General features: G+C 38.2%; 1 protein-coding gene and 1 long non-coding RNA gene across 8 annotated transcripts; both read left to right on the top strand.

Moving 5' to 3' along the window:
- The first annotated feature begins 33191 nt into the window (after window positions 1–33191).
- Window positions 33192–36428, top strand: LOC140881840 (uncharacterized). Of its 5 annotated transcripts, none has more exons than XR_012150068.1 (7): window positions 33192–33455; window positions 33551–34714; window positions 34980–35101; window positions 35310–35419; window positions 35765–35872; window positions 36102–36152; window positions 36223–36428. It is a non-coding gene; the product is annotated as an uncharacterized lncRNA (long non-coding RNA). The 5 variants fall into 5 exon arrangements; XR_012150066.1 differs by having other exon boundaries at window positions 34977–35101; XR_012150067.1 differs by having other exon boundaries at window positions 33551–35101; window positions 35788–35872.
- An 11301-nt stretch (window positions 36429–47729) lies between these two features.
- LOC140884359 (cyclin-D5-1-like) lies at window positions 47730–49655 on the top strand. 3 transcript variants are annotated; one of them, XM_073291095.1, is made up of 6 exons: window positions 47730–47864; window positions 48037–48265; window positions 48336–48422; window positions 48495–48783; window positions 48875–49008; window positions 49380–49655. In XM_073291095.1, the coding sequence occupies exons 2-6, from the start codon at window positions 48062–48064 to the stop codon at window positions 49554–49556; spliced, it is 891 nt and encodes a 296-aa protein (XP_073147196.1). In that variant the 5' UTR covers window positions 47730–47864; window positions 48037–48061; the 3' UTR covers window positions 49557–49655. The 3 variants fall into 3 exon arrangements, with proteins under 3 accessions (XP_073147196.1, XP_073147194.1, XP_073147195.1); XM_073291093.1 differs by having other exon boundaries at window positions 49347–49655; XM_073291094.1 differs by lacking the exon at window positions 47730–47864 and having other exon boundaries at window positions 47874–48265; window positions 49347–49655.
- The last annotated feature ends 22434 nt before the right edge of the window (window positions 49656–72089 follow it).

Genomic DNA, 72089 nt, shown 5'->3' with positions numbered 1-72089 from the left:
TTGTTTTCTACTTCAGCCTTGAATTCTTTGAACTTTTCAAATGATTCAGACTTATATTTCATTAAATATAAATACCCATACCTCGAATAATCATCAGTAAAGGTAATGAAGTAGGTGTGTCCAAATTTAGTACCGATACTAAATGGTCCACAAACATCTGTATGGATCAAATCCAACAGGTTTTGACTACGCTCAGGCTTCCCTTTGAAAGGAGATTTAGTCATTTTTCCTTTTAGGCAGGACTCACAAGTAGGTAGAGAGTTAATATCAGACATATCAAACATGCCCTCTCCCACTAGCTTGTTTATCCTCCTTGAGGAAATATGACCTAGCCTAGCATGCCAAAGGTTTGCCGGGTTTTGACTATCGTTTTTCCTTTTATTTGTTGTTACCGGTTTATCAACATAATTAATTGGAACGTCTTTTAATTTTAAGTTATATAGATCGTTTTCAAGTTGTCCATTTCCAATCAAACATTTATTCTTGTAAATATTGCAAATCCCATTCACAAAATTACAAAAAAAACCATCTCTATCAAGCATAGAAACAGAAATAATGTTTTTAACTAAATCTGGCACAAATAAAACATCTCTCAAAAATAACTTAAAATTGTTTTGCAAAACTAAATAAACGTCTCCCACTGCTTTGGCTTCAACTCTGGAACCATTTCCAAGCCTCAGCTGGGTCTCACCCATCCTAAGCTTACGACTTCTTGTCATCACCTGCAAATTATTGCAAATGTGATATCCACATCCGATATCCAATACCCAAGAAGTAGTATTAAGTGAAACATTTATTTCAATGTAAAACATACCCTTTGCAGTTCGCAACTGCTCGAGGTATTCCTTGCAGTTACGTTTCCAATGACAGGGTTTCTTGCAGTGATGACAAACATCTCCAGATATGTTCACGTTTGAAGCTTTTGTCTTGGCCTTCTTTTGTGGTACAATTTTCTTGGGTGGGGCAGAACGTTTCTTACCCTTTCCACTTGGCCCCTTCTTGGAGTAAGAAGAGGAGCCAACCAAGAGTACTGTTTTATCCTTCTTTAATGTGGCCTCATAAGACACAAGCATATTGACCATCTCTTCAAGGGTAGCCTCTATCTTATTCATATTAAAGTTCACCACAAATCCGTCAAACGACGAAGGAAGGGAAAGAAGTAACAAGTCCGCATTTAGTTCATGCTCCAAAGTCAAATCGAGTGTTACCAATTTTTCAATGAGCCCAATCATGTGTACCCCATGCTCACGGACCGAAGTCCCATCTTGCATGCGGCATGTCATGAGCTCTTTGATGGTGGCATACCTCTTCGACCTTGAGTGAGCTCCAAAAAGTTCCTTGAGGTGCATGTGTATGTCAGCAGCATTCACGGCATCCTCAAATCGCTTCTGGAGTTCATCAGACATTGAAGCTTGCATATAGCATTTAGCCTTGACATCATGGTCCCACCATTGATCAAGTTTTGCCAATTCTTCCAGACTTATATTAGCTGGTGCTTCCTTTGGAGGATTCTTTTCTAACACGTAGAAAATTTTCTCCGAGTTTAGAACAATCTTTAATTTACGGAATCATTCCGTATAGTTTGCGCCAGTCAATTTGTTTTGTTCGAGAATTGAGTATAGTGGATTGCGTGAATTCATTGTAATGAAATACTGAAAAGAAACAGACAATAATCAGTGATTGTTTAATTAATTTACTAAGACATAAAATATGGCGAGATTTAATTTTATGAATTTCACTCCCACTATTTTAACGATTTCACTACCCTCTAGTGAAAACGGGAAAATTGTTTCCTTAGTGGGAACATGGAGTCCAATTGACAAACTATAGTCCCGAATAATATCAGCCAACCATAAATTTCAAAAGGTAGAGCCAAATTGCTTCCAAAGCAACCCCCATGTTTTTACCTCATGTCCAATAAGGGTCCAATAATATGACGCCATTTAATGTGACATGTCAAGATGACCCATCAATATTAAGTTGTGATGGACGGTCTGTTGGTTAACTGGCGTTCAGATCAATCACGATGATACCCGGTGCAGCGGAAGTTTAAAATTTTTAGTATGGAACAATTCCATAGTGTGGGTATCAACCATACGATTAAATTATTTGTGTGTGTAAAATTAAATAACTATTATTAAATTTTACCTTCAATCTCGAAGCGAGATTATTGGACACCACACAGATTTATCTGCGCTTCTTGTATCTCCCTGGAACTGATGAACAAGCTTTCCTTCAATCAGGTCCACGAATGGAGGTTTAATCCCTCTGATAGATTGCACTAGAAAATCTATCAGAAGTTTTCTGCGAAGAGAATAACGAATTTGATTCGCTAATCCTGTCTGCAATTCAAAATCACAGACCGGAAAATCTCTGACAGAGAGAGGGAGGGGCGGCCGAATTTCTAGAGAGAGCTAGGGTTTTTTTTTCCGAAAACTGTCTCTCAAAATTATGACCAACTGTGTGTAATTTCTGTACTGCAATAACTTATTTATAATGCAGGCCACTAACACCTTAGGGCCCATTAGTCATAAGTTGAGGCCCGACAAGCAAAGCCCGCATGTTCAGAAATTAATATAAAATTCATCGTGACTCCGATTGATAAACCGATTTTACCAATGTGCACAAAAACCATTTCTGCACATTTTAAAGTCAAGATAAATTTTCCTGAATCCGAATTCAGTGGTTTCCAAAAATGTACATCCCTATGTCATTTTAGGAAATCCTACTCCCTTACTCTTATTTAAGAAGTCCAACTTCTTTATTCATTAAATTTAACTCTTTAAATTTAACTATCTCAACGGGGATTAAAACTCCATTACACTGTGTGACCCTCAATGGTTCAGGGATACGGCTAGCCGTGGGCTCACAACTCCTTGTGACTCGGAACAACGATTTCCGACTTGCCCAACGAATCATGGTAAAGCGCCTAGCAACATCGCCCCATGATTCCCTAGGTATCACTGATAGTGCCTACAAGAACCAGTAGATTTTGGTTAGCGTACAGTACGGTCCCTTCATCCATATATCCCGATCGAACCAACAACCATTGGTATATCGAGAGTCGCTCAAGATTCGATAACTATGCAATACATCTTGAAGATCAAATTAGTGACATTGCATGTGCTACTAAGAAACCATTTCTTAAATCACATCAAGTACTCTGGCCAGAGATTCGTCACACTAATATCTCCTCAGATCGCATAGGATATCCACACTCGCAAGTATGTGGTGAATCCTTGACAACAATGCATCGACTCCTATATGTGTTGTAACTGTACCCAATCCCGACACCTGATGACCCCCATAGAGTCGGTAAACGAGTCAAAGCACAGTACTAGCATATAGAGTCTCCATGATGTTTCAAGTAGTAAGGACTAATGGTGTACAACCAAAACCGCGGACTTTATCCACTCGATAAGTGATAACCACTTGGAAAGTCCGGATAGGGTAGTTCGATTATTCATCCTATGAATATCCATTTGCATGCTTCGAACATCTCCATGTTCCCTACCAATGAAACGTGGTACTCCGCATCGCAAAGCTAGTCTCAAACTCGAGCGATCCTTATCCTTATTATCGGACGGCTCAATGACTAGGAACAGTTTAGAATATACAGTGACTATAAGATGTATTTCATGATAGACATCCCCATGTTCTACCACATCTTATATACACTATAGTATATTCAAGGTCTTTATCAAAACAACAATAGTATATCATAATATAACAATATGAAGAAAGATAAAGTCATTGCCATTAATAAAAGTGTAAATTACAATAAACAAAAGATCGTTTGTACAAAGAGTCATCAAAGCCCATAGCCACAAGTTGGCTCACTGGGCACCCACTCTTTCACGGTCGCCATGTGGATCCCCAATAATATGAGCCAATCCCATGGGAGTTCCACCCAACTTACAACATGTGTCGATCCAATGTACAGCTTTCCGACGAACGGGCCCCCCCAATAATATGAGCCGGACTGTGCCTGCGGGTAGTATCTCATACATTGATCGTTGATGGAAGGTAGGAACATTTAAACAATATTTAAATTCCCTTTTGTTTATCTTGATATCAATTTTAAATCATATTTAAAATAAGAGATTTTTTAATTTTGAAAATTGTCTCATCATGCAATATTTGTATGCTTGCGGGATTCATACAATTTAGTCTAAACATGCATACAACAATAATATCATATATTATTTAAAGGATGATCGATCTCAATCACTAATCGACCCGTGGTTGCCAATCACGAGTTTAAGTCCAATCCTAGGTGATATGCAAGTATGCAATGCAATCCTATTACATTGAGCTTCCAATTTACATTTCTTCGGTCTTTATTGTCTGCTGGGCCCACCTTTGTCTTCAAATCTTTATCTCCCACTAAGTCTAATAAATTTACAATAAATTTCGATGACAAGTAGGGGATACATATTTAAAGGTGGGAACGGGCCATAAACCAGGCCCACTTTTATTACAAATGACAATTCAAATTGGGCTATAAACCAAACCCATTAATAAAACCCAACAACAATAAAACCAAATGTAAATAACCTAACATAAACCTACCAAATTGGTCATGGCAATCGATCATCCTTTTATCCAATAATTAATTCAATAATTAAATAATTGGATAACATGCAATGGCATCATAATTAAAAAGATAAAATCAAATTTTATCTTATCATTTCATAAGATCATATCTTATGATCAATTGTACCAAAATAATTAATTTTATAAAATCTAATTTAACGGATAAAATTTATAAATTTTTCAAAAATTCAAATTTATCAAAAAATCAATTTTAAAAATTTCGGACTCAAACAATTTGATCCGATGCCTCGTGGACCAATCAAAAACAATTTTCGATCGGACCAAAAACTAAAATTTCAAAAATTTCAAAAATTCAAAAATTCAAAATTTTTTTAAATTTCCGGACTGCCCGGGACATTCCCGGGCAACCCCGCCTCCACATGGGACAGGGCTGCCCACGTGGAGGTGGGTAGCGACGATCGCTGCCCTGGGCAGTGCCGTGCGCTGCCCCTGGGCAGCGACAATCGTTGTCCCGGGCAGCGACGCTCGCTGCCCGATTGCCCTTGTTTCAAATTTAATTTTTAAAAATTTTCGTTTTGTTTCAAAAAACCGAGGCTAAAAAATTTTGTACAATCGATTAATTTTAATCATTTGATCAAAGATTACGACCTGGCTCTGATACCACTGTTGGAACACGCATTCTCTGATCACACAGATGTGATATCCGGAGCAGCGAAAGTTTAAAATTTTTTCGATATGGAACGATTCCATATCGTGGGTATCAAATCCTAACGATTAAAATTGTTGCAAGTAAAATATATAAATAATTAAATATTTTACCTATTCAAGCAAAGGCTTGATTATGGACTCCAACAGAATTTAATCTGCTCTTCTTGTAAATCCCGGGAATCAATGACTATCACGATCAACCTACGGAATTAAGTCCACGAACAGAAAACTTAAACCCTCTGATTGATTGCACTAGAAATCAATCAGATGTTTATCGATGAGATTAAACAGATTTGATCTGTCAATTCAGAATGTAATTTTTCACAAAAATCACAGACTGAATTATCTCAAAAAGGAGTAGAGGATTTCGAAAATCCCCTTAGAATATTTAGTGTGTAAATCGAAAATTGCAAGATTAATTGTTACTGATTCTCGAACACTACATATGTATTTATAGATAATTTCTAGACTAGATTAAGTTATAATTGTATTAGGACTCTAACTCTTTAGGGCCCACAATCCATAACTTAAGCCCAACAAGCCAAGCCTGTTATTATAGAAATTAATATAAAATTGATCGTGACTCCGATTGATAAACTGATTTTACCAATGTGCACAGAAACCATTTCTGCATCTTTTAAAGTCAAGATAATTTTTCTGAATCCGAATTCAGGGATTTCCAAAAATGCTCATCCCTATGTCATTTTAGGAAATTCCACTCTCTTTTAGTTAAGAAGTCAAACTTTTCTTTCATTAAATTTAACTCTTTAAATTTAACTATCTCAATGGGGTTTAGTAATCCATTACTTGTGTGACCCTCAATGGTTCAGGGATACAGCTAGCCGTGGGCTCACAACTCCTTGTGACTCGGAACAACAATTTCCGACTTGCCCAACGAATCATGGTAAGAGCATCTAGCAACATCGCCCCATGATTCCCTAGGTATCACTGATAGTGCCTGCAAGAACCAGTAGATTTTGGTTAGCGTACAGTACGGTCCCTTCATCCATATATCCCGATCGAATCAACAACCATTGGTGCATCGAAAGTCGTTCGAGATTCGATAACTATGCATTATATCTTGGAGATCAAATAGTGACATCGCATGTGTTACTAGGAAAACCGAGTAACCTAAAACACATCATATACTCTGGCCAGAGATTCGTCACACTAATATCTCCTCAGATCGCATAGGATATCCACACTCGCAAGTATGTGGTGAATCCTTGAAAACAAAGCATCGACTCCTATATGTGTCGTAACTGTACCCAATCCCGACACCTGATGACCCCAATAGAGTTGGTAAATGAGTCAAAGTACAGTACTAGCATATAGAGTCTCAATGATGTTTCAAGTTGTAAGGACTAATGGTGTACAACCAAAACCGCGGACTTTATCCACTCGATAAGTGATAACCACTTGAAAAGTCCGAATAGGGTAGTTCGATCATTCATCATATGAATATCCATTTGCATGCTTTGAACATCTCCATGTCCATTACCAATGAAACGTGGTACTTGGCATCACAAATGCTAGTCTCAATCTCAAGCGATCCTTATCCTTATTAGCGGACGGCTCAATTGACTAGGAACTGTTTAGAATATACAGTGACTATAAGATGTGTTTCATAATAGTGATCTCTCTTTATTCACTATCTCATCTTACTTACACTATAGTATATTCAAGGTCTTTATCAAAACATCAATAGTATATCACAATATAACAATATGAAGAAAGACAAACAAAATGCCATTAATGAATGTAAATTTTATTAAACAAAGATTGTTTATACATAGAGTCATAAAAGCCCTTAGCCACAAGTTGGCTAACCGGGCACCCACTCTTTCAACTACTGTCATATACCTGGTCACATCAAACCATACTGTTTTAAGCTGCAGGAAGACTACAGACAGAGATCTGCCTCTAAGGTGTTGCCTAAGGTGTTGCACAACACCTCCCACAACATATCCAGGAACAGATCTACTGTAAGAAAGGTTTGGGTACCAAAAGCTGATATTAACTGTTATATGATTTATACTGCCTTGAAAACTAATCTTTCAGGTGATTGGTACTTTGATTGCAATAGCTCACATCATATGACAGTTCCAATAAGTTTCTCATTGATTATGTTGAACAGAAAAGTGGAAAAGTAACCTGGAGGAGGTTCAAAGGGAAACATTGTTGGAAAAGGCACACTGAATGTTGCTGGTTTGCCTAAGCTTCGCAACGTGCTTCATGTAGAATGTCTTACAGCAAATCTAATAAGAATAATCTAGCTTTTTGGTTATAACTTTCATGTTCAATTTGATAAGAAATTATGCAAAGTGTTTAATAGTTCTAACTTATGTATAATGACAAGTACTAGGTCATCTGATAATTTTTATCAACTTGGAGAAGAGATGGCTTGTAGACACACAAGAGTGACAGAATTTGACCTATGGCATCAAAAATTGGGTCATGAAAATTTCAATACTTTAAATAACCCAAGTAAGATTGATGTTGTTAGAGGTATGCCTAATTTGAAATCTGGTATTCCATTTGTGTATTAAGCATGTAAAAAGGGGAAGCAGACTAGGGTGTCGCACCAGATGTTTCCAACATCATAGACAACACGCAGCTTATACATATGGACTTAATGGGTCCAATGGATGTTGAAAGCTTCGGAGGTAAGAAATACTCTTTTGTTTGTGTTGATTATTTTTCAAGATATACTTGAATAAATTTTTTGAGAGAAAAATCAGACATATTTGATGCCTTCAAGAAATTGCTCACTAAGATTGTGAATCTACACAACCTGAAGGTAATAATAATTTGCACTGATCATGGTAAGGAGTTCAAAAACTCTTCTTTTGCAAGTTTGTGTGATAAGAAAGGTATTTCTCATGAATTTTCTGCTCCTAAAACTCTACAACAAAATAGATTTGTTGAAAGAAAGAATAGAACTTTGCAAGAAATGACAAGAGTGGTGTTAAGTTCAAAGAACATTTCAAAACGTTTTTGGGCAGAAGCCTTGAACACTGCATGTCATATTTCAAATGAATTATATTTGAGAAATGATACTACTATGACATCCTTTGAAATCCTCATGGGAAAGAGGCCAAAACTCAAGTATTTTCTTTTTTTTTTGATGTGTATGTCATGTTTTGAATGATAGAGATCATCTTGCTAAGTTTGATGCAAAGAGTGATAAATGTGTTTTCTTACGATATTCATCAAATAACCGAGCCTATAAGATGTTTAACTTGAGAACAAGGACTATTTTTGAATCAATTAATGTTGCGTTTGATGATTTTGCAAATCTAAAGAAGAAAACAGCTGAGGATGAGGTTGATTATCTGCTTAAAAATTCTGGAAAATCAGATGTAGTACAAGGTGTTACAACACTTGTGACAACACCTTCTGCAAAAATTCCAGAAACAAAAGATGAACAGCTCATTGATGAGAATGTTGATGAGGATAGTGAGGTAAAAAAACTGGTAAGAATATTCTAAGGAAAATTCAGAAAAACCATCCAACCTCACAGGTCATTGGAGATGTACATGGAGACGTGAAAACTCAAAGGAAAGAGAAGGTTGACTACAAAAAAATGGCTGGACTGATTTTCATGAGCTCTACATATTCTCGGGTAAGATTTTCATACTTTGTGTCAAACATTGAACCCAAAAGGGTTGAAGCTGATCATGGTAATGTTATAGGAACAAAATGGATTTTCAAAAATAAGACTGATGAATCAGAAAACATCATAAGAAATAAAGCTAGGTTGATAGCTCAAGGGTATACACAGGTTGAGGGGGTGGATTTTGATGAAACCTTTTCTCATGTAGCCCGCATTGAGTTTGTCCGATTTTTGCTTGCTATTTCATGTTATATGGGTATGAAAATTTTTCAAATGAATGTAAAAAGTGTCTTTTTGAATGAGATTTTGAATGAAGAAGTATATGTGAAACAACCTAAAGGGTTTGAGGATCCAAATCATCTTGAATATATGTAAAAGTTGAAAAATGCATTGTATGGATTGAAACAAGCACCACATGCATGGTATGGAAGATTAACCGAGTACTTGCTCAATCTTGGCTTCAAAGTGGTGAAGTTGATTAGACTTTATTCATGCAAAAGTCTCAAGGTAATATTTTAATTTGTCAAGTTTATGTAGATGATATAATCTTTTGTGCTTCGAGTGATAAACTTGTTGATGATTTTGTGTAAGTGCTTGTCTTCTACATTTGAGATAAACATGGTTGGTGAGTTAACTTATTTCTTAGGATTGCAAGTGAAAAAATTCATGATAATATATTTATGTGTCAAAGTAAGTATGCTAAAAATTTGGTGAAAAGTTTATTGAATGACAACACTAAACACATGCGTACACCTATGGGGTCTAGTGAAAAAACTGTCGAGGAAAGATGTTGTTGAAGGTGTTAACACCTTCTATAGAAGCATGATTGACAGTCTTTTATATTTGAGTGCTACTAGGCTTGATATCATGTTTAGTGTTTGTTTGTGGGCTAGATACCAGTCTAACCCAAAATTTACACATCTAAAGGCCATAAAACGTATACTAAAATATGTGGCGGGTACTTTAAATTTGGGTTTGTGGTACACTAAAGAAACTAATTCAAATTTGGTTGGGTTTAGTGATGCTGACTGGGCTGGGGATCTAGATGAGAGAAAGAGAACTTCGGGAGGATGTTTCTACTTGAGAAATAACTTGGTGTCATGGTATAGTAAGAAACAAAATTGCGTGTCTCTTTCAACGGCAGAATCTGAATATGTAGCTGTAGGTAGTTGCTGCTCACAACTCTTATGGATGAATCAAATGCTGAATGATTATGGAATTAAGAGTGACACTCCTATTGTGTACTGTGATAATTCTAGTGTCATTGATATATCCAAAAATCCAGTACAACACTCTCTCACCAAACACATTGACATTAGACATCACTTCATTCGAGATTTAGTCAAGAAAGGCATGATCTTTATTGAGATTGTTGACCAATTGGCTGATATATTCACAAAAACTTTGAATTTCGAGAGATTCTCCAATTTAAGAAAGTCTCTCAGAATGTATGCATTATAGAGAGAACTGATATGTTGTCTGAAGTATTGCCAATACCCTAAGACAAGACCTTTCATGCATGTGAATCTTTAGGATCTTAGGCATGATGCATTCATGCATTAACTTTGTTTTGCGACGTGTTTAATACTTTGTAATTATTGACCAGTTTTTCACTCAGGATTCCTTGCAAAAGTGTTAAACATTTTAATGAGGATTAATTGATAAAGAGTTCTGACTAAATCACGAAGTAGTGGAGGGATGTTCGTGTAGGCCATGATCCTTTCCTAAGTGAAAAGTGATTTTGCAAATTCAGAAACTCAAATTAACAAAATGGTGAACAATAACCAATTTAATCATCAAATTTGATTGAAAAATCAAAAAAAATGGAAAAAGCTACTTAAAGCGGTCTGTTGAAGATCTTTTCTTTAGTGTTCAGGCTACCACTTCTGTAATAATGAATTTGATAACAAAATTTTGAGAATCCTGAAGTGCTGCTGGAAGATGTTGCCAACATAATAGAAAACACCTCACTTGTTAACATATATTTTTCATGTGATCGCATTTTATTTTTATGTCACACTCTGTTTTAGACATATCTAGGACATGCATATTTATTTTTGTGTGAATATATCTGGCTGAGAAGTTTGAAGTTCTAAATTAAACGAAAATTTTGAATTGTTTACCCTATCATCTAAAATTTTGATATTGATTGTGATTAATTTTGTTCCGTGGAGTTGTATATCAATGAGGAGTTAAATTTGGAAATATTTGGGCCTAGATTATTGCCGAAAATGAGTGATTTAGTTTCCTAATTGAAATAGGATTTTGTTGCCTTACTTAAAGTTTGAGTTTTATTACCATTGGGAGATTTTTTTTATCGTTGGAGGGGTTGTAAATCTGAGTGAGATTAGGAGAGAAGGTATATATATATATATATATATATATATATATATATATATATATATATATATATATATATATTGAGTATTTATCTATTTTTGAAAATATATTTACTCCTTCCTATTGCCTTCGTTTTTCCTTTGATAACCCATCGTCTCTGATTTTTGTTTGCCATAATTATTCCTCTGCTCTCACGCTCGCAAATTCAATGACAGGAAATCAATTCGATTCTCACGATATTCGATCTGAGATGGGATTTTCAGGAGATGCTGCTCAAGGTGTGACAACACCTCAGTCATCACACCCTCTGATTGAGCAAGCCATTGTTCCTGTTGTTGAGGAACCTGTGCCTCTGGACTCTATTGCTCCAGGAGAGCCTGGAAATGAGCTGGATGTTGAAGATTTTCCGGATATATCCATGGTAAACAACGTGTTTCCTTTGAAACCCTTGACTCGTCGTTCTAAACGTCAGGCCGAATATAATCCCGATTACACTGCCTCAAAGAGATTCCGCGGGAAGGGTCAACCATCAAGACCTTATCTTGTGGACACTGAATTTTCATCTGGTGATGCGATCTCCGATGAAGACTATAAGCTTGTGCCACGTAAGAGAGAAAAAGCAAGTGTACAGAAGCCAATTTGTGAAGTCATCCTGGTTTCTTTTGCTGCTGAAGGAAGTGCAAAAGATGATTCCTCCACTGATGATGCATCTACTGAGTCATAAACTCAACCCACTGTTGCTGCTACAAAAGATGCATATGCATCTGTTCCTGTTGTTGAGGAACCATCCACCACTGCTCCTCTTGTATTTTTTGATGACAAAGAAGCGTCTATAGCCAATTTCATGGCTGGTTTGAAGCAAGAAAAAGTACAGAAATTTTTTGTATCCCCTCACGAATCCGATGATGAACCTGACGAGGAGATGTTACAAGAGTATACTGACAATCATCCCAATAAATCTTATAGCTCCAGCCCTGATTCAAGTGAGGACTCAGATGATGAGAAAGATTTGGAAGAAGAGTCAGAAACTGATGACTCTGAGGAAGATGCTGAGGATGTTGAGAAAGGTGTTCTGACACTTTGGACAACCCCTTAGATGAAGACTACCGGGTAAATGAGTCTTACTCCTCTTTTTTTTTTTTACTCCAAGGCTATTGCTGATAACTGGGAATAGTACGTCAATCGTGAGTTTCTGTAAGAACATAACATTGATCTAGAGAGCTATGGAGCTCAGAACATGGTTAAATTTTTTGAGGTGAGGAATATGCTGGCTACCATCACCACGACTGCTCCATACTGCAGGGAACTTGTGCTGGAATTTTACTTCAATCTTATTGAAGCAATAAAAGATCCAAGATTTGTGAAGTATGGGAAAGTGTACGTGAGAGGACAGATGTAAGGACCTTGATTTTAATCATCTAATCAAAATAAATCTTTCAATAATCGACAGAGAGTCCAGAACCAAAAGGTAAATAATTTTTTTTCAAAAGCATGCACGGACCCCGTGCACCCTCCGTGCCCGGGTCCGTGCATTAACCTGTAGCCATGGGTTCGGAGACTACAAAAATACATAGATCCCGCGCACACCTCCGTGCCTGGGTCTGTGCAAACAAAATTCACTAAAATTCCAACTCTCTGTTTTATGCACAGATCCTGTGCACCCTTCGTGTTCGGGTCCATGCCCAACTTTTTAAAAACAACAAGTTACTGCCTCGACCAATGTTCACACGGACCCATGCACGGATGCATGTCTGGGGTCCATGCATGAACAAAATCAGCATACTAAAAAATGTGAAGGTACATGGACCCCTACACGGACGTAGGCACGGGGTTTGTGCCCTGCAAATTTTTTGAAAAAAATAAAACACAGGCAGCAGAACATGCAATCAAATCCAATTCTAAAATCCTCATTTCAACATGAATAATCCAAGAACTCGCCTAAAACAGTACATGAAGTTCTACAGTTGATCAACTATTCAGAAAGTAGAACATGCAACAATTCTAGGTTCTACAATTCAAAATACATTACATGATACAACGAGTTCAAAAATACAAACGACTCTAAAACCAAGTCCTCACTTCTATCTTCACGATCCCAGTCTAATCATGTTGCCTCGATCTCGAACTTGTCCTGCCTGTTGCCAAGAACACATACAAAGACAAGACAACAGCCGGATAACTCCGTTGAGAATACAATTCCCAGTAAAAGAGACATAACATATAATTCCACATAATATGTCAAATAATGATATATATATATATATATATATATATATATATATATAAAACAACGCTGCAATTCAAAATGCAGTAAAAGGCAATTCATGTCTTTGGGGTATAAGATTATCTTAATCGGATAATCAATGGGAATTTATTTCTTTGATTGGGATCCAGAGGCCAAGATATATCACCGCAATCTCACCGACTCTCCCGATCGAGGTGAATGTGGCATATCTCGCTCCTCTAGACTTTGGAGCACTATAGAGAGTTAGTCGGGTCATTGGAGTTCATCTCAACTACCAATGCCCCTCAACTATAATTCCCAAATCGTCTAATTCAAACAGTGAACAAATCATTGGCTCAATATGTATGCATGTATTGACCCTACCCGGATCCACTACCTAATCAGAGTTAAATTAGCGTATGCATAATATTAAAAGCTTAAAGAGCGGATAGTTAAAAATACATCATATCCAATTGACAGAATACAACCGACGACAATAAAAGTGTATAAATACTTTTATACAATCAAATCGAAAGTCTAAAGGGTTATAAGCCCTACCGCTAAACTCTTGCTGCAACCGCTAAAGAACTCAACTCTGTTGCGAGTCACCTGGACCGTCCAGCCTCAAACCTGCCTCACCACAAGGTACCCAAAAATACCAAACACAAGGGCATGAGCGACAACGCTAAATACAAAAGTAATGATATATAAACTAATATGCAGCAAGCAAATGACTTTAAAATACTGGTTAAAAAATTCTACTCAGGGCGCCATGAATACACAGTATCGTGCTAAGAGAGAGACTCCGCGGGGTACTCGTGTATTCCCCTGTCCACTATAGCGTCTACTCTACCGTCGTGGTCGCTCCTAGTGATAGAAAAACCAGGGGCTGAGCCTCCCCAGACACGAATCCATAAGGAATAACTCATCACCGATGGAAACTGTCTAGACTCACATCATACTGGATGTAGTCTTACGTAAAATCATGCATGTGCTAAAGTGATAAAAACATGGTAAAACATATAGCACATACTCATGCAACATATAAGCATATATATCATGCCGGCTATCTCGGTCAGTACTTACGTACCTCTAACACTGCAGGTCAAATTCTAGCACCACTTGTCTAGGTCCCACGCCTACAAGTCCACACTAAGATGTCTACAATGCAAATACTCATGCATCATTAAATTAGCTCTAAAAGCCTTAACTAAGTTATTTCATACTCCTAAATATTTTTTGGAAGCCAAAGCTATACCTACGTTCGTCGTCAGCCCTTTGCTGCCGCTTCCGGATTCCCTGTAGGATGCCTAGAACTCCCTAGATCTGAGTTAGAAGGCTAAGGAATCGAGAGAGAAGATTGGATAGGTGCGAGTGAAATGAGCTCTCAGACCCTCAATTTATATGCAAAGTTCGGAGCCTCCAAACCCGACTTCGGATCCTCCGATCCGGTTCGGATCCTCCGTTCTTTACTTCGGAGCCTCCGATCCTGACTTCGGATCCTCTGAAGTCCTATCAGTGACATCACCAATGACGTATTATTCTCGGATAGCTGGCCATGCAAGTTCGGAGCCTTCGATCTCAGGTTCGGATCCTCCGAACCCTTGGAAACTTCCCGGTCATTTTTGAGTGTTCTAGACCCATTTTTGAACTCCTTAGATCCTTTTGGGAACCCCTTAATCATGTTTTACTAAATCTTAATATGATCTTTGGAATAATTACAAATAAATCCTTAAATCTGAATACGAATCGCTACAATGCATATGGTAATCGTAATACATTTAAGAAATTCAACTCAATGCATTTAATCAACCAAAACAGGTAATCATGCATGTATGTGATTTATGGACTCGTGAATCAATCTAAACTCGAGCATTCATCCCTTCCAATAAGATGACGTCTTTTACCTTTTTCTACGATTCGATGTAGCTGCAATCTGGACAAGCTACAAGAACAAGAATTTCCAATCAAAATTCCATTCAATCGTAATTCAACGATTAAGGTAAACTCATTACCAAATCTCGATCAATTCTTTGACGATTCGGATTCTACGAACTCTGAACTCCATGATTTTCAACCAAATCTATACAGAGATGCAAAAGATCTCAATATCAAACAATCCAATTCAAATCAATCCCAAAAACTCAATCGAACTCCTAAACTCTGAAAATTTCAAACCGGCGGCATAACGGCTATAAAATGGCTAACCGAAAAACCACAGACATCAATATATCGATCTCATTCAACTTCTAAAAACTTCAATCCAACAAAAAAATTCAAAACCCAACAAATCTTAAAACCCCATTATCGAATTATTCTTTCAAAAATCATAACAATTCCGAACGTCATTCTATTTCCGATCCGACTTTGAATAAACGATCTATGCTAGCTCAAGAAAAACATATCCAAAAATTGAAATATAATCGATAGGAGAAAAACTTATGGTACAACGAATCTCTCGCAGCCATGATCGCGAATATACCTTCGGATTGAGTTTTTATCGGACGGATCGTGCACAACCGGAAAAAGAAAAGCTTGGAGGGGCGCTTTAATGGTGGATCGGCCAAGGTAAGGAGAAGAGAAGAAGAAGAAGAAGAAGAAGAAGAAAAAGAAGAAGAAGAAGAAGAAGAAGAATGACTCATACACGCCTATTTATCCCTCTATTTATATTTATGACCAAGTCAAAATAAGGAAATTGCACTTTGGTTCCTGAATTCTTTAAAAATTGCAATTCAGTCCCTGATCAAATATCAATTCAACCCTCGAATCTCATAACCTCTGATTATCAATATTAATCTCTTATAATCTTGATTAGGCTAATTTTGGGGCATTAAAATTCTCCCCCTCTAAGATCTGATTTCGTCCTCGAAATTGAATACGGTTCAATCACATAAGATAAGATATAGAATCAAAGACTGCAATAAGAATACACTTCTCAGAAATAATTATGGAAATCGCTGCTTCATATCGGAATCTGTCTCCCAAGTCGCTTCTTCAAATTCATTTCTAATCCACTGCACTTTCACAAACTGAATCGGTCTATTTCGAAGCTACTTCTCTTTTCGATCAAGAATCGGAATCGGTCGTTTCAAGGCAACTTGGCTTCTCATAAAATTTGGTTCCATCGGCTAAAGAACATACGAAGTATCTGGTTGGGTAATTCAGCAACAAGGAGACGTGAAACACATCGTGAATATCGGAAAAAGATTGGACAAAAGCAAGTTTATAGAAAGATCGCCTATCATCTCCAGAATTTCTTAAGAATCGATCAATCTCAGAGACGAATTCTCTCTTTTCTCATATCTGACAAAGCCTGTGAAAGTAAAATCTTCCGAACTACTCGATCTCCCTGAACAAAATACAGAGATCTGTGTCTGAAATTGGTATACTACGTCTGTCTATCAAGAGTCGTCTTCATTCTCGTCAGAATAATCTTCATCTGCTCAGCCATAACTCGAATCAAATCTGGTCCCAACTTAGGTGACTCAAAAAAATCATCCCAAAACAAAAGAGATTTCCATTTCCTCTCATACAACTCTTCAAAATATGCTATCAAGACATTCGTTTGATCGCTGTCGTTGCACAAAATCTCCACCAGAATCAAGAATTCTGTCAACTAGTGCTAAAGTCAAGATCTACAACTCATGGCATATCCTCTAAAGTTTGAATCGCCCGCTCTGGCTGTCCGTCGTTCTGAGAATATAAGCTGTACTCCGTTGTAATTGAATATCAATGGACCTCTTAAAAACTGTATCAAAGGAGAATAAAATTGAGGATTTTGGTCTGAAACGATCGACTTCGGCAGACCATGCAATCTGACCACATCTCGTACGAAAATATCGGCCATATGATCAAGTCTGAAAGTCATTCTATACGGAATATAGTAGAAGATTTCATCAATCGATCAATCATACTCAGATAGCATCTCAATCTCAGACTGATCGTAGCTTCGTGACAAATATGTCAAGTCGTGATCCCTTTTCCATTCTGAATCAGAATAAACTATACAACAAACCCTCGGTTTTTCTCTCTCTGCTTTTGACTGCTAACAGTTCAATAACATCGGAAAATAGACCTCGTGACATCATTCTTTATCTGCTTTTATAAGAATAAATTCTATAAATCGTTGAATATCTTTTGGTCATCTGAAAGAATACTGAATAGACAGCAATGTGCCAATCTCAAGATATGTTGTCTCAATCCGAAACATCTGGCAAAACAATACGATTACTCACAAATAAGGCATCAACACTGACCTGAAACTAAGACTGTGTCCAGATCTGACTTTTCTTCATCGACCTCTTAAAAATCGAATCAGATTTCTGTTCTTCTTTAATCTTCACAATCAATTCTGATTCGGCTTGAAAGCAAAATTCTGATAGACCTCCTATATGTTTCAAACTCTAACTCAAAAGTGCAACAATCATCGATCAAAGAAAAACACCGATAGTATATAAAATATTAACAGATCTTTCGGCTCAAAACATCAGCTGTTGCATTCAATTTCTCTGGATAAAATAGATTCACAGTCAGAAATCCCTCACAATCTAACCTTCTTTTTTGTCTCCAAAAGCAGTTCAGTCTGCGAAACTAATAATTCATCTACTACGATCAGAAAAGACTTCGAAAATCTCCTCGTAAAGAGATTGACGCCAGATCTTCCAAAAATATCTCCGTCAATTCAAGATCATGAATCGGATATCGAGTCTCGTACGACTTCAGCAGCCTCGATGCCTAAGCTATCATGTTGCTTCCTCTGAATAAAAACACTTCCCGAAATTCGATAAGAAGAATCAAAATAAACTGTAAGATCATCAACACATAAAAGATAAGAACACTGGAGCTCTGGACAATCACTTCTTCAGATCAATAAGAACTGGTATCATAAGATTTAGTTCAGACAGAAAGCACATTCTTCAAAGTTAGCTGAGTAATTGTCTTCAGTCTTGAGGTGGTCAACAGAAATTCCAGCTCCAGAGATAATATGATCAAAGAAGGACAACTCGATCCAATCAAAATTCAGATGTCCATAGAATAACATAAACTGCTCGGCATGCAAAATCTGCAAACGACTCTCAATTGCTCTGCATAATCAGTACGACTCTTCGAAAGCATAAGAAAATAATCGATAAGAATAATCATGAATTCCGCTAAATACTCCTGATTGATTCAGTTCATAAGATCCTTAGCCACTGCAAGAGCGTTTGTCAATTCAAACGACAAGACTAAAAATTCAAAGCGGTCATACCTCGTTCTGAATGCAGTCTTAGGAACATTTTCTTCACGAACTCTCAGCTGTGATGTCCCGATCTCAAGTCGATGCTGAATTGTATCCTCACGAATCGGAGGCAAATTAAAATCTCACCCGAGATGGCGTTAGAAATTCTATAACCTCGGTTAAATCAACCAATTTAGGATTAATTCCAGGACATCAACGGAAATATCGAGAATACTTCGCAACTTCTGCTCGTATAACATCTTGGATCTGAATCTGACAACTTTTTGAATCAATCCACGGTTGTCCTGTACTTGGTTAAACCTGCTATACAGACAATGCAATCAAAATCTGATAACCTAAGTACCATACTGCCCAGTTCAATATTATTCCTATTAATTCAAAGTTCAGAATTCCGAACTAACCTCAAAGAATACAATCCCTCCGCAAAATGGCGAAGAATAGCAACAGCAGGAGGCCACAACTCAGATGGTAACAAAAGCATCAAACCAATTTTTTGGATGGAAAAGGAATGAAAGGAACCCATATATATCAATACAAAAGTATAATAATCAGAGATCGAATGATTACCTGCTATGTCAACGTCAGGTGCAGCCTGAGCCTGAAGATCCTCGTTAAGAGCAAAGACTAAGGTTTGTTGCCTTGGAGGTTGATTCAGATTCTGATTAATTCTGAAACGCCTACTACTAATAAAATGCGGAAAAACTTTTTTTTTTATAATACTATACATATACGCCCATACATATATGTATATAAAAATAACATATATTTCTTAAATAACCTGAAAAATATTAAATAAATAAATAAATCCTTAAAAATGTTTCATGCATCAATTTAAAATGATAAACAATGCTGCTGAAAAATCTCATATGCGGAATAATAATAAAATAAAACATGTTTCAAAATTCGATCATAATAGACTAAATAACTGCGACGGTCACGGGGTCCACTGCTCCGTGAGCTCATACGTCCTTACCACCGGTAGGAGCTACATAGACATCATCATATTCACCTGCACCATATAAGCGTAGTGAGCCTAGAGGCTCAACATGTCTAATTCTTGATAACGAGGTTTAAAATAATGCATCACATAATCATACTAAATACATATAATATCATGAGTATGCATGCATGCTCGTAAAATAATGCACATGAATTCTTGCTAGCCATAACTATGATCATCATACATACATCATAACTAATCATACATAGCATAATTGAGCATGTCATAAACATAAAAACTGAGTATGGTCATATCCATGAATGTGACTAATAACTGTGCCGACTGATCAGTCTAAGAACCATCGTACGTGGCGGTGAATAAATCACCTCTATGCCGGTAGTAAACTACCTCTGTGCCAGTGGTAAAACCACTTCTATGCCGGTAGTAGAACTACCTCTGTGCCGATGGTAAACCACCTCTGTGCTGCCACATCACTTCAATTTCCATAAAAATATTTTTCATGCTCAATTCTTAATCATAAACACATCATAAAATATTTCATGTATGCATGCACTTAAAATATGTCCGTAATATATATTTAATTAATTTTTTCATAATAAAATATACTAATACTTAAAATAGACTTCATGCATAAAAATAATTAAATATATATTCCGGACTTAGTTTATTTTCATGGTTTGGTCCAGACTGCTGATCACTCACTCTAAGCCCATTAAACTTAAATAAACCCAATAATCATATTTTAGCCTAAATAACTTAAATAAAAATATTTAAGCACATTAACTTAATTAAGCCCAATAAAACTCTAGACTGACCCAAAAATCCTCTGACTGGCCCAAAACTTTTCATGGGCTCACAAACCCATAAAAATCATTGGGCTAACTTAAATTAATTATTTAACGCCCAAATAAAATTATTTGGAGGCCCAAATAATTTTCTAACTATTTATTAAAGCCCAAAAAAAAACCAATTAAACTCTTAATTAATTAAAAATTAAAATACTCGAGCCCGGCCCACCTAACCCGGACCCGGACTCACCTGACCCGACCCCAGACCCTACTGACCTGACCCACTACCCTGAACCAACCCGAAACCACCCAGAACCCCAAACCCGATTCCCCCCTTTCTTCCCCTTCTCGGCTGGGCGAGCAGCTCCAGAAGAAGCCGCTGGCCGCCCTGCTCCGGCCACCCCCGGCCGGAGCATCACCACCTAAAACTAGCACACATCCAGGAGCTTCCATCAAGCCAAGAAACAACCCAAACCATGGTCTGTACCGTCCATACGAACCTCTGCAACACAGCCCACTCCCAGCTCGCGCGCAGCTATGAGCAGTTGCCGTAAATCTGATCGTTCTCTCTACTCCGACCATATGTTTTTGTGAAACCACTTCTCAATTCTTGAAAACATCCAGGGGGTTCTAACCCTTGAAACCTCACTCCAAACCATGGCCTGAGGAGTGAGAACTAAGCTCTGCACCAGACGCCTTCTTCCTCCTCGCGCGCAGACTGAGCAGTCTCCAAACTTTTGAGCGTGCGGCTTTATCCGACCATCAAAGACCATAAAACCACCTCTCAATCTTAGACAACATCTAAAGCTTTCAAAACCAACAAACCTCACTCAAAATGGTGTCCCGAGGAAGGAGAACGAAGTCTTCTTCCTAAGAACTCTAAACTGTCACCTCTTGACCAACTCTTGCATTAGACCGAATCTAGCCCACACCAGTCCGAACCAGCTGATCCTGCTCGACCCTAAGGCACCCTAGGACACCCCTTGACCGATTCCTAGCCCCTGGACCGACCCATGATAAGAAATATGTGCTCATGAACATGCATCACCAACAACAAGCAATAATTCATTCAATTTTGCACTAAAAATCAATAATCAATGACAATTCTGAAACAAATTTTATGCATGAATAATAGCTTATATGGTGGCCAAATAAAATATTTAGACATGCCTTGATAATTATTGGACGAAAATTGATGCGTTTACGGGCTCCGGGACGACGAACGGACCAAAATCTCCAAAGAAAGTTTCTTGATTGGCTATGGGGCTGATTTTTCTGTGAAAGAGGCGTGAAAATGGGTTGAAGAAAAGGGTGGAGGCATCTGATGGGGTTTGGAATAGATTAGGGAGTGTTTTAGGTTTAAATTTTGGGTAGATAATATATTAATAGTAGATATTACTCAAAATAAAGATATTATACCTTAAGCAAAATCTTTAAAACTCTTAAAAATAATAATAATCTGATACTAAAAACCATTATCCCGAAATTAAGATTTGAGGGATTTTTAAATATTAATAAAAGTCAATAAAATGACTTATTTTGGCCAAAAATTAATTATTAAATAAATATATAACTAAATACTAAAATTTTCTGGACAAAATACCTTAAAATAATATTTTAAGGCTCATAAGACTCATAAAATATTTTTGGCTAAAAAGATTGGTATCTCGTCCGTCCACGGTCTCGTCTACGCGCTCAAAATAATCAATTCCTTCAAAATCTAAAAATTCCATAATTATGGGTTAAATACTAAAATAATTTAAAACATGCACATAATACACATAATAACACATAAGTAATATTTAACTTATATTTCTAAGAATTTAAATAATTATTTTCCCTAATTATGCATGCGAATTTACGTATTAAAATTTCCGAGTGTTACAAATTCCCAATTGATTATGCGGCTGAGGCTGAAAAGAATGAACATTCTAAGGTCGATGAGGAAATCTCCTAGAAAAGCGTCTAGTCTGATGGCAGATATTGCAGCTTCCATAAATTTCATGACACAGATCGCTGAGGTGACAACCTCCACAATTGCTGCAAGTCATGCCTGAAGTTCGCATACTCCATCCTGAGTCAAACTGTTTCGAATCACTGGAACTAGAAGAACTACTCCCAGATTTCTTGAATTGTTTTTCCCTCGGTTGTAGGTGATCTCTAAAGTTACTCCCTCTATATCTGGTTGAATGATGAAACAAAATCTGTTGAAGAAATTCGGATTTAAACAGACTCCAAGAAATTATCGTACCTTGATTTTTTAAGGCTTTCTTCTTCAAAATCCATCAACTTTTTGCAATACCTTGAATTTGGTACAACACTAACCGGATTCGACGATCATCAGTGTAACCCAGAGAATCAAACAACTGATCGATTTTCTCTAACCATCTTCCACATCCATTGGCATTTTCAGTACTCTTCAGAGTCGGTGGGTTAAATGACTGAAACCTCATCAGTAGTGCTTCCATCGGTGTCGGAGTGACATCCATTAGTTCAATAGTAGTACAATTTTATTCAATAGGGGTTCCCTGCTGGTTGTTCCTGTTCAATATTCATCGAGGAAACATATCTCATATTCAAAAGAATTAGGACACAGATATCTCAATTTCAGTAATTTTGTAATGCCCAAAATTATCTTAATTGAGTTTATTTGAGTTAATCGGAGATTATAGAATTCAAGAGCCGATTTGATTTTGATCAGGGTCTATTTTGCAATTTTTGGAAATTTCAGGGACTAAAGTGAAAAATTGAGATTTTATATAATATCTTAGCTTGTTTGACTTGGTCCTCATTCCTCCATCTCCTCCAACACTCCATCCACCATTGTAGAAGGGAGAAACTCTTCTTCAAGATTTTCTTCTTCGGTTTCCGGTCGATCCGTTCGGTAGAATTTTAATCCGAAGTCAGTTTAGCGATCCCGAAAGCAAGAGCTTCGTTCTATAGTAAGTTTTTTCTCCGATCAGTTATATTTATATTTTCAGATGTTTTAGAATCGATTGTGTTTCGGTTATGATGTTCTTGAGATAGTTTTTATCATTTATTCTCAGTCGGAATCGGAAAAAGAGCGTCGTTCGGAATTGTTATGATTTTTGAAGCTTATTTCGAAAATGGGGATTTTGAGATTTGTTGGATTGGATTTTTTTTGTTGTTTTGGTATTGGTTTGAGTTGATTGCGATGTTATAATGTTGTCTGTGTTCCCGGTTTGATCAGAATATAGCCTTTATGCCACCGGTTTGAGTTCTGGGATTTTGATTCGTTTGAATTGTTGAACCGTTGGCGGTTGGGTTTGATTGTCGTTGTTGATCTTTCGTTTTCCTCCGTACAGATTCGTTTGAATTTGGTTGAGCCCAGAGTTAGCAGAAGTCAAGCGTCTAAGAGTTAGACAAAGAGCGGTAAAGAGTTTTACCTTGAGCGTTTGTTTTAGTGGTTGTGTGGATTTTGATATACCTCTTTTTGTAGCGTATCCAGTGTTGGAGCTTTTGAATCAAAAGGTACAAGCAGTCACCATTTCAGCAGGATAGAACACTCAAGACAGATGATTCTTGAGTTTTCCTTAAATCACATACTTATATCAATACTTGTTCCAGAATGGGAAACTTGTATTTTGTGATTGAATTCTTGTTATTACTTGAATTATGATTTAATTCCTTGTGTTTTCTATATGCATTCATCTCGAGCCTAAATCTTTGATTTCAGCGGGCTGTACGGCCCTTTTTGTTTAGACGTTTTGGGGGGCTATATTGCGAGTGGCCTGGGTTGTAGAAGTTCACCTAGTGTCAGCATACTCCTTTTAGTCGCACCAAAGTCTAGAAGATGGAGATACGTGACACCACCTCGATCGGGAGAGTCGATGAGTTGTTACGTGATCACATCCTCGGGATCCCAAAAGAATAGCAGAAATCCCTTGATTATCAGAGTTGATATCTCGGTTTTAAAGACATACATTTCATTTGTATTAACATTGAATATGTTGTCTTTATATCATGTTATTGATATATTACTTGTTGTTGCATGTTATGTTGATTGTACTGGGAATATCATTCTCACCGGAGTTATCCGGCTGTTGCTTTGTTTTGTATTTGTACTTGGCAACAGGTGGGGCAGGATCGAGTCAGAGGAGACTTGGTTAGCATCAAGATCAAGGGATGGAAGTGGGACTCGGTTTAGAAGTCGAACAGCATGTCAATCTAGTTATGTTTTGAAGCATGTTTAGAACTCGAACTTGTTGATGTTTGTAGTATCTGATTTTCGAATATTGAGGATTGAATGTTGTCATTGCATGTATTATATTCATTGTTATGCATTGAATGGATTTATGAAGTTGAATTTTGGTTGAGTTTTTCTTGATTTTGGTTCAGAGCTGCCCTCGCTCGATTGGTAGAGTTTGACCGATCGAGCGAGAGTGTCAGACGGGCAGAGTTTTGCTCGCTCGAGCGGGAGTTCTTTACCGCTCGAGCGAGGCTCTGTCCAAAAGAAAAAAAAATTTGTCTTTCAATCTTGGATCTTGTATGCTTAATTACTGTTCAATCTGGGATTAGATGTTTAGAACCGAGGTCTCACATTAAGTGGTATCAGAGCAATAAGTTCTTGGTTGAACTAGAAGTGAGCGGGGTAGATTGAGTCCGTTTGTATTGGCTTCTCGCATGTGATTGAGTAATTTATTTGTTTAATTGAATTCCATGCAAGCATGATTTATTATGTGGGAATTATTTGAATTACATGATTATGTGATTTAATTTATAAAGCATGGACTACTTGAGATATAACTGTTTTATTTATCTACTTGTATCCGATTTTCTAGAAGGTTGAAGGGCACCGAATTGTAGAGATTGAGATATCTTGTGTCCTAACCCTTTGATTATCAAATGTGTCCTCGTCGATTATTTAACAGAAATCCACCGCCAGTTACTCCTCCGAACGAACAAGCTAGTACCGAAACTGATCAGATGGATGCCGTAGCGACGCCTATGGAAACCTTACTAAAGAGATTTCAGTCATTTAATCCGCCAACCTTAAAAGGTTCTGAGAATGCTATTGACTGTGAGAGTTGGCTAGAGTACATAGATCAGTTGTTCGATTCTCTCGACTATTCAGATGACCGCCAAATCAGGTTAGTAATTTATCAGTTGCAGAGTATCGCTAAGAGCTGGTGGATTTCGAGGAAAAAGGCCCTTGAGAATTGAGGTACTTTTGTCTCGTGGAATTTTTTCAAGACAGAATTCTATAAACGTTTCTTTCTAGTGTCTTATAGAAAGGACAAGGGTGCTGAATTTGCCACTCTGAGGCAAGGGAACATGAACATTGAAGAGTATGTGTCTAAGTTTGATAGCTTGCTGAAGTTTGCACCGCACTTTGCTGACAACGAAGAAGCAAAATCCGACCAGTTCATTAATGGCTTGTACCCCAAGATCTTCACGTTGGTAAACACTACTTGGCCTGATAATTTTGCGGATGCCATGAATCATGGAAAAGGAGCTGAAGCAGGTTTGATGAGACAGAGAGGAGCTCTGGTTGTGCCTCAGCAGCCGAAACAGTCTCAGAACCAACCTTCTTAGTATCAGAATCAGTCATCGCAGTATCAGAACCAACCACCGAGGTATGAAGGAGGAAGTAGTGGGGGTAATAGAAGAGATCATTTCAGAGCAAAAGGGAAATAGTTCAAGAAGCCAGGGAACAGTTCTTCTAGCTCCAGTAGCTCCAAGCATTTTGGTTCAGGACAAAGTTCTGGATTTTCATCTATGTTCTGCAACAAGTGCGGAGGTAGACACTCCCAAGAGCAGTGTGTAGGAGTTTTCGGGAACTGCAATATCTGTCAACAACCAGGACATTTTGCTAAGGTGTGTCCTCAACAAGGTAAAGAACGAGCTCAGAGTGGGAGTTCTTCTAGACCTAGAGCTCAGCCTGAGAGGCAGACTTCTGCGGTTCACTCCTTCCAGCCTCAGCAACAGAATAGACAGGGAGGTAACTCTAGTGCAAACCAGCCTTTGAGACAGCAGACACGAGTCTTTGCTCTGACCGAGGATCAGGCTCAGGCTGCACCTGACGATTTTATAGCAGGTAACTGTTCAATTCTCTATTATTCTTCTTATGTATTGATAGATACGGGTGTGTCTCAATCTTTTATATCTGAGAAATTTGTTTTGATGCATGTCTTGCCTTGTGAGCCTTTGCCTGCTGTAGTAGCTGTTACTTCACCTTTGGGTGGGGGAATTGTGTCCGTAAGATTGGTTCGGAACTGTGAACTTCTTTTCGAAGGTAACATGATTATTTTCGATTGTATTGTGCTTGGGTTGTCAGTTTTTTACTGTATTATCTATATAGATGCTTTGACCAAGTACAGGGCAATCGTTGACTGTTTTCAGAAAATAATTCCATTTTAGACTGTAGATGGCAGAGGAGTGGAAATTCTTCGGTAAGGGTTCTCGATCCAAAATTCCTTTAATATCTGTTTTGTCGATGTCTTGTTTGTTACAGAAAGAAGCAGAGGGATTCTTGATCTATGCAGTGGATGTCCTGAAATCTAGCCCAGAATTGGTTGATATACCAGTGGTTAGAGAATTTGCTGACGTTTTTCCAGATGAGATTCCTGGATTGCCGCCTATTCGAGAGATTGAATTCAACATTTATTTATTGTCAGGTACTCAACCTATTTCCAAATCTCCTTATCGTAGGGCACCGGTCGAATTGAGAGAATTAAAAGAACAGCTTGAGGATTTGATTGCCAAGGGATACATCAGACCTAGTGTGTCGCCTTGGGTGCTCCTGTTCTCTTTGTGCGGAAGAAGGATGGTTCTATGCGGCTCTATATTGATTACCGTTAATTGAATCAAGCGACGGTAAAGAACAGGTATCCTTTACCTAGAATAGATGACCTTTTTGATCAACTGCATGGTTCTTCTGTCTATTTGAAGATTGATCTGAGGTCGGGATATCATCAGCTAAGAGTGCATGAGGAAGATATACCTAAAACTGTATTCAGAATGAGGTATGGTAATTTTGAGTTTATATTCATGCCGTTCGATTTGACTAACGCTCCAGCAGTTTTCATGGGTTTGATGAACCGTATCTTTCAGCATTATTTGGATGAGTTTGTTTTATTTTCATCCATGATATTCTTATATATTCGAAGAACCGTACTGACCATGCAGAGCATTTGAAGATCGTCTTGCAGATTTTGTGGTCTGAACAGTTTTTTGCCAAGCTGCCTAAGTATGAGTTCTGGTTGGACCGAGTTGTCTTTCTCGATCACATTATTTCAGGAGATGGGATTTTTGTCGATCCCAGCAAGATCGAAGCGGTTATGAATTGGCCTAGACCGAAATCAGTGTCTGAGATCCAAAGCTTTATGGGTTTAGCTGGTTATTATCGCTGATTCATCAAGGGATTCTCATCTATTTCAAAGCCGATTACCCAGCTGACTAAAAAGAATGCACCTTTTATCTGGATTGCAGATTGTGAGGCTAGTTTTGTTGATCTGAAGAAGAGACTGACCAGTGCTCCGATTCTATCTATTCCATCAGGTACTGGAGGTTTTACCATTTATTGCGATGCTTCTCACCGAGGTTTGGGATGTATTCTTATGCAGAGGAAGCATGTGATAGCTTATGCATCAAGGCAGCTGAAGCCGCACGAGACTTGTTATCCGGTTCATGATCTTGTACTCACTGTGATCGTATTTGCTTTGAAGATCTGGCGTCACTATCTTTATGGTGAGTCTTTCGAGATCTTTTCTGATCATAAGAGCCTTAAGTATTTGTTTTTGTAGGCAAAACTGAATATGAGACAGAGAAGATGGTTAGATTTGTTGAAGGATTTCGGCTGTGAAATCAAATACTACCCGAAAAAGTCAAATGCAGCTGCAGATGCTTTAAGCCGAAAACTTTGTTCCTTATCTCTTTCTACTATCAGTGTTTCTCAGTTGATTGATGACTGTTGCACTTCTGGTTTGGAGTTTGAAACATATAGGACGACTATCAGAGTGTTTGTTATTCAAGCCGAGCCAGAGTTATTGGTGATGATCAAAGAAGCACAGAAGTCTGATCCGAGCATTTAGAATTCGGTAGAGAAAGTCAAATCTGGGAATCAGTCTGAATTTCAGGTCAGGGATGATGTTTTGTTTGTGAATAACCATATTGTTCTGCCTGATATTTCTAAGTTGAGGCAGCGTATTCTTCGAGAGGCACATTGCAGTCAGTTCAGTGTTCATCCTGGTGGTTGAAAGATGTATAACGATCTGAAGAATCAGTTTTGGTGGAAGAAGATGAAGTGCGATGTTGCGAGATTTGTATCCCGATGTTTGAACTGTCAACAAGTGAAAGCAGAGAGAAAGCGACCGAGTGGTCTGTTGCACAGTTTAGTTGTTCCTGAATTGAAGTGGGATCACATTTCGATGGATTTTGTCACGAAGCTACTGCGATCTGTTCGAGGATGCGATGCTATTTGGGTAGTGATCGACAGATTGACGAAATCTTCTTGCTTTATTCTGTACAGGATGATGTATCGTCACAATCAGATGGCTGAGTTGTATGTTAGCAACGTTGTGAGATTTCATGGAGTGCCAAAGTCGATCGTTTCAGACCGAGACCCTAGATTCACTTCATACTTTTGGCAAAGTCTTCAAGAGGCACTTGGTACTCGATTTCATCTGAGTACAGCATATCATCCTCAGACCGACGCACAGTCAGACTATCCATACTTTAGAGGATATGCTTCGAGTAGTAGTGCTAGACTTTGGCACTAGTTGGCAGGATTCTTTGTCTCTTGTCGAGTTTTCTTACAACAACAGTTATCAAGCGAGTATCAGTATGGCACCTTTTGAGGCTTTGTACGGTAAGAAGTGCCGATCTCCTTTGTTTTGGGATGATGTGTCCGAGTCACCTGATTTGGGACCGGATATGCTTCGAGATATGACAGAGCAAGTAAAGACCATTCAGTCGAGAATGAAGTCAACTCAGGATATATGAGTATACACATACCATGAATGTGTGAATGAAAATGTACAAGGTACCGAAAATATATCACGGTCAAACACTGCTCAGCCGGATAGGTGCCATGGTATGAAGAGCTCTGGACCATCGCATCGGGAGATGAATCACATACCAGAAACTCCATGGATATAGGTGATCAGATCCCATACTAGTAAGTCCAACCATCCACGAAGGAAACATGGGCTGAGCGACCCCCACTATAGGCTATATCAAGGTATAGACTCAACATGAAATTCATGCAGAATAATAATCGTGATATAATATATTCACATAAAACATGTCATATAAATATGCAACTCATTCACATGCTTATTCAACAAGGATATCTCGGATAGTACGTCTGTACTTCAACAACTGGCCTAGATGTGCATGCATCTATAGTCCATCACTGCATCCAAACAATAATATATCAATAACAATGCTCTAAAAGCCTTAACTAAGCTAATAGATGCTCCCTAATACTACTAGGGATCTTGGACTATACCTGCATCTGTCGTCAACTCGCTGATGTCTAAGGCCCTGACCCAAGCACAGCTCCGCTACAAGCCCCGTAGCACTTCGCTATCACTCGGCCCTCGAGTATAAGACTAGAAACACTAAGAATATACACTAACTCACATCAAACACGTAAAACACACACTTAGAATGGGAAATCTGCGGCCTATTTATAGAAGGGTTTTGGAAGGTTCGAACTAGCATGCTTGCCATGTTTCAAACGGTCTCTGATCGAAAGCTCTGATTGGATCTTCGGAAGCTCAGATCATGATCGGACATTCCGATCCCAAACTTTGGACGTTCCGAATTTCATGAAATCCCACGTGTCTACACACACTTGACACCTCAAATCTGCATGGCTTAACACACTTCGGTAGTTTCGATCGAACATTTGGAAGGTCCGAACTCTACCTTTGCTTCCGAACCTCACTCGGACCATCTGATAAGTTCGGATCCTCCAAACGTCCTTAGTTCAAGTTCGGTGCTTCCGAACTGTCCAAATCATTATGTCCTACGGACTATTTTTGGATGTCCTGGATTAGTTTTTTCCACTCCGTTTTATCATATTAAAATATATTAATCATGTTTGACCATTCTAAAAAATTTTAGTCAACTTAATCACGTAAAATAGATTTCAGGTTACTACAAACAGAAAGTCAATTTATTGTGTTGGAAAAATTTCTTAGAATAAGCTGTAAAGAATCTGTAAGAACCTTGCTAGATGAGTTGCTACCTTGCTAGACGATTATAACATAGAAACAATTTGGTGTGATTTTTGTTTCCAATTCATGTTACATTTTCTTCTCAAAATCATGTGCTATTTACGGGGATGAAATTTGGATATTAACTTATCATTTATTGTTAATTATCTTGTCATAACTACCTGTCAAAAAAATTATCTACCATAACTCTATATTAATACAATACTTACAAAATTATAATGGTCGTTGATTGCTCAGTTACTAGCTGACAGATTGGCTATATGGCTACTGACTACTGCTTATGGATATATTGGCTACTATCTTGAATAGAGACGTGACAATCACAATGAGGGTGTTTGTTTAGTAGCCCGACTACTAATCAAGCTAATCTACTTTATAAACATGATTAAGGGATCCTCACTTGAGTTTAAGGAGTTGAAAATCATATTCAGAACGTTCAAAATGATTTCGAGGGTTTCAAGTGTTGGGACAGTTCGAAAGCTCCGAAGAGTAGTTCGAAAGCCAATGTTGTGGGATCGGAAGTAACGAGCAGTTCAGAAGCTCCGAACTGGAGATTGGAAGCTCCAATATTGTGACAGTCAGACATGGTATGGGTTTTGATTGGGTGATTAGACTTGACAGAGTTCGGATGTTTCAAACTAGAGTTTGGTTGATCCGAACTTTGTCGAAAGCAGTGTGTTGTCCAATCAAAGGCACGCGTTTGGTAGAGAGAGTTCGGAAGGACGATCGATAGTTTCAAAGTGCGATCGGAAGCTCCAAACTTGAGATCGTATGTTTCGATCGTGGTCTATAAATAGGGGCCAAGAGTTCATTATCTCTTGCCAATTTCTAAGTTTTCTCTCACGATTTTTGGTTGTACTAGTTGGTTTTGGGCGCGTTTCAGACGTTGTTTCGAGGGTCAGTCAATAGCGAGGCGTTACGGGAATCGCAACACAATTGTGCCTAAGTTTTGAGGCCATCGCATCAACGGATTGACTTCGGATGTAGGTATAACGCTAGAATCTGATTAGATTCGGCGAGTAGCTATTAGTCTAGTTAAGAATTTTAGTAGATGTTTAGTGACACGACGATTGTCTGCTTATAGGCTTGAACTAGAGTGTCGTTATTGCTAGGTTTCTAATTCTAAGGTACAGACGTACTATTTGAGATACCCTGGTTGAGTATGCATGTTCTATGTTTGCATGGTTTATATGGAATGACTTATGTGAATTTATTATGACATGATTATTATTGTGCGACCTCGGTGCTAATCAACTAATCTTGGATTAAACTACACTAAAGCATGCAAGATCCAAGACTAAAAGAACACTGAATTTTTTTTCCCCAATATTTCGAGTTTACTGTAGCAGTCCTCACGTTTGCCATCGTCGGCCGTTTGTCGGAGCTCCGATAAAAAATCCGACCGGTCAATTTGTAGCCAAGATCAAGAAGAGTCTATTGGTATAAAGAAATTGAAAATCCAACTGTTGGATCGCCAAAAAATTGACGATGAACAGACGAGTTTGGCGAAGGTACTATTCATCATCTTATTCATCTGAAAATGCGCTATTTGAGCTCGTTTTTGTTGCTTTTAAAGCTGTTAAAATATTCTATGAGATGGGTAGAACATTTTCCTAGCTTTTGGTAGCTTATTTCGACGTAAATTGTGCAGATCGGAGCAAAAACCAAGTCGCCGGAATTGGAATGTAAATCGCCAATCTACGGCGCGTTGGACCACCATTCCGGTCGTGGCTTATATGGTTGGAATCGTCTCGTTGAGAGCTACAAGCATGCCAAATTTCATAATTTTTGGAGCACGTTTGAATCGCCGCCGCCAGAGCGCCGCGCGCATCGCCGCCGCCTTCTTCGATTTTTCGGCGACCTCCGGCGAGTTAACCATTTTTTATCATCTCGACGTGATAGATCCGAATATCTAAGTTTCGAGTCGTTATTCGAAATCGTAAGTGGTGAGAGCGCAATTAAGTTCGATAATTTTTGGTCAAAGTTTGACCAGAGTTGACCAGGGTTGACTTTTGACCATCATATGATTTTTCGCAGATCGAAAGCCCATTGAGGATAATTAGAGGCAGAAATAAGCAGATTATGGATTTGATCTTCCAGAATTGGATAATTATGAGATTTCCGAGTCCCGATATGCGCAACCGCAACTGTATAGGTTTTTCGTGCGTTTTAAACGCAAAGGCATGTTATACTCTTCCTTGCTCACACTGTTTGGATCAGTATATTCACTGTTTTGGTTATTAAATTGTGTTGTTGCATTTGTATGTAGATATGACAGCTCAAATTTTAACTCATGCATTATTCACGTTTTTATGTATTGTGGATGATTTTTCTGCCATGGCTAGGTCTTAGTTGTTGTTCAATGGTTGATGGTTGGATTAGGTCCCTTTGGATGTTGGCTTAAGATGTCTTGAACTAGTGTCGGCTAGGTGAACAGTTGGATGGTTGTAAGGATGGTCTATCTAGCGGGCAGCTCAGACAGGGCTCGGACGAGTGGGTTGTCCGGGTTGGGTTAATAATAGAAATAGTAAATAGATTTTTTTTGGGCAAAAATCAGAAATTGGCGGATAGGTTAGCGCTCTCTCCTCTTTCAATCAGATTTCCAAATCTCGTTTACCCTCCAAAAATGCCATGGTTCGAATTGCAACAAGATTCCGAGGAGTTTGATGTGCATAGAATTGAGGAACAAGCAGCACAACTTGAGAGAGATCTGATAATCAAAGAACAAGAAACACTCGATCTCTTAAAAAAACGCGAAGCAGCGAAAAGATTAGTCCAAGGTTTAAAACTCAGCGAAAAGCATCAAGAGATTAACAAGTAATCCCTCTTCGGCCCTTTTGCTATAAATTCTATTGTTTTGATCTGGGTTTGAGTATCGTAAAATTTCTTTGGTCTATTGATTGAAATTGTAGGATATCTACTATAGAAAAGCAAAAGAGGAAGGATGGCTCTGTGAATGATAATTCCATTTGGGATCATGGGCGTTCATAATTATTGGATGAATATTTAATTACAAGTTTTTTGTTAGTTTTAGGGCAATAAGCTTTGTGAAGGATAATACCATTTTGGATAGCTGTTGCTGATGTCTTCATTTAGCAAATATTCTGCATCAGCGAATCTGCTTTGGAAGTTTCTTGGGTTAAATCATTTTAATAATCATATCCTTGTGCATTATTTATTAAAAATTGTGTTTGCCAAGTTGAAGCCTTGAATATTTGTTTCAATCATTATGTGGGAGATTTCTTATGGACTTGTTTTCTGTAGTGGCAATGAATCTAAATTCCACATTGAACCTGAATTGACTTTGGAACTAATGATGGCGACTACTTGAGAGTTGAGAAATGATGCATGTAATTGTTGAATTATAGAGACTACACGGGCAATTGGACATACTTGAATCTTAAATTCTTAATGGAAAAATTAACTGGGTGTTTGCCTTATCTTGACTTAGAAGCTGTGGTAGGTGATACCTATTTTATTGATGATGACCACAAATTCACACAATCAGTGCCAATCCAATTTTATTTGGTTCTTTCTAATAATATATTCAGCCAAGAATTACCAACGAATCTATTTTCTTTCACGTTTGTATACATGCACATGTCGGTTAGTTTAGTTTTAATCAACACATGTACCTTAATGCAATACAACCTTTGTTATCTGCATTCCCTCCTGTCTTTTAGGATTCACTTTGGTCAGTGTTAAGTTATTAGAATTCGACATGTATCAGTATATCTTAACGAATGTAAGCTAGAAGTTGGCTTGCGGGCTCCAATAGAGAACTGGCTCATTTCCGGAGGTTAATGGTTTTAAAAAATACTATTTTAATCAATACCTTGTATATAGTCTTGACTTTAGAAAAATTGACCAAAGCTGATCTTTTGATGAAATGTGAATGACTGATTTCCTGTATGAAATAACATTATTCACTGATGATTCTCTATTCTCTTCTTCGATGATTTTGATGAAATTCAGCATCTGAATGTCCATGTCCATTGTTTATTTAATGTACTTCTTGCCTCATCAATTGCAGTGAAGTTATAAAGAACATACTTCCTAGCAATGTCATTTATCAGGTACTGAAATTTTATATTTTTCTATATTTGCCCAGTTAAAAAATCATTTTCTGGTGGATTTTCAGGAATCTTGATCTGATTCTTATACTTTATATTTGACTAAAAACTTTAAATTATTCCGGACGACTATTCTTTGTCCAATAATCAAATTTACTCTTTCGTCATGGATTTTGAACATTTACATTTAGTGAAGTTAAGAGTGGGTGAATTCTCGACAGTGTATATTATAGGAACTACTCTGACCTTCCTTATGTATATGAAGTAGTTTACTCCACTGGATCTCCCTACTGTTGTGGACACTTTTCTTCACCACTGGAAACCAAATGCAATCATGCTTATAGAAAGTGAGTTATGGCCAAATCTCATTATGGGTGCTGCAGGAAATATGTAAGCTATTCCATCCCATATCAATGTATTCATTGTTTGTTTTTTTCAATTAAGACACAAAAATTATTTTTTCTATACAATGTAATTCAGATTAATTCTAGATAATCATAGATCATTTAAAAATCTTAGAGGATCGAGGTCTCTGATCATGTAATCCAGGTCTCTGAACAATAATCAAAGTTTAACTTAAAATCCCCTCACTTTACAGGTCTCTGAACAATAATCAATTTACTGGATAAATTCATGATGCCTTTGAACAGCTCAAGAATACAAGAGCCTACTTCAAACGGTTCCAAGTTAAATTCAAGAGAAGGAAGCGTAAGTAATTTATTTCCCCTGACAGCAGTTTCTCTGTTTTACATTGTATTCTATGAGAAAGACAATGACCGAGGTGGTTAAGGTTTCATGGAATTTCATATGTTTTAGTATTAGAATACCCAAATCATGTATTAGTTTTCCCGAGATTCGATATTTGGCTTGTGAATAGTTTAATGATGCGTGTTCTAATATGGGATTTAGCTTTTCCTTTACGAAAGTCTTTTATTTTTCTGTTTTTCTGTATTTTTTAAAATTATCTAGATACACATTATTCAACTTATTCTATTTATCGATTTGAAATTGAAATAAGAGTTTGATAGGGGCTCGTTCTATTGAAACTTTCAGTTGACTTGCCTTGTCTGAGATAGGGTTGAACATTCAAGAAGCCCATGATTTTTGCACGATAGATGGTTATTCCGTGGATGTCTTTTTGTTGATGGTTGGGAACACAAGGTACTTTTTTCGTAAATTTGAATCACAGTAAGTATCAGCATCATTTCATTCCTGGAAGGTTGGGGACGTGTTAGTTTAAAAACAAATGATATAAGAAATGGCACATCGTAATAAATTGATTGAATTCGATGTGTTTCTTGTTTAAGTGTGTCAGACTTTGGCTGCATTTCTTTTTATCCTCACTCATCCAGTATGCTACAATTGATTGATGCCTACTTCAAATTCTAAGGGAATTGAGCATCTCAGAAACACTTTAGTGAAATAAATTCCAAATATTGAGGTACGTAAGACATGAAATCATGCCGAAGCTATTGTTGTTTATTTAGAGTTGATTACAAAATATACCGCAGAAGCAATCGGGGGGGAATTAAACAAGAGCTGGTGTCTCCTGCTGGAGGACAAGGGCCGAGAAGAAATATGTTTCTACCAAATAATGTGGAAATTCCTATCGATGGCAGTGATGAAAGAGTAGGTGCCCGGTGAGCCAACTTGTGGCTAAGGGCTTTGATGACTCTTTGTATAAACAATCTTTTGTTTAATATAATTTACACTTTTAATAATGACAATGACTTTATCTTTCTTCATATTGTTATATTGTGATATACTATTATTGTTTTGATAAAGACCTTGAATATACTATAGTGTATGTAAGATGTGGTAGAACATGGGGATGTCTATCATGAAACACATCTTGTAGTCACTGTATATTCTAAATTGTTCCTAGTCGATTGAGCCGTCCAATAATAAGGATAAGGATCGCTCGAGTTTGAGACTAGCATTTGCGATGCAGAGTACCACGTTTCATTGGTAGGGAGCATAGAGATGTTCGAAGCATGCAAATGGATATTCATATGATGAATGATCGAACTACCCTATCCGGACTTTCCAAGTGGTTATCACTTATCGAGTGGATAAAGTCCGCGGTTTTAGTTGTACACCATTAGTCCTTACTACTTGAAACATCATTGAGACTCTATATGCTAGTACTGTGCTTTGACTCGTTTACCGACTCTATTGGGGTCATCAGGTGTCGGGATTGGGTACAGTTACAACACATATAGGAGTCGATGCTTTGTTGTCCAGGATTCATCACATACTTGCGAGTGTGGATATCCTATGCGATCTGAGGAGATATTAGTGTGACGAATCTCTGGCCAGAGTACATTATGTGTTTTAAGAAATGGTTTCTTAGTAACACATGCGATGTCACTATTTGATCTTCAAGATGTATTGCATAGTTATCGAATCTCGAACGACTCTCGATTTACCAATGGTTGTTGATTCGATCGGGATATATGGATGAAGGGACCGTACTGTACGCTAACCAAAATCTATTGGTTCTTGCAGGCACTATCAGTGATACCTAGGGAATCATGGGCCGATGTTTCTAGGCGCTCTTACCATGATTCGATGGGCAAGTCGGAAATTGTTGTTCCGAGTCACAAGGAGTTGTGAGCCCACGGCTAGCTGTATCCCTGAACCATTGAGGGTCACACAGAGTAATGGATTTTTAATCCCCGTTGAGATAGTTAAATTTAAAGAGTTAAATTTAATGAACAAAGAAGTTGGACTTCTAATTTAAGAGTAGAGGAGTAAGATTTCCTAAAATGACATAGGGATGGGCATTTTTGGAAATCACTGAATTCGGATTCAAAAAAAATTATCTGGACTTTAAAAGGTGCAGAAATGGTTTCTGTGCACATTGGTGAAATCGGTTTATCAATCGGAATCATGATGAATTTTATATTAATTTCTGAACATGCGGGCTTTGCTTGTCGGGCTTGAACTTATGACTAATGGGCCCTAAGCTGTTAGTGGCCTACATTATAAATAAGTTATTGCAGTACAGAAATTACACAGAACAGGTCACAATTTTCGAAAACCCTAAGTATTTTCTCTAACAGTGGCCGCCCCCCTCCCCTCTGCTCGGTGAAAATCCAGTCTGTGAATTTTGAATTACAGTCTGGTTTAACGGATCAAATTCGTTAATTCTCTTCGTAGAAACTTCTGATAGATTTTCTAGTGCAATCTATCATAGGGATTAATTATCCGTTCATGGACCTGATTGAAGAACAGTTCGTCCATCAGTTTCAGGGATATACAACAAGAGCAGAGCAATCTGTTGGTGTCCATAATCTCGCTTCGAGATTGGAGGTAAAAATTTATAATAGTTATTTAATTTTTACACACACAATTTAATCGTAAAAGTTTTGATACCCATTATGGAATCGTTCCATATAAAATTTTTAAACTTCCGCTGCACCGGGTATCAATTCCGATTGATCTGATCGCCGACGTTCTCCAACAGTGGTATCAGAGCCAGGTTGCTCAGATCAAGCGATTAAATTAATCGATTGTACAAAAATTTTTTAAGCCTCGGTTTTTGAAACAAAATAAATATTTTAAAAATAAGAAAAAAAAAATTCGGGCAAAACCCGGGCAGCGATTGGATCGCTGCCCGGGGGGGCCAGCGATGGTCGCTGCCCCGGGCAGCGCAGCGCTGGGCGCTGCCCATGGGCATTGACGTGATCGCTGCCCAGGGCAGCGATCGTCGCTGCCCGGCCCGAGCCCCTTTGGGGGGCGGGCAGCCCGGGAGTGTCACGGGCGGCCCACGAAAAATTATTTTTAATTTTTAAATTAAAATTTTAATATGTTAAAATTCTATTTTTGGTCCGATCGAAAATTGTTTTTGATTGGTCCACGAGGCATCGGATCGAATTGTTCGAGTCCGAAAATTTTAAAATTGATTTTTGGATAAATTTGAATTTTTGGAAAATTTAAATATTTTATCCGTTAAATCAGATTTTATGAAATTAATTATTTTTGGTACAATTGATGATAAGATATGATCTTATGAATATATTGAGTAAAATATGATTTTATCTATAAAATTGGATTTTTTAGATAAAATATGATTTTATTTGATAAAAAGATAAAATATGATTTTGTATGTAAAATAAGATTTTATATATGGAATATGATTTTATCCTTTTAAATTTAAATTGTCATTGTTATCCAATAAATTAATTTTGAATTAAATGTTATTGGATAAGGATGATCGATTGTCATGACCAATTTTGTAGGTGTATGTTAGGAATTTACATTTGTTTTTATTGTTGTTGGATTTATTAATGGGCCTGGTTTATGGCCCAATATGAATTGTCATATGTAATAAAAGTGGGCCTGATTTATGGCCCGTTCCCACCCCTTGAAATGTATCCCCTACTTGTCATGGTTATTTATTGTAAATACATTAGACTTAGTGGGAGATGAAGATTTGAAGATGGAGGTGGGCCCAGCAGACAATAAAGACAGAAGAAATGTAAATTGGAAGCTCAATGTAATAGGATTGCATTGCATACTGCATATTACCTAGGATTGGACTAAGACTCGTGATTGGCAACCACGGGTCGATTAGAAATGGAATCGATCATCCTATATAATATGTGATATTATTGTTGTATGCATGTTTTAGACTAAATTGTGTGAATCCGGCAAGGATACAAAATTTTAAAATGATGAGACAAATTTTCAAAATTAAAATCCCTCATTCTAAATATGATTTAAAATTGATATCAAGATAAATAAAGGAAATTTAAAATTGTTTAAATGTTCCTACCTTCCATCAACGATCAATGTATGAGATGCTACCCGCGGATACGGTCCGGCTCATATTATTGGGGGGGGCCGTTCGTCGGAAAGCTGTACATTGGATCGACACATGTTGTAAGTTGGGTGGAACTCCCATGGGATCGGCTCATATTATTGGGGGATCCACATGGCGACCGTCCATCACAACTTAATATTGATGGGTCATCTTGACATGTCACAATAAACGGCGTCATATTATTGGGCCCTTATTGGACATGAGGTAAAAACGTGGAGGTTGCTTTGGAAGCAATTGGGCTCTACCTTTTGAAAATTATGGTTGGCTGATATTATTCGGGACCATAGTTTGTCAATTGGACTCCATGTTCCCACTAAGGAAAACAGTTTCCCATTTTCACTAGAGGGTAGTGAAATCGTTAAAATAGCGGGAGTGAGATTCATAAAATAAATTTCGCCATATTTTATGTCTTAGTAAATTAATTAAACAATCATCGATAATTGTCTGTTTCATCTCAGTATATCATTATGATGAATCTTCGTAATCCACATGTTTCAATTCTCCAACAAAACAAACTTACTGGCGCAAACAATACAGAATGATTCCATAAGTTAAGATTGTCCTAAGTTCGGAAAAGATTTTCTAAGTGTTAGAAAAGGCTTCTCCGAAAACAGCCCCGGCTGATGTAACTGCCGAAAGGTTGGCCGAACTAGAGAAATGGTTGGACCATGATCTCAAGGCCAAATGTTACATGCAAAATTGGACAAGTCTAAACAAGTTTGCCATCACTGCAAGAAATCCGGTCATTGGAAACGTAACTGCAAGGAATACCTCGAGCAGTTGCGAACTGCAAAGGGTATGTTTTACATTGAAATAAATGTTTTTCTTAATACTACTTCTTGGGTATTGGATACCAAATGTAGATCTCATATTTGCAATGAGTTGCAAATGATGACAAGAAGTAATAGGCTAAGGATGGGTGAGACCCAGTCAAGGCTCGGGAATGGTTCCAGAGTTAAATCCATAGCTATGGGAAATATTTATTTAATTTTGCAGAACGATTTTAAGTTACTGTTGAGAGATGTTTTATTTGTTCCAGATTTGATTAAAAACATTATTTCTGTTTCTATGCTTGATAGAGATGGTTATTCTTACAATTTTGTGAATGGGATTTGCAATATTTACAAGAATGAATGTTTGATTGAAAATGGACAACTTGAAAACGATCTATATAACTTAAAATTAAAAGACGTTCCAATAAATTATGTTGATAAATCGGTAACAACGAACAAAAGGAAAATCGATAGTCAAAACCCGGCAAACCTATGGAATGCTAGGCTAGGTCATATTTCCACAAGGAGGATGAACAAGCTAGTGGGAGAGGGCATGTTTGATATGTCTGATATTAACTCTCTACCTACTTGTGAGTCCTGCCTGAAAGGAAAAATGACTAAATCTCCTTTTAAGGGGAAACCTGAGCGTAGTCAAAATCTGTTGGATTTGATCCATACAGACGTTTGTGGTCCATTTAGAATTGGTACTCAATATGGCCACACCTACTTCATTACCTTTACTGATGATTATTCAAGGTATGGGTATTTATATTTAATGAAATATAAGTCTGAAGCATTTGAAAAGTTCAAAGAATTCAAGGCTGAAGTAGAAAACAAGCTAGGTAAAAGTATTAAAGCACTTCGATCGGATCGAGGTGAAGAATACTTGAGTACCGAGTTTTTGGACTATCTGAAAGATAATGGGATTCTCTCTCAGTGGACTCCTCCTATGACACCTCAGCTGAATGGTGTATCGGAGCGTCGTAATCGAACTTTGTTGGACATGGTTCGATCCATGATGAGCTTCACTGAGCTTCCACCTTTGTTTTGGGGCTATGCGCTTGAAACGGCGGTGTTGTTGTTGAACAACGTCCACACCAAAGCAGTGGACAAAACACCATACGAGTTATGGAATGGCAAAGCTCCTAAGTATTCGTACTTGAGGATTTGGGGATGTCCTGCTTACGTGAAGCAGACAGTGGGAGATAAGTTGGATAGTCGATCCACCTTATGTTATTTTGTAGGGTATCCGAAGAATTCAATCGGATATTATTTCTATCATCCTGCTGAAACAAAGGTGTTTGTTTCAAGGAATGTCACCTTCTTGGAGAAGGAGTTCTTATCGGATAAGAAAGGCGAGATGATGGAACTCGAAGAAATTCGAGAAGAACCCGAAATACAAAATAATGATCCTACACCTCAGAAACCATTGCTGGACACGCCTGTACCTAGAAGATCCGAGAGGACTTCTAGACCTCCTATTCGATATGGTCTTCTTCTTGAAGGGGATCAAGATGAACCCGATGTTGGATGTGATCCAAGAAACTTCAAGGAAGCAATTTCTGATGCGGATTCAAATTTATGGCTTGAAGCTATGCAGTCGGAAATAGATTCGATGCATACAAACCAAGTTTGGTCTTTAGTAGATCCTCCCGATGGAATTGTTCCAATAGGGTGTAAATGGATCTACAAGAGAAAGCTTGGACCTGATGGTAAGGTATTGACCTACAAGGCGCGATTGGTGGCGAAAGGTTATACTCAAAGACAAGGAGTTGACTATGATGAAACCTTTTCACCAGTTGCAATGTTCAAGTCCATAAGAATCCTTATTGCCATAGCTGCTTGGTATGACTATGAGATATGTCAAATGGATGTGAAGACTGCTTTTCTTAATGGAGACATTAAGGAAGAAATCTATATGAAGCAGCCTGAGGGGTACACATCCATGGGAAGCGAGCATAAGGTATGCAAGCTTCAGAGATCAATTTATGGTCTAAAACAAGCATCAAGAAGTTGGAACCAGAAATTTGATGAAACAATAAAGGATTTTGGTTTCATCAAGAACCCGGAGGAACCATGCGTGTACAAGAAAGTAGTTAAGGATGCTGTGACATTCTTAGTACTTTATGTTGATGACATCCTACTCATTGGGAATGATGTAGGGATGTTGCAGTCAACAAAGATATGGTTATCAGGTAGATTCTCGATGAAGGATTTGGGTGAGGCATCCTATATTCTAGGGATACAGATCTATAGAGATAGATCTAAGAGAATGATAGGACTCACTCAATCAACCTACATCGACACCATATTGAAACGGTTTTTAATGGATGGGTCCAAGAGAGGACATCTACCCATGTGTCATGGAGTTTCTCTATCCAAGTTTATGTGTCCCAAGACGGATGAAGAGATAGAGAAAATGACACATGTACCATATGCGTCAGCCATAGGTAGTATCATGTATGGGATGATATCTACCAGACCGGATGTAGCATTTGCTCTGAGTGTCACGAGCAGATATCAAGCTAATCCCGGTCAAATGCATTGGAAAGCTGTGAAGGACATTCTTAAGTACTTACGAAGGACTAAGAATATGTTCATGGTATATGGAGGAAGAGAACTAAAATTGGAAGGCTATACCGACTCTAGCTTCCAAAGTGACGTGGATGACTCGAAGTCAACCTCTGGATTTGTGTTCATGCTCAATGGCGGTGATGTCTCTTGGAAGAGTTCCAAGCAGGACACCACAGTTGATTCTACCACTGAGGCAGAATACATTGCGACATCAGCTGCTGCTAAAGAGGCCGTTTGGATGAGGAATTTCGTCCAAGAGTTGGGCGTTATTCCGGAAGTTGTTGGTCCAATCCCGGTGTACTGTGACAACACGGGTGCCGTTGCTCAGGCAAAGGAACCAAGGTCTCATCAAAGATCCAAACACGTACTGAGGAAATACCACATCATCCGGGAGATTGTGAAAAGAGGAGACATCACTGTCGAAAGAGTGGCCTCTGCAGACAATATCGCTGATCCACTTACTAAGCCCTTGCCAGGACCATTATTCGACAAACATCGCGAAGCAATGGGTCTACGTAGTATGACTAGTTGGATTTAGGGCAAGTGGAAGATTGAAAGAGTAGGTGCCCGGTGAGCCAACTTGTGGCTAAGGGCTTTGATGACTCTTTGTATAAACAATCTTTTGTTTAATATAATTTACACTTTTAATAATGGCAATGACTTTATCTTTCTTCATATTGTTATATTGTGATATACTATTGTTGTTTTGATAAAGACCTTGAATATACTATAGTGTATGTAAGATGTGGTAGAACATGGGGATGTCTATCATGAAACACATCTTGTAGTCACTGTATATTCTAAACTGTTCCTAGTCGATTGAGCCGTCCGATAATAAGGATAAGGATCGCTCGAGTTTGAGACTAGCATTTGCGATGCAGAGTACCACGTTTCATTGGTAGGGAGCATAGAGATGTTCGAAGCATGCAAATGGATATTCATATGATGAATGATCGAACTACCCTATCCGGACTTTACAAGTTGTTATCACTTATCGAGTGGATAAAGTCCGCGGTTTTGGTTGTACACCATTAGTCCTTACTACTTGAAACATCATTGAGACTCTATATGCTAGTACTGTGCTTTGACTCGTTTACCGACTCTATTGGGGTCATCAGGTGTCGGGATTGGGTACAGTTACAACACATATAGGAGTCGATGCTTTGTTGTCAAGGATTCACCACATACTTGCGAGTGTGGATATCCTATGCGATCTGAGGAGATATTAGTGTGACGAATCTCTGGCCAGAGTACATGATGTGTTTTAAGAAATGGTTTCTTAGTAACACATGCGATGTCACTATTTGATCTTCAAGATGTATTGCATAGTTATCGAATCTCGAACGACTCTCGATTTACCAATGGTTGTTGATTCGATCGGGATATATGGATGAAAGGACCGTACTGTACGCTAACCAAAATCTATTGGTTCTTGCAGGCACTATCAGTGATACCTAGGGAATCATGGGCCGATGTTGCTAGGCGCTCTTACCATGATTCGATGGGCAAGTCGGAAATTGTTGTTCCGAGTCACAAGGAGTTGTGAGCCCACGGCTAGCTGTATCCCTGAACCATTGAGGGTCACACAGAGTAATGGATTTTTAATCCCCGTTGAGATAGTTAAATTTAAAGAGTTAAATTTAATGAACAAAGAAGTTGGACTTCTTATTTAAGAGTAGAGGAGTAAGATTTCCTAAAATGACATAGGGATGGGCATTTTTGGAAATCACTGAATTCGGATTCAAAAAAATTTATCTGGACTTTAAAAGGTGCAGAAATGGTTTCTGTGCACATTGGTGAAATCGGTTTATCAATCGGAGTCATGATGAATTTTATATTAATTTCTGAACATGCGGGCTTTGCTTGTCGGGCTTGAACTTATGACTAATGGGCCCTAAGCTGTTAGTGGCCTATATTATAAATAAGTTATTGCAGTACAGAAATTACACAGAACAGGTCACAATTTTCGAAAACCCTAAGTATTTTCTCTAACAGTGGCCGCCCCCCTCCCCTCTGCTCGGTGAAAATCCAGTCTGTGAATTTTGAATTACAGTCTGGTTTAACGGATCAAATTCGTTAATTCTCTTCGTAGAAACTTCTGATAGATTTTCTAGTGCAATCTATCAGAGGGATTAATTATCCGTTCATGGACCTGATTGAAGAACAGTTCGTCCATCAGTTCCAGGGATATACAACAAGAGCAGAGCAATCTGTTGATGTCCATAATCTCGCTTCGAGATTGGAGGTAAAAATTTATAATAGTTATTTAATTTTTACACACACAATTTAATCGTAAAAGTTTTGATACCCATTATGGAATCGTTCCATATAAAATTTTTAAACTTCCGCTGCACCGGGTATCAATTCTGATTGATCTGATCGCCGACGTTCTCCAACAAGTGACGTCTGGGAAATCAGCGCTAAGTTGCTGGATTTTGAATACAAAATTGGCTCAAGGTCAAACGGAGATTTGTGAGTTTAATCTCTCTAGCTATAATTGATTTGGAAATCTTATTTAGATCAATCAATACAGATACAAAGGTTCGTTTCGAAGTCAAGATATGGCGATCAAAGTTTTCAAGACCGAGTTCACTAATGGAGACATACAACGGGAGTTTATTATGATAGGGACTCTCATGATCTCAGTTGTAGTAAGTATATAGCAGCTGCTGCTTCCTCTGTTCTCCTTTTGTGGTCGAGATCGATTTGTCATAGCAGCTAAGCTACTATTATAATATAGGTGATAATATTGGATTTTCTGCAGACATTGGTCATGTTTTAGGTGATACAAAAGAGCCTTTTTGGTTTTTTCAATTTCTTAATTATTTACTTTTTTATTTTATCTTCTTGTCTAATGTGAAAAGTTCTTAACCCAACTCGTGCAAATGAGCACATTTGAAGGTACTCGTACATGAGCTAATCCAGTCTTCATAATTGGTTTTGGATGCTGGACCTTGCGAACAACACTATGCAGGTGAGTTTGAAAACATCATCATACTACACATGGTGTCAAGAGCTAAAGAATTTGTTCACACAAAGAACATTATTTTTTCTCATCTCATTTCATAAATAATTTTTGACTGCACGATTTCTCAAGAACACTTGGTTATCAATAGCTCGATCCTCTCCCCATTCGACTTTTATTTAAAATTGATATGGATATGTGGTAAGATTTAAAAAATATATGCCCTTGTGTTTAAAATATATTAGCGTATACAACAAATCACAGGTGACATTTCTTGATTACCAGAAACATTCATTTACATTTTTTTATGTTACGCTATAGAACCCCATATTGCAATATCTATTGAATTTTTTCACGTTATCATTTTTTATGTTGTCAGTTGTCACTTGAGTTTGTGGTTCTGGAAACATTGCTCACGTCTTATTGCCAATTAACTGCCTTTTGTTCCTTTGTTGTTTATGTTTGATGCATGATTCAAGATATTCACATTTAACCCATTGTATTAAAATTTTTGAATGTCCAGCTGGCTCTTTTGACAGTAACCGATGTTTGCATGTGTTGGGCATATAATAATATAATTGCTAGTTTATTTTATCTTTTAGGTTGGAGGCTCGATATGATCAAAAGTTCACAGAGATTAATGCAATCTTCTGGTTCGTTTCAATTAAGCTTTGACTCTTAATGATTCATGGACGGGTCACTACTGTTTGAATATATGTATCATGATTAGAGGTGTCAAAATAGAACGACCCACAACCTTCCTCAAACCACCATTAGATGGGACCGGGTGGATTGCCTTTCAACCGGGTTGAAAAAAACATCAATCCAATTCACCTATTTTAGGTGGTGGGATATGTCAACCTGGTGGGTTTTTGTGCAATTTGGCAGATTGAGACGGATCAGTTCGCAAACCACCATTAGTTACCCGCCATGCCACTTTATGAATTGGGAAAGTTTCAACTCAAACAACACTGATTCTCCCAACGAACTTAACCCGTTTTGACCCGTCTAGTCCTAATCTAATTTTTTTTAATTAATAGATAAAATCAGTCGTTTGCTCATTCAATTTTTCATATACTCTATTATATACATATGCAATATAAAATTGAGAGCACATAACATTATCTTATTTTTTAAATAATTTTTGTGATTGGAAAATTTTTTTATGACAATAAATTCCCTTGCATATAAAACACATCAATGTTATAAAAACTGAACTACAAATAAATTCATTTCAATTTTATCCGCATTTTAAAATTCATATAAATCCTAAAAAAATTATTATAAAACACCATAAATTTTATAAGTAACTAAAATTATATTACTCAAACCATTATTATATTTAGATGAGGTTTTTTGTGAGACCGATCGATACAATCTATATTTATAATAAAATAATAATAATTTTTGCATAAATTAAAGTAATTAATTTTCTTAATTTGGGTTGGAGATTCATCTATCAAAAATGATATGTAAAAAATTGTTCATAAGAATTTTTGTGTTATACTTAATTATAAAAACTTTTTACAAAAATTATTTTTAAAGTTCTTAATTTTAGTATAACATCTATTTTTATTTCCAAAAATTATTCAATCACGAAATATTTTATATTAAAAAACTTAAAAGAAATTATTCCTTGAAAATAACGACATGATGGGTAAAAAAAAACATAATAACTCTAATATAAAATACTTTTAAACACCTTCAAAAAATAAAAAATACTTTTACACGTGTATTCATATTATTTGTTCGTGCCAAACACGCTCGACCAGTCGCGTGGGCCAGAATCTAAGCTGGTATCCAGTCAAACAACTGGCCACCCGGTCAAAGGCAAAGATAATAGAAATTCTCCAGTTCCATTTCCCACACCATTAACACCAAAAACCAACCCAAACCCCCATCCCCTTCTCAGCCGCCGTCACACCGCCGCCGCCGCCACCTCCCAACCACTCCACATTTATGCTATTTCTTATACAGCTAGCAAGCAACCTGTTTATTTCCATGAGAGTCTGGGTATGCATACATAATGGAGATATATATAATATGTTACCATTATTACTATTCATAAGAAGATTAATGCTTTGCTAGATCATTTCCACTAATTTTGGCGGCACCAATTAATTACTACGCCCCATCTTCATTTATCCGCCATTTATCCCAGATTTTCTTGTACGTTTTGACGCAGAAACAAGTTTGAAGTACTTAATTGGATGGAGAATTTTCAGACAATGTGTAAAGAAAGTGAAGATGGCGTGGATGAAGAAGAGAGAGATGAAATTGCTGCGATTATGGAAGCTGACGAAGATGAAGAGTATTTACAAGCGTTGCTTGATAGAGAACTAGCCGGTGGTGGGATCCAAGTGGATGAGTGGATTTTACAGGCTCGTTTGGGTGGAATCGACTACATTCTTGGAGTGAGTTTCATTTTATTTTCAACCCCATTTCATATTTTTAGTGAGGAAATGATGGGAGTTTTTGATGCAGAAAAGGGAGTTTCTTGGGATAAGATTCCATACTGCATACTTATCAGTCGCTTATCTCGACGGGTTTCTTTCAAGAAAACCCATTACTGTAAGTTGAAACTATGATATCATCAACATTATTTGTGGGTTTTTTGAGACGATCTTCATTTCAATTTCACAGGCTGAGAAGCCATGGGCGATCAGGTTGCTTTCAATGGCTTGCCTTTCGTTGGCGGCGAAGATGGAGGAAGCCACGGTGCCGCCGTTGTCGGACTTTTGCTCGGAAGATTTCAATTTCGAGAGCAGAAATATACAGAGGATGGAACTCTTGGTGCTCAACACATTGGATTGGAGGATGGGATTGGTCACACCCTTCGAATTCATTCATTTCTTTGTCAAGAAACCGTATGAACAAAGTTCAAGAAATGTGGTTTCAAGAATTGTTGAACTCATTTTACGTGCAACGAGAGGTGGTTGATTCGTCGATCCCTTTTGTGGAATTCGAAAAGTTTTACTAAATTTGTAATTATGGATTGGATTGCATGAATGTTTGTTTTGCAGATGAGAAAATAATGCGTCACAAGCCTTCTGTGATAGGTGCATCAGCCACATTGGTTGCAATGGACAGTAGATTGACAAGACACGAATTGGGGCTCAAGATCAGCCCTTTAACTTCACGTGGTGTTCTTGAAATTGTGAGACACCTTTTTTATTTTCTTCATTTTTAAATCGTTTCGATCCCTTCCCTCTTGTTTATCAACGAACCAAAATGGTATTGGTCCTAAATAGTAGAGAGACTAGTATATGAGTATCCTATTTTGGGGTGAATTAGGCACATATTGTGTATCTTTTTGGATATTGAGTGCCAGAAAGTTTAAAATCAACAAGTTGATAGATGTTTTCGACATTTCGACCAAGTCGCAAGCAGGAGAGATCAAAACAATGTTATCAGGCCTTTTTCCATATGTTCGATTACACTTTTCGATCGGGTATTCATGCATTTCTTATTTATTTTATTTTATTTGAATTACAGGAAGATTTCATTACTTGCTACTTACAAATACAGGAGTTGGAGTTGAGAAACTTGAATCCAAATCAAGAAATCAAGTCCCCTGACTCATCTCCTAGCTTCTTACACAGAGTTGAAGTTGCTGATCCACCAAGCTCGTCTGCTAGGAGAAGGCTCGAGTTCAAAGAAAGTGACCAAATTGGTGATCCCCCAAACAAGAATCAGAATCAGTGATTTTTTTTTTTGTAAACATGTAAATGTAGCCAACAGTCCCAATTTTTCTTGTCATGACCATTTAGTCCCTTTTTTTTTTTTTTTTTTTTTTTTTTTTTTTTTTTTTTTTTGCTCTCTATATTTTACATAGAAGAGTATTCATTGAAACCTAACATTTGGAGAGTGCGCAAGTGTGTGCCTTTTTCTTTTATAGTATCCTGAAAAGGCTGATGCAATAGGATTAGGGGGAAGGCTGTCTCTATGATTTGATACATCAATGTTGCAAAGTTTCCCATCAAGAAAAGTGTGTAAAAAGATGAGTGTGATTGGATTTGTTTGAATGTTAGGGGGTTAGCCCTTTGGAGGTCGGGCCCTCTTCTGTTCCTTTTTCTTGTTTGATTTTTCCCCCTTGTGTCATTCATTGGCTTTTGTAAAGGAGTAGAAATTTCTATGCTCTTTCATGTCTCCCGGTTCATTCAACACTACATATTTTGTGTGGCTATAAGGAAAAATAATGAAAGTCTTTTTGTTGGGATTAATATAAGAATAGAAGAGTGATGCCAAACCTACATTAGTTCTTAACCACAAAAAAAAATCAATATCAAAATTCTATTTATTAAAATCTCATGATATATCGAACATATAATCTTGCTATTAATAACAAAATCTCACGATATAATCGATAAACAAGTTATTAGACGTATCTTTAGCATTCAAAATGGAATCGGGTTTTCTATATAAGTGTTCGGTCCCAACTGATAATCTCGCGTGATTATAGACGAGACATGAAGGTGTTGTGTGTAGTTCATCTCTCCCACCTCAGAATGATGGACTGATTTATCGAAGAAAACTTGAATCTAAAAGTAATTAAGAAGTACACCCACACAAATGACACAACAAAAAAGAATAATTGAACTTCATGGTGGTCGAGTTCAGCCCACCATCAAGAGAGGCGCAAAAATATTATTCGAACTTACACAATATATCTATTTTTTAATTAAACTTAAATTATGATAATTTATATATTTATTTTTTTAAAAAAGAATAGGAATCATGAGGGTCAGCCGGTTATAGTTTTTGGGAGAAGAATTCAGAAGCTTATCTCTGTGTTGTATGCTGAACTCGTAGCACTCCAAGCTGGTCTACTCTTAGCATGGGAAAATAATTTACAGCTTCATACGATCTCGTCGGATTCTCTCATGGCAGTGCAAGCAGTCGCTTGTCACAGAAGGATATGAATTTTATTGATGCTATAGTTGCAGATGTCAACCGTTTACTTGGTTGAGCAGATATTGATTCATTACGCATGTCAAATGATCGGCTAATGGCGTTGCTCATACTCTTGCAAATTTTGCTATTTCTTCCCCCTCCTCGTTTGTTTGGGTCCGGGGCAGTTTTTCTTTTTGGTTGATATATCTTGTAATTAAAAACCTCTTTTCACATGATTAATATTACAAGTTTTATTCCTAAAAAAAAATTATATATTTTCGTTTTGAACACACCTTTAATTTAAAAAAAAAAAACTAGAAACGAAACCATTTTTCCTTGGTTATACATATAAATATACTATTTGGATATATATAATAAACTCTCACAAATTTCACACAAATAGTGAATATAATTGTTAATATTAATGAAATTATTTTTTTAAAAAATAATGGCAGGTTGAACAAATCTCCCCTTTTTCAACCCGCAACTCAAACGAGTCGATCGACTATTTTTTACTTATCTTCAAATGAGTTGGTAAAATCGTAATCTACCTGAGAAAATGGCTCTAACCGTGACATAAAATAATCCCTCTAATTTTTTAACAATAACTTCTCCTGCTTATAATTTGTGATGTCCAAATTTATTGCAAGCTTGAAGACGACTGACTGTTGGTAGCAATTATTATGTGGCATGAGGGTTATTTAGACAGCTCCTACTGAAATTATTATAATGGTCCATTCTTTTCTGGCGTATAGGAAGACTTGAAATGAGTGACAATAATGATTAAAGATCTTTCCCTTTTTTTTCAACGTAATGTTGGATTCGGAGTACTATACAAAATGAGACTATTCAGTTTGTGTTTTGAGTAATGTAGCAACACGAATTGAGACAAGAATGGAACAGAAAACTATAAGTCGAGGCTAAAGTTAGACTCTATGTCCTTAAGATGAATTTGCCCCACACGGTGCTAATGGAATATGGCAATCGTATCTCAAGATACAACGACTTCGTTTTGTAATATGAGCACTTCAAATTACAAAACCCGGCAAACTTTGAAGATGCTTTTTGAACTTTCTGGAAATGAAGAACAAACTATTGAATGCAGGAATATGAACAATACAAAATTATTGTATATTCGAATTTTCAGAATATCTAACTCTTTTCCATTAAACATATGAGTTCTATTAATAAAGATTGAAAGCCTTGGAAGAAAAGGTGTATCATTTCAAATTGAACCCTTCATCAAAAGATGTCAAGTATAACTGCATCTTACAAACAAACATTCGATTGCATGTTAACTTCTAATTTGAATTGTAATTACCGAACACATATTTAAATTGTTGAATTCAAATTCTAATTCTAATTGACAATCTCAATTGGCCAATTGCCTCAAAGAGATACACAGTGACAAACAACAAGAGATGCCACTTATTTTCCATTTCTTTTCTTTCAATAATATATATAATATAATACATATTATATAATATATATATAATATTTTTCTATTCAATCTTTTAACTCGATAAAATTCGAACAATTATTTGTGAAAACTTTATTAATTTCTCATTCACCCTAATTGGTAATCAAGAAATAATTTTATCACAAATATTTTATCGATTCTAAATGTGTACACAACCCAATTTTTCCAACAATCCCTCACATAAATGAAAATTAATGCATGTATGAAATGCAAACACTTTAGAAAGTCCAAACGAAAGATTACTGCATCGGGAGAGGTAGCTTTTGGCTTTGAACCTTCCGTATTAGAATACCATCGGATTTACGAGCTACTTAGTGAAAGTGATGTCTTGAACTATCCAACCGTTTGTGTAAACCAAGACAATGGTATCAACACAATAACCTTTCTCACATCTTACTAGTTTTCATGGTTGTATCCGTTTTATCCATGGACATGCTCTTGGATTGATAAGTGTTTCATTGAAGCGGCTCGTCTTCACACTTACATAGGCGATCTCCTGTAACGAGTAACCTACCATACTCGACTTTTTCAAGTATAGGAATCATTAAAAGCATAAGCTTAACCTCACTACATGTGATAGGAAGCACGTTTTTCACCTTAAGAACGAGAAGACAACTTCGTTTCAAAGTCTGTCTTAGGTGTTGTTGCAACAACTCTCATAACATCGTTGTCCCATTGAACCAAGATCTTGGGATCTCCAGTCAGCAAGGTTGAATTTCCGTTATGATCGTTTTATTTGTAGATTTTTAGTCTCATTCCCCTTGATGAGCAGTTTACTTGATCTCTACTCAAACATTTTGTCAACGGATCCGCTAAATTATCTTTTGATTTCACATAATCTATGGAGATTACTCCATTAAAGATCAACTGTCTAATGGTATTATGTATACGACATATGTGTCGTGACTTACCATTGTACATGCTACTTTGTGCTCTTCCAATCGCCGATTAAATATCACAATGTATCATAACGGCAGACAAAGGTTTAGCCCAACATGGGATATCCTCTAAGAAATTTATTAGCCATTCAGCCTCTTCAGCGGCTTTATCTAAGGCTATAAACTCAGATTTCATTGTGGATCGAGCGATACACGTTTTCTTTGTGGATTTTCATGTCACGGCTCCACCACAAAAGACAAACACATATCCACTTATGGATTTGGAATCATTCGTATTTTCGAAATCCAGTTTGCATCACAATAGCCTTCCAACACTACTGGATATCTCGCATAATGTAATCCATATTCTGAAGTATGTTTTAAATACTTAAGAACTCTCATCAGTGCATTCCAATGCACATTACTTGAATTACTCGTGAATCTACTGAGTTTGTTGACTGCACAGGAAATATCTGGACGTGTACAGTTTGAGATATACATCAAACTTCCAATCACATGTGAATATTCCAGTTGTGATATGGGTTCACCATAATTTTTGCCCAAATGCACGTTTAAATCAATTGGCGTTGCGACAGGAGTCAGAACATGAGAACCAAACTTTCTTAACACCGTCTCAACATAATTAGATTGTGTGAGAAAAATTCCTTCTTTTGTCTTCATGATCTTAATTCCAAGAATTACATCTGCCAAACCCATATCTTTCATATCAAAGTTCTTAGTCAACAACTTTTTCGTGTTCATAATCACATTATGATCACTTCCCATAATACGCATATCGTCTACGTATAAACATACTATGACAAACGATTCAGGCGTGCCTCTGATATAAACGCATTTGTCACACTCGTTTATCTTGAAACTATTTGACAACATAGTTTTGTCAAATTTCTCGTGTCATTGTTTTGGCGCTTGTTTCAATCCATACAATGACCTAACGAGTTTGCACACCTTATGCTTCTGTAACAGGAGCCACAAACCCTTCAGGTTGCTCCATGTATATTTCTTTATCTAATTCACCATTTAGGAACGCGATTTATACATCCATTTGATGTATATCAATGTCATGAAACGCAACAATGGCGATGAGAACTCGAATGGAAGTTATCCTAGTCACTGTTGAATAGGTGTCAAAGAAATCTAGGCCTTCCTTTTGGTTGAAGCCTTTAGCCACCAACCGAGCCTTATATTTGTCTATAGATCCATCAGCCTTGTATTTTCATTTTAGGATCCACTTGCATCCTAAAGACTTTGTTCCTTGTGGAAGATCCACCGATTCCCATGTATGGTTTTGCATGATGGAGTCTATTTCGCTATTAATAGCTTCTTACCATAATGGGGCCTCTGGACTCGATAATGCTTCCATTATTGTTCGAGGTTCATTTTCTAACACATAAGTCAAAAAATCAAGACCAAAAATCTTTTCCTATCTAGCCCTTTTACTGAGTTCTCAATTCGTTATCATTTTCATGATTTTCCGCAGTCTCATTTCCTCTTTTGTTGCTACGATTCTCTTCAGTAGCAGTTTCTTGGTTATATTCAAGAAGAGGTAGTACAGTATCATCCATATTTTATCTAGGATGAGTTTCACTGACAATTTCACCCACGAATTTGTCGTGATGAGGTACTGTCCCATTCTTGTTCCGATGCATGTTACGACATGCTTCGGGACATAGTTCATTTTTTTCCTTCTTTGTAAGGAAACATATCCTCAAAGAACACAACATTCTGTGACTCAATTGTAGTCCCTCTATGAGAATCTGGAATGTCTGATTTGTGCACCAAAAATTGATATGCAGTGCTATTATTGGCATAACCAATAAAAATGCAAGCAATTGTCTTTGGTCCAATTTTTACTTTTTTTGTCTTAGGAAATTCTACCTTAGCCAAACACCCCCACACTTTTAGATATTTGTAGGCTGGCTTGTGGCCTTTTCACAATTCATAAGAGGTCTTATCATTTTCCTTATGTTGTACTTTGTTTAAAATTTAGGGAGCCGACAAAATCGCTTCCTCCCACAAATTATGCGGTAATCCAGAATTTATCAACATAGCATTCATCGTCTCCTTTAGTGTCCGGTTCTTTAGTTCCACTACACCATTGGATTGAGAAGAGTAAGTTGCGGTTGTTTGATGAATAATGCCGGACTCCATATAAAATTCATCAAAAAGAGAACCATATTCTCCTCCTCTATCGCTACGAATCACTTTAAGTCGCTTGATTAGTTGATTATCACCTTCTGTTTTATAAACTTTGAATGCATCCAATGTTTGATCTTTGATTTTCAACAAGCACACATAACAATATCGAGTGCAATCGTCAATGAATGTAACAAAATATTTACTTCCTCCTCTTGATTACACAAATTTCAGATCATAAAGATTTCTGTGAATTAATTCGAGAGGAGCAGTATTTCTTTCCAACGAATGAAAAGGTAATTTGGCCATTTTTGCTTCAACACAAACTTTACACTTGTGTGTTGGATCAACATCAAATGTTGGCAACAAGTTCATCTTCATTAATTTTTGCAATGATTTATAATTCACATGCCCAAGTCTTAAATGCCATAAATTAGAACATTCAAGCAAGTAAGAAGAACTTATGTAAGACCCAAAAATATTAAATTATTAATTATGGGATTTGAGAATTAAATTCCATATTATGGGCTAATATTGATTTGAGCAGTTATGGAAATGATAGATTTAATTTCTGAGCCAAAAATATTTATTTTGAGAATTTACGAAGTTTGAGAATTAAATTCCGAGAATTCTTAAATTAAAAGAATAAATATTCTATTTGAATATTTATGGGATTTAAGATTAAATTTCATGTTTCGAGAATTAATATGATTATTTCGAAGATGAAACCCGATCAGAGACTGATTTGAAAATATCGGAGTTTGAAGGGCTGAAATGCAAAAGGCCGGGATTATTTGATTAATCCGAATTTATTTAATTCTAATCCAAGTATATTTAGTTTGGGAATATTTAGAGTTTCGATTTAAATTTTAATATTCTTAAATTATTTTGGATTGAAATTAAATTAAAAGAAGGTCGATGACTGAATTGCAATTATTGAAGACATGAGGGACTAAATTGCAATTTTATCTGAAGTTATCCGATTTTAATTATATGAATCAGCTTGCAACGTGTAATTTCAAATTACATTCAGAAAAGTTTGAGAATTCCGAACAGAGAGCCGAGACATTTTCAATTTCTTTTAATTTTGATTCTTTAAAACTCCGTAACTTTTGATCCGCTAGTCCGATTTCAATTCCGAAAGATGTTCTGGAATCCTTGCGACAAGAAATTCGATCTCGTGTAAGTATTATGATGTTTTTGATATATTTCGAAATCATTTATGAGCAGAGATCAGAACTTGATGGTAGTTTTGTGTTTGTGCATGTTTATTCATTCCGATATTGAAACCGAATCGACGATTTGATATTGAATGAACTTAATCATGAATTCCAGCATGTATGTCGACTTATTTAGCATTTGATTATGCTGGTATTTGGTTGGTTTCGATAGATACATGCTGATATGAAGTTGAGTTTGAGTTTGATATTTGTCGGTTACCGAGTTTTAGTCGCTATGCCATTGAATAATGTTTTGAAGTCGCTTTGATAGCCTATGACTGAGATATGACCTTCTTTGAAATGTTATCGATGATATGGAATTTTTTATTTCTCAGTTTTAGATGAGTTTTGAAGACTAACGACTCAAGACTCCGAATTCGAATTGAAGAAAAAGAAGTGAGGTTTGAAATGAATTGTATTGACAAGATATTGATGATTTTGACTCGATATTGAAATGATTGAATAGAATAAATATTGATGTGAATATTTTGATGCTATGTTTCAGATTTGAAGCGTTCAAAACAGAAGAAATACGAAGGTATAATGACGACATCGAGAGTCAGGAATTTTGAAACTCAAGAACGATTCTTCTTGAGTTGTTCCGCCAAAATCACATACGTATTTATTTGCTTTGATTTGATTTTGATGTTGTCGATCCATCCCCGGTAGTGGATCTTTGATTTTGGAGTCGATATGATTTTGATACGATGATGATATGAATTGATTCGATGCCAAGGTCGGAGGGTGACCTTATTTTCTAGCCCGTGAATGGCTACGATAGATGGATATTCATGTCAAGATCGGATACGAATCTTGATGGCAACGATGATTTATGAATCAAATCTAAATTGAGATATGCGTTATTACTCTATTTGTTGAGTCGAGTTAAATAGAGTCGATATGATTTATATAACCCTTTTGATATGTTGCTTATACTGAGATGATTTCTCACCGGAGTTTATCCGGCTGTTGCTTTGTTTTGTATGTGTGCATTGCAACAGATGGGGCAGGAGCTAGTCTAAGATGACGTTGATAGCTCGGGAGCGAGATTTAGCAAGTGTGGACTCGGGTTTAAGATGAAGAATGGTAGTTAGATAGCATCATACTTGATAAACACTTATATATTTGAAGCTCACATTGAGTCCTTGTGTAGCTTGCTCAATAAATGTTTATTATGTATTTGTTTGATGTAAGAATCGCATGATTTGAGGTTGAGGACTTGGTACATGTTTATATGTATATTTCCAGATTGTATACCATGTTTAGAATTAGATTTATGGTTGATTCATGCCATGGTTCCAAGTTTTTGACAACAAAGAATGTTCTGAGATTTTTCTGGAAAAGGGTGCCCGCTCGATCGGGTGCTTTTCACCGATCGAGCGAGGCCTGTTTTTATGGGCAGAAACTGGAATTTTTCTTGCTCGCTCGATCGGTAGGATTTGACCGATCGAGCGAGACCAATATATATCCAGACCGAGAGCAGAGCAATTGTGGTCGCTCGATCGGCTGATTTTGTCCAATCGAGCGAGGCTCCGGATTTAAATTTTTTTTTCTTCTCTTGATTTATTATTCTTTAATTGTTTGATTAATAGTTTAATGAATCATTAGTTGCCCTACGACGAGATTAGCAACCCGAGGTCCTCACAACTTATAACTTTATTGCCATTGAAATCACGGAGTACATTTGTTACATTCATCTTATACAAACTATTGTCAAGATACCCTTTGCCTATGAATTGGCCATTATTTGAAAGTACAAACTTGTTGGACTCAAATACTAACTTAAAATCGGCATTCACAAGAGCCGAACCCGACACTAGATTATTCCGAATATCAGGAACATGGAGGACATTATGCAGTGTCATTTCCTTTCCAGAAGTCATCTTTAATACCACATTGCCAAGACCCACGATATTCGATGTTGCTGAATTTCTCATAAAGAACTTTCTTTCGGTCATAGAAGATTAGGATGAGAACGAAGCCATATCAGAACAGATGTGATGTGTTGCTCCAAAGTCTACCCACCATTATTTAGGGTTGTCCATCAGATTGGCTTCAAAAACCACAACAAAAAGGTCTGTAACCAATTCTGTCTCACGACCTGTTGCAACACGGTTTGCAACAGTCATGTTAACTTGGTCTATATTTGTAACGCCCCAAAATTAGCCTAATCGAGATTATAAGAGATTAGTATTGATAATCAGAGTTTATAAGATCCGAGGGTTGAATTGATTTTTGATCAGGGACTGTTTTGCAATTTTTGAAGAATTCAGGGACCAAAGTGCAATTTTCCAAGTTTGACTTAGTCTTTGCTATAAATATAAGGTTTGAAGCGTGTGTTGGAATTTCTTCTTCCTTCCCTTCTCCTTCCTTGGCCGACACCACCATTAACGCCTCCTTTGAGCTTTCCTCTTCCTTTTTTTGGTTCGATCCGTCCAGTAGATTTCAGATTTTATCGTATATTTGCAATCACAGATGCGAGAGATCCATTGTACAGTAAGTTTCTCTTCGATCGGTTATACTTTGATTTTCGGATGTAGTCAGAATTTGATTATTTTTGGATATATCGTTCTTGAGCTAGGATAGATCGTATATTCGAAGTCGGATCGGGAAAAGAACGTCGTTTGGATTTGTTATGATTTTTTGGAAGCTAAATTAAAAATTATGCATTTTGGGATTGGTTGGTATTGTGTCGATTTGTATGGATTTTTGTTGTTAGAAGTTGAATTGGATCGGTATATTGTTGTCTGTGCTTTTTCAGTTAACCATTTTATAGCCGTTATGCCGCCGGTTTGAATTTTCAGAATTTGGGGAGTTTGATTGAATTTTGGATTTGATTTGGGGTTGATTGGTTGTTATTGAGTTCTTTTTATCTCCGTACAGATTGGACTGAAGAATATTGAGTTCAAAATTTGCAGAATTGGAAGCGTCGAAGAATTGATCGAGAATTGGTAACGAGTTTACCTTAATCGTTGAATTACGATTGAATGGAATTTTGATTGGAAATTCTTGTTCTTGTAGCTTGTCCAGATTTCAGATACATCGAATTTTGGAAAAAGGTAATAGATGACATCGAATCGAAAAGGGGCGAATACTCGAGTTTAGACTGATTCTTGAGTCCCTAAATCACATACATGCATGATTACCTGTTATGATTGATTAAATGAATTGAGTTGAATTACTTGAATGTATTACGCTTTCATTTGCATTCATATTGAGCCAGAACGATTGATTTAAAAAGAGCCGAGTCTCTCAAGTCTTAATTAGACGTTTTGGGGATTATAATAGAGTGACATTGGTCGTCGAGTTACTCCATTAGCTCGAGGCTCTTTATAGTTGCTCCAGAGACTAGAGGATTGAGATATGCATCATCCACTTCGATCGGGAGAGTCGGTGAGTTGTTGTGATATCTTGACATCGGGATCACAAAAGAAGAAACCAGATTCCATGATTATTCGAGTCGATAATCTTGTTTTAAAGACATGCATTGCATTTTATTGCATTTCGAATTGAGTTTTTGATATCCTACTTGAATTGCTTATATTGTTATTACGTATATCATGATTTGATATATTACGTGGATTTACTTGTTATGTCTCTTTTACTGGGAATATTATTCTCACGGGAGTTATGTAGTAGCCCGTATCCAGTTTTAGTAAGTAATTTCTAATTAAACCGATAAACATGATTAAGAAGACTTCTAATGGATTAACGGAGACCGGGATTAGACCCAAAATGATCAGAAATGGTCCGGAGGGTCAGGCAGAACGGATGCAACGTTCTAGGAACGAATGCAACGTTCGTGCCATCAGAAATGCGTCACTGCTTACGTACTTGATGTGACATTGGCACCATCGGAAGCAAATATGGTGAACGGACGCAACGTTCGTCAGGCAGAACGGACGCAACGATGGAGGATCAGACGCAACGTTCGTTGTCTATAAATAGGGGTGCCGAGGCTCACATTTGAGCACACTTTTCACCTCTTCTCTCTCAATTCCTTAGACTTCTAGTCCAGATCTAGGGAGTTCTAGGCGTCCCGTTGGGAATCCGGAAGTGGCATAGCGATCCAGACATCGTAGCGGAGCTGTGACCTAGTTTTGAGGTAATCGACAGCAAAGGGCTAACGACGGACGACGGTATAGCTTTTGATTCCTAAATATATTTAGGAGTATGCAATAGCCTAGTTAAGGCTTTTAGAGCTCTTTAATGATATTAGTATCATTTGGCAGTGTAGTGCGGATTATAGGCGTAGATCTAGAGCTGGTAGAGCGCGCCTAGTATTTGAGGTACGAAAGTATTGTTCGAGATATCCTGACTGAGTATCCATGTATTATGTGACTGCATGATTTATATGCCATGATTTTATGCTGCATACATTTACATCTTGAGCTATCTCTATTGAGATGTCTGTTAGTTGGGTTTACCCTATCCTGTTAGTGGATGGACTTTCATCGATTTGGGTCCCGCGTATCCACTGGTATTTTCGGTATGTGAGCCACCTCCTGAAGCAACGGCACATCGTGCTACATACCAGGGCCCAGTCTGTCTTTGTTATCTGATCTTTGACCTCAAGTCTGTAGGGAGTTCACTTGCATGCATGTATACTCATACTCTCGTGCTGAGCATTTTATGCTCACGTCTCGTACTCTGTATTTCTGGACACCCTATTCCATGGGGCAGGTTTGCGATTGGATGAGACAGGTGGATCCAAGAGAGGCTAGGCAGTGTTTCGCCAGCTGGAGCTTCGTCTAGGTTTTTATTCTGTTGTATTGGGTTTATACACTGTTCGATCTGGTTTTATAATATTTGGGTATTTACAGATTCCTTTCCTTGGGATTGTATAATGTTTATAGTTTCCGCAGTTTAATTCTGATTACGGTTTTGATTAAGTTAATTGCATGCCTAAGTTCTGTTTAGTAGATGATCTCGGTAAGGGTCACAACATTTATGGTATCAGAGCATGCATAGTATTCTTGGGAATCTAGATTCTGCATAAGATAACTGTGAGGTACTTTTGTAGATGGCAAACTACGATAATCAGAGTAGCTATGGTAGTGGAGGTGGACGCTGGGGGGACGATGACCATGAGCGTCGTCGGGAGAATCATCATCGTCGACGTGATGAGGATCGTTTCAGTGTGCATCGGTTCTTGCAGATGGGTCCTATGCCCTTGGTTGGAGGCGAGTCTCCAGAGGATGTGAAAAACTGGTTAGACCGCATAGAGACGACTTTCCAGACTTTCCACTGCACTGAGGAGCAGAAGATGGAGACACTGGGTTACCTTCTGGATGGGCGAGCCCGTAGGTGGTGGAGGTTTACTTCTGCACCCTTTGTTACGGCGAGAGGAGTGGCCACCTGGGCCGAGTTCCGCACAGCTTTTCAGAAGCTGTATTTTCCTCCTGCACTCCGTCAGTCGAAGGCGGGAGAGCTACTGAGTCTGCGACAGGGAGCCATGTCTATTGACGAGTATCAGCAGAAGTTCTTTGATCTGTTGTCTTATTGCCCTGAGATTGCTGACAGCTCCAGGATGAAGTATAATCTATTCCTTCAGGCCATAACCCTGAGATCCATGACTGTGTGGCGGTTGGCGATGACATGACCTACGAGGGTTTGGTGAGCCGTTGTCACCAAGCGGAGGATAGCATTCGGCGGAACAGGTCTTTTTCTCAGTCTAGGACTGCGAGTTCTTTGGGTCCCCATGCTCAGACTTTCAAGAAGTCCGGATCTACTTCTTCTTCCTCTGGTTCTGCTGGTGTTGTCCGTTTTGGGAAGAAGGACAAGTGTGATCATTGTGGGAAGAACCATCTGACCGACCGATGCAGCAAAGCTTCTAGAGCTTGTTTTCGATGTGGAGAGGTTGGTCATATCCAGAGGGATTGTCCACAGTCTGTGGGAGGCGGTTCTGGTTCAGGATCTGGGTCTCAGGCTACCGTTCAGCAGAGGTCGCAGGGACAGCCTGCTGGGAGTTCTCATTTGAGACAGCGGGCTTCTGGCCAGGTGTTCGCCTTGAGGCATGATCAGGCTGTGGAGGAGAATGAGAAATCATCGCAGGTATATTTCTACTTATGGTATACCTGATATCGTACTTATTAACACTGGTGCATCTCATTCCTTCATTTCTGCATGTTTTGTTAAGAGGCATAAGTTACCATGCATTGCACTAGATGTAGTAGTTTCTGTTTCTACTCCGACGGGTCAGTCTGCTTTGGCTAAAGAGTCTAGTGATGGGTTGCCCTTTAGAGTTCGAAGGGAACATTCTGGTAGCGAATCTCATGGTTCTTGCGATGGAATATTTTGATTGTATCCTGGGGATAGACATGCTGACTACCTATCGAGCTTCAGTGGACTGTTACCAGAGATTAGTACGCTTTCATCCGGATGAGAGTGATAGCTGGTTTTTCTATGGTGAGGGAGCGCGACCCCCGATGCCTTTGGTGTCAGCTTTGAGAGCCTGTCGAGCTCTAGAGTCTGGCGGGGAAGGTTACCTTATCTATGCAGTTGATTTGTCTGCTGAGAGTGTTGGGATAGAGAGCATTCCTGTTGTGGATGAATTCTCAGATGTATTTCCAGATGAGATTCCGGGTTTTCCTCCTGCTAGGGAAGTCGAGTTTGGCATAGAGTTGATGTTGGGTACTTCGCCTATTTCTCGAGCACCGTATCATCTGGCTCCGTCAGAGATGCGAGAGTTGAAGAATCAGTTACATGATCTTTTGGACAAGGGGTACATTCGTCCTAGTGTATCTCCTTGGGGAGCTCCTGTTCTCTTTGTGAAGAAGAAGGATGGGTCTATGCAGTTGTGCATTGACTATCGGCAGCTAAACCGAGTTACTGTGAAGAACAAGTATCCTTTGCCTCGTATTGATGACTTGTTTGATCAGATGCAGGGCACTTCAGTTTTCTCCAAGATTGACTTGAGATCTGGGTATCATCAGTTGAGAGTCCGAGATCAGGATATATCCAAGACTGCATTCCGTACTCGCTATGGGCATTACGAGTTTCTAGTGATGCCATTTGGATTGACTAATGCGCGGCTATATTTATGGATCTGATGAGCCATGTCTTCAGGGAGTATTTAGCCAAGTTTGTCGTGGTCTTCATTGACGAAATTTTGGTGTATTCGCGTTATGCAAAAGAGCATGTTTCTCACTTGCGAGTGGTACTGCAGACTCTTCGGGATGAGAAGTTATACGCCAAACTAAGCAAGTGTGAGTTCTGGATGGATCGAGTGGTTTTTCTTGGCCATATCATATCCAGGGATGGGATTTCTGTTGATCCGAGCAAGATTGAAGATGTGCTTAATTGGTCGCGACCGACGACGGTTGCTGAGATCCGTAGCTTTCTAGGTCTAGCAGGATATTATCGTCACTTTATTCTGAACTTCTCTCAGCTAGCTCGACCGTTGACGCAGCTTACCCGCAAGGGTGTGGATTTTGAGTGGTCCTCCAAGTGCGAAGAGAACTTTTGTGAGCTTCGACGGCGGTTGACTTCTGCGCCGGTGTTGGCTTTACCGTCAGGATCTGGAGGGTATGTGGTTTACACAGACGCTTCTCTTCAGGGGTTAGGTTGTGTACTGACTCAGAATGGGCATGTGATAGCATACGCTTCTAGACAGTTGAATTTGCACGAGGACAACTATCCAGTTCACGATTTGGAGTTGGCAGCTATTGTGTTTGCTTTGAAGATCTGGCGTCATTATCTGTATGGCGAGAAATTTGAGATCTTCACCGACCACAAGAGTCTCAAGTATTTGTTCACTCAGACGGAGTTGAACATGAGGCAGAGACGTTGGATGAACTTGCTTAAAGACTATGATTGCGAGATTAAGTACCATCCAGGAGCTGCTAATCTCACTGTTGTTTCCTTGAGTCGCAAGGTGCGACTGTCTGCACTTCAGACTTGTTCTATGTCTAGTGCGATTGGTGATGGTTGTTCTTCAGGGTATACCTTTAAGCACAAGAAAGGTATGCAGAGTATCCAGATGTTTGCGATATTATCCGAGCCAGCTTTGTATTCGCGAATTCGAGATGCTCAGATGTCGGATTCAAAGACCCAACGTTTGGCTCGTCTAGCAAACGAGGGTAGTACGTCTGGATTTCACTATCAATCAGATGGTTTTCTGTGTTTGTCTGGTAGACTTGTGATTCCGCAGGATGAAGAGTTGCGAGAGGAGATCTTGTCTCAGGCACATCGCACCAAGTTGAGTATTCATCCGGGGAGCAACAAGATGTATAAGGATCTACATACTCGGTTTTGGTGGAAGGGGATGAAACACAGCGTGTATCAGTATGTTTCGAGATGTTTGGTGTGTCAGCAGGTCAAGGCAAAGCACCGACGACCTGGAGGTTTGTTTCACAGTCAGCCTATTCCGGAGTGGAAATGAGAGTTTATCACGATGGATTTTGTGACCCATTTGCCGATGTCCTCGAGAAATTGTGATGCTATCTGGGTTGTGGTGGACCAACTCACCAAGTCAGCGCATTTCATTGCCTATAACCGAGAGTACACCGTGGATCGTATGGCCCGTTTGTATGTTCAGGAGATCGTTCGACTTAATGGAGTGCCTGTGAGCATTGTCAGCGATCGAGACCCCAGGTTCACTTGTAGGTTCTGGGGGAGTGTTCAGCGTGCGATGGGCACTACTCTCAGCTTGAGTACTGCCTATCATTCGGAGACAGATGGTCAGTCAGAACGCACTATCCGTACTTTGGAGGATATGCTTCGAGCTTGCACTATGGACTTTGGTATAGCCTGGTAGGATCATTTGCCATTGATCGAGTTCGCATACAACAATAGCTATCATACTAGCATTGAGATGGCACCTTTTGAGGCGTTGTACGGGCGACGTTGTCGTACTCCACTCTTTTGGGAAGAAGTGGGGGAGAGGCAGGCTGAGGGACCGGAGTTTATCCAGCAGGCAGTAGATGTTTTCGATCAGATCAAGAAACGGATTAAGACTGCACAGGATCGTCAGGCCAGCTATGCTAACACTAAGCGTAGGCCTCTGCAGTTTGATGTTGTGTGTTTCTAAGGGTGTCACCTTTCCGCAGGATTCTCAGATTTGGCCTTAAGGGAAAGTTGTCTCCCAAATTTATCGGTCCGTTTCAGATCTTGGAGAGCATTGGCGATTTGCCTTATCGTCTGGCTTTGCCACAGTATCTGTCCAGTATTCACAACGTGTTCCACGTATCTCTGTTGTGATGGTATGTGGCAGATCCGTCTCATATTCTGCAGCGGTCTGAGGTTTAGGTGGATAAGAATTTGACTTATATTGAGAGACCTATTCGTATCCTGGATCATAAGGATAAGGTCTTGCGGAATAAAGTCATTCCCATGATATTAGTTCAGTGGCAGCGCCGAGGCACTGAAGAAGCCACTTGGGAGCTCGAAAGTAGGATGCGCACAGAACATCCTGAGTTATTTTGATTTCATTTTCGAATTGTATTCACTTGTAAACTCTGTAAATTTTGCAATTTGAATAAAAGTATGTTTCTGCACCTTGTTTTACATTCAGTACTTAAGATCTGATTTCGAGGACGAAATATCTTAAGTGGGTGAGAATGTAGTAGCCCGTACCCAGTTTTAGTAAGTAATTTCTAATTAAACCAATAAAAATGATTAAGAATACTTCTAATGGATTAACGGAGACCGGGATTAGACCCAAAATGATCAAAAATGGTCCGGAGGGTCAGGCAGAATAGATGCAATGTTTGTGCCATCAGAAATGCGTCACTGCTTACGTATTTGATGTGACATTGGCACCATCGGAAGCAACGATGGTGAACGGACGCAACGTTCATCAGGCAGAACGGACGCAACGATGGAGGATCGGACACAACGTTCGTTGTCTATAAATAGGGGTGCCGAGGCTTACATTTGAGCACACCTTTCACCTCTTCTCTCTCAATTCCTTAGACTTCTAGTCTGGAAGTGGCATAGCGATCTAGGCGTCGTAGCGGATCTGTGGCCTAGTTTTGAGGCAATCGACAGCAAAGGGCTAACGACGGACGAAGGTATAGCTTTTGCTTCCTAAAAATATTTAGGAGTATGCAATAGACTAGTTAAGGCTTTTAGAGCTCTTTAATGATATTAGTATCATTTGGCAGTGTAGTGCGGATTATAGGCGTAGACCTAGAGCTGGTAGAGCGCGCCTAGTATTTGAGGTACGAAAGTACTGTTCGGATATCTTGACTGAGTATGCATGTATTATGTGACTGCATGATTTATATGCCATCATTTTATGCTGCATACATTTACATCTTGAGCTATCTCTATTGAGATGTCTGTTAGTAGGGTTTACCCTATCCTTTTAGTGGATGGACTTCCATCGATTTGGATCCCGCGTATCCACTGGTATTTTTGGTATGTGAGCCACCTCCTGAAGCGACGGCACAGCGTGCTACATACCAGGGCCCGGTCTGTCTTTGTTATCTGATCTTTGTCCTCGAGTCTGTAGGGAGTTCACTTGCATGCATGTATACTCATACTCTCGTGCTGAGCGTTTTATGCTCACGTCTCGTACTCTGTATTTCTGGACACTCTATTCCATGGGGCAGATTTGCGATTGGACGAGGCAGGTGGATCCAAGAAGGGCTAGGCAGTGTTTGGCCAGCTGGAGTTTCGTCTAGGTTTTTATTCTGTTGTATTGGGTTTATACACTGTTCGATCTGGTTGTATAATATTTGAGTATTTACAGATTCCTTTCCTTGGGATTGTATAATGTTTATAGTTTCCGCAGTTTAATTCTGATTACTGTTTTGATTAAGTTAATTGCATGCCTAAGTTCTGTTTAGTAGGTGATCTCGGTAAGGGTCACTACAAGTTATCCGGCTGTTTTCTTGTTTTGTATGTGTGATTGGCAACTTTTGGACATGTTCGAGATCAAGGCAACATGATTAGACTGGGATCGTGAGGATAGAAGCGAGGACTTGGTTTTAGAGTCGTTTTTATTTTTGTAATGCCCCGATTTCATTATAATCGAGTTTAATTGAGATAATCAGAGTTTTCAGTAATTGAGGGCCGTTTTGATAATTCGCAGGGGTCATTTTGCAAACTTTGTAGAATTGAGGGACTAAAATGCAAAACTTGGATTTTATATATTATCTCATGCAAGTTGACCATCACTCCATCACATCACTCTCCTTCTTCTCCTATCCTCCATCAGTGCGTACTGAGTCGAGAAGCCATGGAAGCTTCTTCGAGTTTTTCTTCCGTCTGATTCGCACGATCCGACCGTCAGATTTTAGTTCCGAGTTGAGATTCACGATCATCGCAACGAAGGCTTCGTTTTGACGTAAGTTTTTCTACGATCCTCGAATTTTGATTTTTGTTGGGTCGTCAGATTTTGATAATCTTTGAGTATGTTGTTCTTGAGCTAGCATAGATCGTGTATTCGAAGTCGGTTCGGAAAAAGAATGAAGTTTGGATTTTATATGATTTTTTGGAGCCTATTTCGAAAATGGGGTTTTGGATTTTGGTTGGATTTTTATTGTTTTGTTGGTTTAGAAGATGATATGGGTTGTTTGGAGTTGTTTGATGATGTTGGAGATTTTTGGTTTGACCGTTTATAGCCGTTATGCCGTCGAAATCGAGTTTGGATTATCGGTTGTTTTGTTTCGGTTTGATTTCCGGGTTTGGTTTAAATTATTAGATTGATATCGAATCCGTATATTCTTCATTTTCAGATTTGGATTGGAGTTTCGGGTTTGGATCGAACTTGGGGGTTGAATCGATTTGAGAATTGAGGACGATATATTATTGAGCTTCTCCGTTTAGATTCGTTTTGATTCGATTCATTATTGATTTGAATTTGTTGTTATTTTTTAGATTTGAATTCTCGAAGAACATGAAAAGGTAAAAGACGACATTGAATTGAATGGGATTGAATACTCGAGTTCGATTGATTCTCGAGTCCCGAAAATCACATACTGCATGTTTATTTGTTGGTGTGAACTTGATTGATTACACTTGCATTCATATTGAGCCGATTATTTGATTCGTTTTGAAAATAGACGATTTAGGGAGCTATATTGAAGTGGCTTTGGATTTCGAGTTTTTTCAAGTTCCAGAATACTTCTTATAGTTGCTCTGAAGTCTAGGGGTTTGAGTTGTGCGAAATTCACCCCTAAAAGGAGTGTAGGTGTGTTGTTGTAATGACTTGGCCCCGGGATCCCAATCGAGTATCGATCGATATTTCGATTATCTGATTTGATAATCCCGAGTTTTGAAGTCATGCATACATCTACCCTCATTTGATTTATTGATGATTATTACATGTCTATATGAGGTGTTTATTTGATATTGCATGTCTGTCTCTTTTAGTTAGAAATTATATTTCTAACCGGATTATCCGGCTGTTGTTTTGTTTGTATGTATACTTGACAACAGAAGGATCCGGAGCCGGACCGAGTCATCTGGGTTAGCTCGGGGTGAGCATGATAGAAGTGAGACACCGTGTGTCATAGGGTTGTGCCTTTTGGGTTTTGTATTTTTTTTTTGAATAGTCGAACGAACCCTATCGTCGAACTTTTTATTGTATTTTGGGTAGACCATTGTGTATGGCATGTTTTAAATATTGTTTGTATGTGCTCTTGAGTTTGGAATTGTTTGGATTTGCCTTGATTTGATTTTCCAGGCTTCCCTCTCTCTCTGCCCCTTTGGCCTGCGCGCAGGCAAGGATGACCTCGCGCGCGCGCGCGAGCGAGCCTGGAGGGCTCTGGAATTTTTGCCCTCGCGCGGGCACGAGCCACCCTCGAGCCCTCTGTCCGCGTAGCCTGCGCGCGGGCGCGAGGATTTATTTTTTTAAAAAAAAATTTGATTCATTTTTCCGCGGCTCTTCGTGTTCGATTGTGGTTAATTATTCGATATCAGAAGATTATAAATGGGGTCTCACAATTTTTGAACTTGTTGTACCATGTAATGTATTTTAAATTGTAGAACCTAGAATTGTTACATGTTCTACATTTCGAATACTTGCTCAACCTTAGAACTATCATGCACTATTTTTATGCGAGTTGTATGGATTTATGCATGTTGAAATGAGGATTTTTAGAGTTGGAATTGATTGCATGTTCTGCTGCCTATGGTTTATTTTTCAGAAAACTTGCAGGGCACGGGCCCCGTGCCTACGTCCGTGTAGGGGTCCGTGTACCTTCGCATTTTGAAAAGGTTGGATTTTGTTCATGCACGGAACCTGGACATGCCTCCGTGCATGGGTCCATGTGAACATTGGTCGAGGCAGTAACTTGATGTTTTTGAAACGATGGGCACAGACCCGAGCATGGAGGGTGCAAGGGGTCCATGCAGTTATCAGAGAGTTGGGATGTTATGCATTTTTGGTGCACGGACCCATGCACGGAGATGTGAACGGGGTCCGTGTATTTTTGTAGTCTCGAACCTTTGGCTATAGCTTAATGCACGGACCCGGGCATGATGTCCGTGCATGCTTTTCAAATTTTTTTATTTACCTTTTGGGTCCGAACTCTCTGTCGTTTATTGAAAGATTTATTTTTATTAGATTTAGAATCAAGGTCCACACAATTTTGCCTTTCTTTGGACGTCGGCGGTCCTTGGCCATATGATTTGGATTACCACAGTTGTAGCACGTTCCATTGAACCTTTTAGCCTTCACTGGAGATTTTCCTTTCCCGGAAAGCTTCCTCTTTTTGTTAGCATTTGATTCCATCAAATTTTCATTTGCATCCATAGGTGATTTTCATTTAGGATCAGACTGCTTGGGATTGTCTTCTTCAATTCGCAGCCTCACAATGAGATCCTCAAGTCCCATATCCTTTATCTTGTGCTTTAGATAATTTTTGAAATCCTTCCACGAAGGCGGAAGTTTCTCGATTATCGAAGCCACTTGGAAAGCCTCATTTATTTGCATACCCTCAGCGTGCAAATTGTGCAGCAAAATTTGCAATTCCTAGACTTGGCTCAACACAGATTTAAAATCAATCATTTTAAAATCTAAAAACTTACCAACAATGAATTTCTTCATTCCGGTATCTTCAGTTCGGTACTTCTTTTCTAGAGACTTCCACAGGTCCTTTGACGTCTTGTCTTGAATGTACACGTTGTATAATATGTTATCCAAACCATTCAAGATGTAGTTGCGACAAAGGTAGTCTCCATTCTTCCAAGCATAATAAGAAGCACGCTTATCTTTGTCCGTCTCTTTGTCAGATATAGCAGGAGAATTCTCTTGCATGTGGTAAAGTAAAACAACATCTTTTGGTACCAACTTTTGAAGTCAACACAGGAAAACTTCTCCGATTTCTCAAAATTTGACGCTGGAACAGTAAGTTGAATAGGGGCAGTAGATGCAGATGCCATCTCAGAATACAAGAATAATTCTTCTTAATATTGTTGGGTTCGGAGTACTGTGCAAAATGAGACGGTTCAGTTTGTGTTCTGGGTGATGTTGCAAGACTACTTGAAGTTAGAAGTAGGTGCCCGTCGAGCCAAGTGTTGGCCGATGGTCCTTGAGAGAACTCTTGTATGACAATCTTTATTTTATAATATTTGACATTATTTAATTTGGCACACCTTTATCTGTATACCCATGCAAGTTGCATAGATAAAACCCTTGAATATACAAATAGTAGAAAGAATATGAGATGGTCATGTGATGACTATCATGAAACTCATATTTGAAATAATGTATATTCTAAACTGTTCCTAGTCGATTCAGCCGCCATATAGAAGGATAAAGGCCGCTCGAGCTTGAGACTAGTATTTGCGATGTGAGTACCACGTTTCATTGGTAGGGGACATGGTGATGTCCAAGCATGCAAATAGGTGCTCCTTGTAGAGTGCACTGAACAACCCTCCCTAAAGGATTTTCCAAGTGGTTCTCACTTATCGAGTGGAATAGACCTAGTTTATGGTTGTACACCATTAGTCCTTATGACCCGGGACAACATGGAGACTCTATATGCTAGTGCTTCACTTTGACTTGTTTACCGACTCATCTGGGGTCATCAGGTGGCAATGTTGGGTGTTGTGACAAAACATATAGGTATCAATGCATTGTAGTCGGGGATTCATCGCTTACCTACGGGTATGGATATCCTATGTGTTATCATGCATATGTAGCTTGAAATCTCTGATCAGAGTAGGTGGTAATTAAGAAAGGGATTTCTAGAATTACACCTTTGATGCAACTACGGAATGACACATATTTATCGATTCAATGACAACTCTCGATAAACCAATGGTTGTCGAATCGATCGGGATATATGAGTTGAAGGGACCGTACTGTACGTTAACCATAATTGATTGGTTCTTCCAGGCACTATCATTTGATACATATGGAGTCATGTAAGCGATGCTGCTAAACGTTTAACATGACTGGTTGGGTACTATCAGACTTGAGTTTTCTGACGTTCTTATTATCAAGGGGTTGATTAATAAGAATGTAGCTATATAGGGTAAGCTCGCATAAGGGACTTGTTGATCCCGAATCACATGGAGATGTGAACCCACTGCTTGTTGTATCAATGAACCATTGAGGGTCACACAAGTACTAGCTTTTTAAATCCTATTGAGATTAAAATAGTTCAATGTATTGAACAACTTATAAAGGAGTTTATAAGTAAAATAAATTAGA

The sequence above is a fragment of the Henckelia pumila genome, chromosome 2 (genome assembly GCF_033568475.1).
Source record: "Henckelia pumila isolate YLH828 chromosome 2, ASM3356847v2, whole genome shotgun sequence".
Lineage (NCBI taxonomy): Eukaryota > Viridiplantae > Streptophyta > Magnoliopsida > Lamiales > Gesneriaceae > Henckelia > Henckelia pumila.
This window is presented reverse-complemented; position numbering and strand designations above follow the sequence as displayed.

Excerpts from the sequence above, each read along its gene's own strand:
- LOC140884359 (XM_073291093.1), top strand. The coding sequence starts at position 48,062 with ATGGAGAATTTTCAGACAATGTGTAAAGAAAGTGAAGATGGCGTGGAT. Across the intron at positions 48,266-48,335 it reads GAATCGACTACATTCTTGGA|AAAAGGGAGTTTCTTGGGAT; the intron begins GTGAGTTTCATT and ends TTTTTGATGCAG. Across the intron at positions 48,423-48,494 it reads TTTCAAGAAAACCCATTACT|GCTGAGAAGCCATGGGCGAT; the intron begins GTAAGTTGAAAC and ends TCAATTTCACAG.